The sequence below is a fragment of the Cervus elaphus genome, chromosome 11 (genome assembly GCF_910594005.1).
Source record: "Cervus elaphus chromosome 11, mCerEla1.1, whole genome shotgun sequence".
Taxonomy (NCBI): Eukaryota; Metazoa; Chordata; class Mammalia; order Artiodactyla; family Cervidae; genus Cervus; species Cervus elaphus.
This window is the reverse complement of record NC_057825.1, coordinates 40,309,180-40,381,268: the sequence shown is the minus strand read 5'-3', so window position 1 is coordinate 40,381,268 and position 72,089 is coordinate 40,309,180. Positions and strand designations below refer to the sequence as shown.

At 39.4% G+C, this 72,089-nt stretch overlaps 1 long non-coding RNA gene across 1 annotated transcript; it reads left to right on the top strand.

Annotated features, from left to right (window-relative positions):
* Positions 1-31,081: 31,081 nt before the first annotated feature.
* On the top strand, positions 31,082-43,515 carry LOC122703033. The gene is made up of 3 exons (XR_006343399.1): positions 31,082-31,240; positions 43,099-43,101; positions 43,504-43,515. It is a non-coding gene; the product is annotated as an uncharacterized LOC122703033 (long non-coding RNA).
* The last annotated feature ends 28,574 nt before the right edge of the window (positions 43,516-72,089 follow it).

Below are 72,089 nucleotides of genomic sequence, written 5' to 3'. Positions count from 1 at the left end.
GAGCATAAAAGATTCTGAAAACACAAATCAAAGACGAATGCTAGTTTTCAATAGGAATGCTTTCCCAATCTCTTTTCTTCAATCTTCTAGCTTCATAAAAGAGGTGATGTCATAATTTATGATGTTAAGCTGACTGGTGAAATGTCATTACACAAGTGATGTTTTGATCGATGATGTTAGGCTGGTTAGCAGGAAAGTGTCAAATGTCACTTTTGTGACATAAACTGGCAGTTACGATTATATAATATCAATTATTCTTTGGAAAACTGCATTAGATCAGTTAGGGCTGAACCAATTTCGTTTGAGCAGGTTCATATTTTTTTTCTAGCTGTTCATCCAGTTCTAATTATTAGGAGTAAAATACACTTTGGATGTAGTTTAGATTTTCATAATGTCCTCCCTGGAAGTGTAATGGGTGTCTTACATGCCCCTTGTGTTGTACAAAGAGGTGCAAGAAGAATCTGTACTGACCTTCCAGAAAGGAGGGTGTACCTTGAATCCTCCTCCTCCTTAATTGAAACTCTTGGAATTATTTTAATTGCTAGTTGAGATTTAATTGAAATATGACATTGTAAATGAATATATTTAAAAGAGTCTTACTTTACTTGATTTTCTATGAATGTCAGCTGCTAAGTTAATTTCAATTTAACCCAAAAGTTCTATGAATATTTACCCCCTACTTTTCTTTACAAATTAAAGTGAATATAAGAAACAAAAGAAGTGACTAAACATTCTCTTATTGTCCATTACTACATAACATCATTTTGAATATATGATGGGTTCACCAGAAAGAAATGGTGGCACAAAACTCAAAACCTTAATTATTAAACTATTAATCGTATATCATGATAGCAGCAGCTATCATTTATTGTAATCACCATACACAGGCACTAGTTTAATTCTTTACACACATTGCTTTCTTTGTTCCTCATGAGATAGATATGATTACTATCATTTTACATATGAGAAAAGTGAGGTTTAGAAAGACTTCAGAATGCAACAGAACATGAACAATTTATAAATGTTAAGTTTTCCTAGGAATATGGAGCAATTTGGTATAAGACATACATGGGCAAATGCATCAATAGAGAGTCACAGTTTGCAGTCTCTGCCATCATTACACCCAAAGAGAGACTCAGGAGTTGAGCCCTGGGATGATAGCTAAGTGCCCACAGAATGAAGAGCAAAGGGAAGTTGGGGTAAAGTGAGTGCATCCATGTGTGTGCATCCATGTGTGTGCACTATGTTCAGAGAGTGGGAACTAGGATGAGGAAGAAGTGTAGAATGGCACTGATCAGGAGCAATATTAGACATCTTTAACACAGATAAAATGCAACCTGCGTAACTGGTACAAATTCAAAAACAGATCTTCCCACTTGGTCCAGGAGATGCCATGCAGAGCCAGTCATTAACCACCCACTTGTTGAATTTTCAGCAGAGAAGACTTTTGGGTGAGAGGCCAGGGCATCCAAGGCAGGAGGTGGGCCCTCAGGAGGTACTATGTATTTATCAAGTGATACAGCTATATGTCAATAATTGCTCAGGACATAAAATCCTGCCATTTAAAGTTGAGCATCTATAAAGAACACAGACTCATAAGAGACTGCTGGCCCATAGCTCATGTTTCCAATGCTAGTCCTCCTTACTCCATAATGAACTGCCTTCTTCCTACAACTGTTCAAGATATTCCTACAAAGACTCTGACCTGATAGCTCTCTTTAAGCATTTCAGTTCTACAGGCCTGCTTTCCTTTCTACAGATATGATTTTGGTGAAAACTAGAAAGAGATTGGGTTTACTGGAGCTGAGAAAATCCATGGGAATCACAGAGGAATGTGAAGTCCTAAGTCAAAACCAGACATTCTAGAACTTGGATGAAAAGGCTCTCATGTTCCCTTTCAGGCTCCATCAGACCACATCAAAAAGAAATCAATCAATAAATGTGTCACATGAGAAAGGATCACATTCTTGTTTTTGGCAACATTCTAAGTCTTTATGTTAAGTCCTCACGGCAAGTTATATTTGCTTTCATCCCAGTTTCTTCCCCTTTGTTCTCATGTATGTTTTTACCTTGGCTTCTACCTTGCCTTTCACTAAACAAAAAGCCAAAATATTTGATTTGGAAGGTGAGGAAAAGACAGAAATGGTTCCTGGGGCTTTGGAATTTTCCTTACGGATCTAACTTGGGCAGGAAGATCACCTTGAAGGTAAATACCTGAGGAAGCAAGACAATTAGCAACAAACACTTGCTCAGTGCTTTGTGAATCTGCAAATTCTTTTATGTACAAACAATGATTCTCTCAACTTTGCAAGCTCATGGCTATTATTCTTTCCTTTAACACACACACACACACACACACACACACACACACACACACACACACACACACACACGAAAGCAAAGCTCAAAGGAGTTTAGCCAAAGAGCTAGTAGGTTGTCTCATCTCTCGATCTTTCCAGCATTATGTGGGGATTCGTAAACTCTTCTCATTCTGGTTGTTAGGAAAAGTCCTGATAACTCTTGCCACCACTTGAAAATCAATAAGGCTTAATCTTTCCAGGATTCAAATAGTGGCCACTACTCTCTTCCTCTTCACCTAATTGTATTCATTCAACAAATGCTAATTGAGCATCTATTATGTGCCAAATACTGTCCCCATGGCTGGTGATAGGATTGTTGGTCAAATAATGCATTCTTGAAGCTCACATTCTCATACTGTCTTGCCTAAAGAAATTTGTAAGTAAAATAATTTTGAAACTCAGTGTCCTGTGACTTTTCTTTTGCATTAGAAGCAAATCACTAGGTCCTGCTCACAAACAAGGAAAAAAGATTACACAAAGGCGTGAATGCCACAAGGTGGAAGTTTGGGGGAGCTATTTAAAGACATCGTACCACAGAAACTGAGGTATCTCAGAGGCCAAAATCCCTCCAGTTCAATGAGACCATTTTATGGCACCTAGTGAATCCTACAAGCCAAACTTTCCATTCAAAGATGGAAATTGTGTCTTATAGCTTCAGTACTATTTCTTAATTTCCACTCAGAAACAAGCTATTATGCACTTGAATTGTTAGCTCTCTGATGGTTGATTTTGTCACCATAAGAATGTTCCATCTGAAAATCTTTTATTAAAGACAAAGCACCATTTCAGGCTTCACAGGTGGCAGGCACAGTGGTAAAAAATCCATCTGCCAATGTAGGAGACGCAAGAGACATAGGTTTGATCCCTGGGTTGGGAAGAAAATGGCAACCCACTCCAGTATTCTTGCCTGGAGAATTCTGTCATGTTCCTCGGTTCTTTGTCTCGTCACAACAAAAATTTGGAGTGACGGACATTAAAGCCCCTTGGCGGGTCACAGCTCTCGGAGGACAGACCGTGTTATAGCTCTCAGGTCTCGAACGGACCGTGTTACAGCTCTTAAATAAATCAGTGTTACAGCTCAGTGTTACAGCTCTATTTATTTAGATAATAGCGGGAAAATCCATCTTTGAGGCAAGAGGGCACGTCGATCCAAAGACGCGAAGAGAAGATCGCCTCATCGCGCGGGAGAGAGAGAGGGAGCAAAAAGGGAGGGAAGAGGGATTTGGCTCCTCTTTTTATATGTTTCTCTGTCCCTGGGCCTGTCTTGTGTAAATTGGGCTTAGGCAGGAGCGTTGTTTGTTTTACCTGACGTTCTCTTTCCAGTCCTCGGACCTTCCTTTGTTCTATTTTCGCGGGCTTTCCCTTCCAGGTCTTTTAGCCACCACCATTTTGGACTCTTTTTCCCTATTCTAACTACCTAACAATTCCATGCACAGAGAAGCCTGGTGAGCTACAGTCTATGGGATCGCAGAGTTGGACTCGACTGAGGATGTGTGCAAGCACCATAGCACCATTTCTGATCATCAAAGTCACATCTGTATCCTAGTTCAGTTCAGTTCAGTTGCTCTGTCGCGTCTTACTCTCCACGACCCCATGAACCGCAGCATGCCAGGCCTCCCTGTCCATCACCAACTCCCAGAGTCCACCCAAACCCATGTCCATTAAGTTAGTGATGCCATCCAACCATTTCATCCTCTGTCATCCCCTCCTTCTCCTGCCTTCAATCTTTCCCAGCATCAGGGTCTTTTGCAATGAGTCAACTCTTTGCATCAGGTGGCCAAAGTATTGGAGTTTCAGCTTCCACATTGGTCCTTCCAATGAACACCCAGGACTGATCTCCTTTAGGAGGGACTGGTTGGATCTCCTTGCAGTCCAAGGGACTCTCAAGAGTCTTCTCTAACACCACAGTTCAAAAGCATCAATTCTTCTGTGCTTAGTTTTCTTTATAGTCCAACTCTCACATCCATACATGACCACCTGTATCTTAGGTCAGCCATTATTGCCAACAATAGTTCTGTGTAGGCTCCAGCCAGTTTCTATTAGGTGCAGGCTCCCTTCAGACAAGTGCTGTGTACATCTCTTGCCTCTGGCAGACATGAGGCTATTTTTATTGGTACCACTGCATGAGATGCTTTAGGAACATATTTTTATGCCTGAGACCAAGAAACCCAGAAACATGAGGAATTAAATCAAGGTTGGGGAAATGTTTACCAATGAGGACTGGAAGTCAATGGGGAAATGCTTCTTCCTTTGTCCCCTCTTGTACCCCAGGACCATTCAGATATGCATTCCACTTTATGGTCCCATAGGACGAGCAGCCTGTCCTTTCTCCTCGCCTATTTCAGTCTAGTTCCTGGAGATCATGTTCCCAAATAAACTCCTTACACATGGCCTTTTTCTGAGATTTTGCCTCTTGTCGAATCCAAGCTAAGACAACCTTCAAACTTTAAGGACTCAGAAAAAATCAATAAATTACTGATTATAAAAATTTCAGTGTTATACACAAAACACACATGCTGCAATAAGCCTGGTTAAGATGGCATTTCATAAAATGTGCAACTTACCAAATGTTGTCCATTCTGAACACTGAAACATTCATCCTGATAGTTAGTTGGCACACTGGACCATGGGTTTCTCCATTATGATACTTAGCTGTTTGAAGACTCACTCTATAACAAAGATAATATGATATTTTCTATAAGTACTGATACACATGCACTTACTTGAGGCAAAGTTCCCAGGAGGACTCTAGCAACATCTCTTGGTGCCGCTGAACCTAAGGGGCAGAAGGGTCAGCAGACATGGTGTTCAGTCCTCTGCTCATTTTGCAGGGCAATGTGCTTCGGCAGTACACCAAGGGGTGTACTATGAGGCCATCTCTCCCTTGAAGGAAAGTCAAGCCTGCTGGCTTCCCTTCTTATAAGGCAATCATGAAAGAAGATTTGAGAGGAAATAGGCACATTGGGCTTGCTTTGTTTAAAGAAGTCTCAGCTTATAACTAAAATTGTTAAGGGTGTTCTGAGGAAGTACAGATGCCTAGCATCTGGAAAGCTTATGATTTCTGATCCCTTGGGAAGTGATTCAGAGCAGTTCCTTATGAACCTATAGAAAGTTTTATACCTCATACCAAAGAAGGAAGCCCTCAGTCCCTGTTAGGTTAGTTGTCAGGCAAGCCAGAGAGAGCTCAAAGGTCATCCTTCAGAAAATCCTACTCATCCCTTCACAAGATATTACAAATGCATAGTGGACGGTGGTGACAAGCTTCCAGTTCCTCACCACTTAGGATTAGTGATAGTTTTTTTTTTTTTTTTTTATCAGCATGGCCAAAGGAATATTCCTAAACTATTCTATGTTCTCCTTTATTCACCAAACACGGCTGCTATCACATCATTTGTGCCTCTTGCTTGGGCAAATTCTGCTTCTGGTTTCAATGACTTTATTGTCAGGTGTTAGTCTTGCTTAGGCACTTGACAAAAGTGGAGTCATTGGCTCAGTCTGTTCAATGGTGATTTTCTTTGAAGGCTTTGCTTTCATCTATCACATTCTGTGCACCTCTGGTTGCGGCTGGCTCCAGGTGGTTGCAGCATTCTAGCTCTCTCGGCTGCACTGCTGTGTCTGCCATCTCCATTGCCTGATGGAGGTTTTCCTCTGGACTTTTGGAAGAGGCTTTGGATGTATTAGACACATGAAGGAAAAGGGTACTGATACTGACTTTTTTCATATTTTTTTGGCTTATATTTGGAATTGAAAATAAGTTTCCTTTTTAGACTATGCCATGTTCCTCTTGTGAATAACATCATTGCATTTCTTGCCAGTCACCAAGAGTGTAGGAAGAGATCCAAGGTGCTATCCTTTCATTCTGTTGACTTGCAGATTTCACTAGGTGCCTTGGTAGTATGTCATAGTAATGAGTGGGTGGGGGAATATTTTGGACACCTGAGAAACCTTAGTTCTTTGGGTAGAAAGACTTAAGAGACTTAAGACTTAAGGTATTCCCGACCTTTTGCATGGGGGCTAAAGCCTAGTGACTTGCTTCTAACGTGAATCATAGGCTCCTTCCCCTCTTGAGCCTTGAGATGACCACAGTCCTGGCTGACCCCTTGACTGCAGCCTCTGAGAGACCCTGAAGCAGAGGAACCAGCTGAGCCAGCCCAGATTCCCAGCCCACAGATAAATAAACAGTTTTGAGATAAAGAAATAGTTTTGGAGTCAATCATAACACAGTAACAGCTAGCAAATACAGCCCCCTTCAGTTACAGGCTGTAGGAGGCTCTGTCTCTTCTTGTGGGCCATCGTAACAGCATCCTTTGGTTGCAATACCCAGGAAATGTCTGTAATCTACGATCTCCTTTGAATGCAGGCAGCCATTTCCCACTCCTGGATCACTAAGCAACATTCAACCTGTCAGAAACTAGGGCATACAAATTCTATTACAGCCACTATATTTAACACAGGAGCCTGGCTAATAAGGTCAGAGATGTATTTTACAGCCTAAGCCTGGAATCACACCTTTTTTTGGACTAAAGGCACTTTCTATAGTTCTGATTGAAAATAGCAGTTATTTTTTTCTTCCCCTGATCAGTTATCTTTACTGAAAACGTACAGTGCTGTCGCTCCTGACAAGGAGGACATGTATTAGACACCATGGGCTTGCACTTGAATACCCAAGTGATGCATTACATGAATATAATTTACATAATGAGCCAGGGGAAAAGCACATCTTAGACTGTGCATGCTTGTCAACATTTAAAAATGTTGAAATCTTGACAGAGAGTTGCCTCTTAGGGTGAAGAAAAGAATGAATCTTACCCTTCTCCCCCTTCAAGCTCTGATCTGGTGACATGCCCCAAATACTACTCGTAGAGGGAGTTCACACCAAGAAATAAACATGTTGTATGTTCAAATGTTAATAAAACTAGTATATTGGACTTATTTGGATGCTTTAGAGAATATTTCTTCTAGTTGTTCAATGAATATGAAAAGATTAAATTCAAACATCAAGTGGATTTTATGGGTCTCTATTTGTAAGTGGGCATCAATTAACATCAGATAAAAACTGTGATTCCTTAAGGAATTATATATTGCCTTGTCATTAGTGGCAAGATTATAATTATAAACCTTGTTGGACTGAATAATTAAGAAACTGTAATAAATGACTATGCTATAGTAAGGCCCTTGGATAATGAAAACAGCAGCATTTGGAAGAAATTGTAGTAAATAACTCTTACACTTGAGTCAAATGCATTGCCCATGGCAGCCTTCATAACCTCACAATGATTGATTAGACTTTAACAATTATACTGGAATTTCAGAAGTATTTTGGTGTTTTATTAGACCTGTGCTTCCTGAGCTCAGGTAAAATGAGCCCTAGAAATCCAAGCAGACTTTTTGGATTGCAGGTAGTTTCAAACAAACTTGCTTATAAACCTCAACAGAATGCATTGCCTATATCAACTGTAAAGTAAAATATTTTTCTAATATGCTTTTTGTCCATATTTTGAGATTCAGGACTGTTTCTACCAAAGTGTATCTTCTTAGTAGAAAGAAAAAGCCTACCAAAATGGCTCTTTGGCGTATCAGAAACACCACCCAACCTCATTCCTCTAAATCCACTTTGTTTAATTAATTCCACTTTTTAAAAAGATAATACATTTTTTAATGCTTATTGAAAAAACAAGGCAGGAGGGAGAAAACTTTTAGAGGTGAGAGTTTAGTTTATGGAGCTGTAGATGGTGACAGATCCATAGGTGGATAATTATCTTCAAACTCATCATACATTCAGTTCAGTTCAGTTCAGTTCAGTCGCTCAGTCGTGTCCGACTCTTTGCGGCCCCTTGAATCGCAGCATGCCAGGCCTCCCTGTCCATCACCAACTCCCGGAGTTTACTCAAATGCATGTCCATTGAGTTGGTGATGCCATCCAGCCATCTCATCCTCTGTCGTCCCCTTCTCCTCCTGCCCCCAATCCCTCCTTAGCATCAGGGTCTTTTCCAATGAGTCAACTCTTCTCATCATACATTAAACATGTACAGTTTTTTTGTATGTCAATAAAAAATAAGATATGGACAAAATGGTTCAATAGCATCACACACTCAACTGTCATGAGATAGTGAAAAACAGAGAAGCCTGACACGCTGCAGTCCATGGGTCACAGAGTTGGACATGATTTATCAAGTCAAGAGCAATGAGCAACAACAAAGAACATAAAAGATAATAGAGTTTATAAAATACAATTTTTGCCCTCTTTTCATTTCTTAGTAAATAAAGTGTTTGAAGGGCATTTTTGATGTTTTAAATGCCTGCTATTACCTTGGTCCACTTACTAAGTATTACTAAGTGCCTATAGGTATAGTACCCAACTAGGGGTATACCATCTGCTTCCTAGCCTGGCTCCAGTACCTGAAACAAGCCCAGAGGAATGCCTAAAAAAGAAAGAAAGAAAGAAATTTTGACATATCATGGCATTTATTTGCCCTATAACCTACTGATCTTGGCAAAGTTCCTAGGATGGGAAGGCAGAAGTCACCCATTGACCTGAATGAAATCTATCAATCCTGCTCAAATGTTAGCCAGCGAGTAATTGCCTTACATACTAATGATTGAAATGCCAAAAGAATCAAAAGCCCTTTCCTTTTGGAGTGAAAAGTGGTCACTCATCCTTTCTGGAGGATGTGGCCATTACCAATCTCTGATGCTAGAATGCAATTGTACAACAATGGCCTTGATAAACAGGGCTTGTTCCTGGGCTCTCTATTTACCTTCACTTAGAGCCTCTTCCCACCTCAGGTCCTTGCATTGTAAACTCACTTTACAAGCCAGGTCTTCACATGGCTGGCTGCTTTCATTTAAATACCTAACTAAACGTCACCCTTTGTAGTGGTTCATTCAAACTTTTCCATTACTTTTGGTTTTGAGGTGGCTGCAGTGCTTTCATTTCAAACCCCAGATGCACTCTTCACTAGTGTATTTAGCTGTGTAGATTTGGGCAACTAACTTACTGAATCTCTTTGTATGTTTATATGATATGGATATATTTGTGTTTATCCTTCATTATTTCAAAAAGGAATTAAGGCAACCAAACCTACTCATATTATTCAGGTGTTTTCCATTTGTAGTACCTTGATATTTCTTAGTCAACTTAGCTGTCTTAATTTGATTCTAGGAACAATCTAACTTCTGTGTTTTCTTTTTGCCACATTTTATTATTAGGTCACAACCATTTGTTTCTCCTCTTAGTAAGTTGATGGTAAGACTTTATGTATTAGTCAGCAAAGGTTATCTCGATGGGCTGAACGAATTGAGAGACTGAGACCAAAGTTTAGACAATCTAAGTAAATAACTGTAACTAAAAATTAAAAGACATGGGAAATGAAAACTTGAGCAGCATTTCCCAGATTAGTCTGCATTGCTGTATGATCTAAACAATTGCTCAGCATTTCATTTTAACTCAACAAAATGGTTACTTTGGAATTTATAAGAATTGGGAACATTTGATCAACTTCAGTTGAGAATCAGATGTATAACTATTCTTAGAAATGAGTGAATTCTCAATTGATTTTCAATGGAAAAGGATTTTTTGGTCATTGATTGGTGACACTGTTTGGTGTCATTTGCTGATGATATTGAGAACATTATGTGTTTAGCTATGATCTGATATGTGAAGCAAACAAATTGGAACAATTATGTTTTTCTCTATGAACTCTTGCAACCCAGTCAGGCCTCTGAAAACTTTTGCTGCTGCTGCTAAGTCGCTTCAGTCGTGTCTGACTCTGTGCGACCCCATAGACGGCAGCCCACCAGGCTCCACCGTCACTGGGATTCTCCAGGCAAGAACACTGGAGTGGGTTGCTATTTCCTTCTCCAATGCATGAAAGTGAAAAGTGAAAGTGAAGTCGCTCAGTTGTGTCCGACTCCTAGCGACCCCATGGACTGCAGCCCACCAGGCTCCTCCATCCATGGCATTTTCCAGGCAAGAGTACTGGAGTGGGGTGCCATTGCCTTCTCCAGAAAACTTTTGCTAGTGCCTCATAATATGACTGTTAAAACCAATTTTTATTGTTTATTTTGTCTGGTTTTTGCTGATTTTTTAATGTAATTATAAGTACCTTTTGAAACAAGAAGAGAAAGACAAGTTGTACATATGCCCCATCTTTATGTAGTTTGGTTGACTCCTAAGAGAAGAACTAGCTCATAGTTAAATATCTGCAAAGTTAAAAATAATTAACTGATTAAATTTGTAATATAATTTAATACAAGGGAGCCGTGATAATGAATCAGTTAATTGAAGACTCTTGAGACATGTGATTTGGAAGAGAAAGTTTAGTGAGACATGAGGTCTAATGGTCTTAAAACAGGAAAAGGGTACTCACAAGTAGAGAGGAAGAGACTTGAAACACAGTCTCCAAAGATCAGGTAACAAAGGATGCTCTTCCACCTGATTTGTTTGGGTAATTTAATTCCGCTTGACCCATCAGCATGTTTTGCTTAGCAAGTGCAATTAAAGAGTCGCAGAATCAGCAGAGACATATTTCCAAGAAATGGAGTCAAAAATGAGTATTCAAAGTATTTTTTTTTCTCTCTCTCTCATCTGTCTTTTCCTGTGGCCAAAAGTTATCTATTCCCAGACAGTTTGTGGCAGTCATTGAAGTCTATGGCTGATTCTTCTGTGAAGTGAGTGTTAGACCAATGGACAGGCCTCTTTCCATGGTTTAAAGACTTCAGAACATCATCATCAACAAGTACTTTATCTTTTAAAGAATCCTACTAAAAGTGTCTTCACTGACTCAGGGACTGGAGGAAGAGGAATTCAAATCCTTTCAAATAGTGAAGTAGATGTCTGTGGTGGAGAATTTGGGGGTGGTAGAGGAAATATAATGAAAATACTGAATGTTCAATGGTTACAGTGAGTTTTTCTCTCCTGTTATTTAATCAGGGTGTTTATAGACAAATATTATTCATGTGCCATATTTATCAGTGTTGCCATCTATACTGGATAACTTCTTTATTATTTTTTCCTAAATTGGTTTGAATCAAGTCAAATCTTCCTTAGTCTCACTCTAAGAAATATTTTCCACTGGAGCACAGGCTTGAAGTGCTACTTACATTTCTTCTACTAAACATTTGAATAAAAACAAAATAGCCATATGTCTGTACTCTATGTCTGCCTCTCCACTGCTGCCCTGCATATAGATTTATCAGTACCATCTTTCTAGAGTATATGTATGTGTTAATATATGATATTTGTTTTTCTCTTTCTGACTTACATCACTCTGTAAATAGGCTCTAGACACAGGTGGGGGAGGAGAAAGGAGAGGGCGGGATGATGAATGGAGAGAGTAGCATGGAAACATACTCGCTACCTTATGTAAACTAGATCGCCAGAGAGAATTTTCTGTATGACTCAAGGAACTCAGACCAGCACTCTTTAACAATCTAGAGGGGTGGCAAGGGATGGCAGCTGGGAGGCAGGATCGAAAGGGAGGGAACATATGTATACCTAGGACTGATTCATGTTGATGTATGGCAGAAACCAATGCAATATTGTAAAGCAATTATTCTTTAATTAAAAATAAATAAATTTAATAAAAAAGGAAAAAAATGTAAAAACCTATTTAAAAAAACAAAACAAAATAGCACAAGTTTAAAAATAAATGTTTCATGTACCACGAATTGCAGATGTATAATTGAGAAATCCTAATAGAGTCACAGCCTCTATGCTTTCTTTAAACTCTGAAAATATTCATTCTCCTCAGATAACACATACTTTGCTGAATTAAACAGCCCAGCCTATGCACAGAATTCAAGGACAAAAAACAAGCAAATGCAAACAAATGAGCAAACAGAGTCAATATGTTTCTGAGTAATGAAAAAAAAAAAAAATGTACAATTTCTTTTAGGGTTTTTTTTTTTTTTTCCCCAGAAATGCCTTTGGTTACAATGCTCAAACTGTTTGATTTGAAGAAGATGAGGTAGGTTATATTATCTAACATGTTAGATAAAATAGTTTAACACTAGCATAAGACCTTTTATTATTTAGGTTTAAAAAGGACATGAAATGATATGCTTTTGCTTGATGATTACTGCTGCCTGCCTGGTGGTCTAGTTGTTAAGTCATGTCTGACTTTTACGACCCCTTGGACTATAGCCCTCCAGGCTCCTCTGTCCATAGGATTCTCCAGGCAAGAATACTGGGGTGGGTTCGCCATCTCCTTCTCCAATTGCTTACCTGGTCTGCCACAATTGTCTTTCTGTTCTCTGAAAGCAGATATATTTCCCCTTCACTTTTGTTTCATTCAAAAAATCCCTGTCCATGAGAACGAATCTATGACACTGTGACGTATTGAACATAGGCATCCCACTGCAGGCCATAAACCTTTATCCAGGGCTGAACTCACTGAGGGCTGCACATTAAAATTACCAGTGGGGAGCTTTTAAAAGATACCCATATCTGAGTCCTAACCATGGAAATCTTAATTTTATCACTCCTTGGTGGAACCCAGGTTATAGTAGCCTCACCAAGGATTTCTTTTATAGAGTCAGGTGGTTTGATAGATTGATTGATTTTTTTTTTTTCTCTTTTCATCATGGCAATTGTTGAGTACCTTAGGACCAGGTAGTCTCAGCCACAGTCAAAATTCAGATATGGGGCTTATGCAACAGAGAGAACACTTACCACCCCAAGTTCTTCCAGCTATGACCTCTCATTTGTCATGGACAGGAGAGTAGAAGACTGCAGAACATTTCTTTTAATAGGCTTGGCTTCTCTGTGTTGGCAGGGTGCCTCAGCAGAGCTGGCTTTCCTGTATGCACGCAACAGAATGCAATGAGGACCTTGACATTAATCAGGCTGGGTCTTTTCCTCATCTCTGCAAAAGAACAGCCTTGCAATAACATGAAGAGACAAGGCTGTTTTATCCTGGCTGGATTCCGCTCCCTATGTTGTTGGGGAACATGGGGCCCTGAACTTGGAACATTTATAATAATGTTTGGCAACAAGAGCCCTGGTCAGATTTCTGGATGGAAAAGCAGTAGGAGGTTGGAAGTCACCATTTTATTCTCGTTTAGGAAATGAAGCCTTTTCTTTTTCCCTAGCTCTGTTGTCTCTCCTGAGTTTTATGTCAGGAAATGTGAAGCTGCTGATAGCCTGTTGCTGAAATTAAGTTCAGGCTTCCCCCCCCCGCCTCCCACCCCTTCCTCTTTCTGGTTTCCCTCCCTGAAACTTGGGTTCATGACAGCTTGTTGTTGGGCAGGGCATTAGCCTTTTGTAATTTATTGCTTTTAGATTAAATCTGGGGAAACTCAATATTGCAGTTGAATGATTAGAGCAATACCCCTTGGAGTAATAAATTTTCTTTGGTGCTGTGCATCTCCAGATCATGTTTCCCTTCTAATTACATTTACATAAATGATATTCTGTAAAATTAAATTAACATTCAAACGGTTACACTGGCAGAGAGAGACAAAAATTAGTTACCAAGTTGCATCTCCTTAAAAAAAATCTAGTTCTTTTCATAATATGAATCACAACCCTCTCTCAAGTGTCAGCAATCAACAAAATCTTGGTTCCAGAACTGCACAAGGATATTTGTCACCAGCTAATGGAGATGTTTTGTTTCTTTCTTGGAGATTTAGACTATAAAGCCTCATTAGACTGTGACAATGGTGACTTTTCAAACTTGGCCACTAATGAATTGCTAATCTTCCTTCCAGCTTCTCGCCTTGAAATTCTGCAGTTATCATGGGAAATGTTCAAATTGAACATATGCACACAGGACTTTGTCCAGTCTGTGCCTTCCTCCCCAGCCAGCCCTACTTTCCTGTGAGCCTCAGGTCTAGGAGTCAACAGAAGGCTGGTCACAGGTCACAGGTGCCATCCAGAATCTCCTTACCTTTCTATGATCTCTTATACCACCTCAGTGGGTTTCTATTTTTAAGAGTTTAGGTCTCTTTAGAAATTGCACTATCTGAAGGGCTTAAATCAGAATCATCAGAAAATCTACCACTTCCTTGTCTTAGCTAAGAATGTTACTTCAATTATGTTTACAAGTACAATGCTATGTCAACAAAAGGAACCATTTCATTTGTGTTTTTCAGTGAAACCAATCAATGTCTGTGAGTGTGACTTAATTTATATAATAAAAATCTATGTATCTCTAGGGGGGATGTTTACCCAAAATACTACTGGTAGTATCCTTAACATATATGGGTTGAGCACCTACCAGATGACATACCAGACTGCTTTGATTGTCACTGGAAATAAGATGGAAAAGATGGAAAGAAAAAGCCGAGGTACCTCTTGTTCTCACAGAGATTACAGTTTACATGGAAAGAGAGATAATCACATTGGTAAATGTTAAATTACAAACTGAGATTAGCAAGTTGAAGAGGAAACTCAGACCTGGGAGAACATGAATGTAAAGAATTTCACTTGATGAAGGGGATGAGTGAAGATGGAGTTTAGGGAAGCATTACTAAGGACTTGGGATCTGAGCTGAGATGTCAGAGATGGGTGAGGCTGAAGCAGGAGTCAAGGGAAGTGGCTGCAGAAGGGAGGAGATGACCATACCAGGCTGCAGGAACACATAAGCCAGGACCCACAGGAGTGTACGGTCTGGTCACTCAAGATGGCTTTCTTTTGCTTTCTGTAACTCCCTACTCAAGCAGTCCCTGCTCTACTCACAGGACCATCCCGTTCTTTTAATTATAGAGCTTACTAGTCCCTAGTCCGGTCAATTCTCCCTATAAACGGTAACCTCCTTTTCTCCCCAGTAACAATGACTAGCCACGTCCTGCTGGTCATCTGCTGTGCATGGTGAGGTGTCACTCCTGGAACTTTATGTAAAACTTCCTATCCAATAAGCTGTTGATGTCTCTGTCACTGTCTCTGGGCTCTGTCTTCAGTCTTGAGGCTGGAGAACTACAAGGCTAGCAGGCATACAGGGGGCAGGCCAACAAAGGGGGAGTCTGGCATGTTTGATACCAGGGAGAGGTCACTATGGTTGAATTACAGCAGGCTGGGGAGAAAGATGGGTAATGAGATTAGAGAGGCAGTTTATATTAGATAAAGCGAGACCCTTGATGTATGCTAACTATTTGGTTTTCTTCTCAGGGCAATGGGAAGCAATGGAAATGTCATATCAGGGGAGTGACGTAGTCATATTTCATTTTGCAAAGATATCTCTGAGAGCAGTGTGGGAAATAGATTGTAAAGAAGTCAGAACAACTGTGACTAGACCAGCTAGGAGGGAGCTACAGTAGGGAGCTACTGGACTTCCTAGGCCAGATGGAAGGGCACAGAGGTATAAAAATGGATGCCATCAAGAGATATTTCAGAGATCAATTTATGTCAATTGGTAACAATTGGGCCCTGGGGAAGCAGGAGAGGCAATGACCAGAATAGTTCTTGGGTTTCTCACTCTATAACTAGATAAATTTATAAACCTAGATCTCAGAGGAAGTCAGAGTAGGTTATATAAAGATGGTAGCTAAAGTCATGAGCATGTATGCAGCCATGTGAGTAAGCCCTAGGATGACTCTGACTAATCATGTCCTAGTTTCTCTGTACCTCAGCCCTGGTGGTCTTCCCAAGTGGTGGTCTGGTTCTTCAGTGCTCCTCCCACCTTCCTGGGTGACATAGAAAATCTCCACATACTCCTTTGACCCTGCCTGTGATAATGATTCACTGCAATTTGACCTAAGTCTCAGCTCCCTCTTTCAGTGTCAGCTGCCACAATCCCATTGTTTTGGATCTTAAGGAGACCTATGACACCATTAAAGATGATGAACTGAAACTAGAAACTGAACTTGAAATCTAGATCTTGGTTCTGCCATCTCTGCTTCATCTGGAATAAAAAGGATTCCTCTTCCTAATTGATTCACTCATTATTTCTGTGTGTATCAAGAGTTGATTTATAGTATATCCAAAGGCATGTACTAATGAACCATGTCATAATGGAGCTCTGTTACACTGTGCAAATGCCTATAATTCATTTTACACCTCTTATGCGGCACTTATATTATACCATGAATTATTATTCTTTTCATGCCTGTCTAATCTTCCTTACAAGAGTTCAAACTCCTTGAAGACAGGGTTTTTTTTTTTTTTTTTATAGAGTTTTAGACTTTGTACAACACCCAACAGTTTGTCTCACATAAGTATGTATCAACACATACTCATAAATCAATGTTGAGTGACCAGGGACTGTGATCTATTGTAGAAAAGTACTTGTGGTTATACAGATGTGGTGCTGTTTAGTCACCAAATTGTGTCTGACATTTTGTTACCTCATGGACTGTAGCCCACCAGGCTCTTCTGTCCATGGGATTTCCCAGGAAGAATACTGGAGTGGGTTGCAGTTTCCTTCTCCAGGGGATCTTTCCAACCCAGGGGTTGAACCTGGATCTCCTGGTTGGAAGGCAGATTCTTCACCAGCTTGGAAGGTCACGCAGGTGTGAGGTAGCCAGAAATGGGGATGGGAAGTAAAGGAAGGGAAGTATCTAATATAAAATAAAGTTCAATATATATTTGTTGAGTGATTGAATTTTAGAAAGCGTTGACGGATGAAGAAGAAAAATATCAAAGTAGAGGACTGGAGTAAACCCACAGTTATTTGAAAAAGCAATGTTCTTGCATCTCCCCTCACCTCTTGCTAATGTTATTCCTTTGCCTGTAACTCTATTTGGCACCCCCTCTTCATCCTGTCTGTGTGGATCACAACAAACTGGAAAATTCTTACAGAGATGGGAACACCAGATCACCTTGTCTGCCTCCGGAGAAATCTGTATGCAGGTCAAGAAGCAATAGTTAGAACTGGACGTGGAACAACAGACTGGTTCCAAATTGGGAAACGAGTAAAACAAAGAGGTATATGGTCACCCTGCTTATTTAACTTATATGCAGAGTTCAGTTCAGTTCAGTTCAATTGCTCAGCCATGTCCGACTCTCTGAGACCCCATGGCCACAGCATACCAGGCTTTCCTGTCCATCACCAACTCCCAGAGCTTGCTCAAACTCATGTCTATCCAGTCAGTGATGCCAGCCAACGATTTCATCCTCTGTCATCCTTTTCTCTTCCCACTTTCAATCTTTCCCAGCATCAGGGTTTTTTCCAATGAGTCAGTTCTTCACATCAGGTGGCCAAAGTGTTGGAGCTTCAGCTTCAGCATCAGTCCTTCCAAGGAATATTCAGGACTGATTTCCTTTAGGATGGACTGGTTGGTTCTCCTTGCAGTCCAAGGAACTCTCAAGAGCCTTCTCTAACACGACAGTCAAAAGCACCAGTTCTTCAGTGCTCAGCCTTCTTTATGGTACAACTGTCACATCCACACATGATTATTGGAAAAACCATAGCTTTGATGATGGACTTTGTCAGCAAAGTAATATCTCTGCTTTTTAATATGCTGTCTACATTAGTCATAGCTTTTCTTCCATGGAGCAAGTGTCTTTTAATTTCATGGTTGTAGTCATCATCTTCAGGGATTTTGGAGCCCCCCAAAATAAAGTCTGTCATTGTTTCCATTGTTTCCCCATCTATTTGCCATGAAGTGATGGGACCAGATGCCAAGATCTTAGTTTTCTGAATGTTGAGTTTTAAGCCAACTGTTTCACACTTCTCTTTCACTTTCGTCAGGATACTCTTTACTGGAGAACATATATGCAGAGTATATCATGGGAACTACTGGGCTGGATGAAGAACAAGCTGGAATCATGATTGCCGGGAGAAATATCAATAACCTCAGATAAGCAGTTGACACCACCCTTATGGCAGAAAGTGAAGAGGAACTGAAGAGCTTCTTGGTGAAAGTGAAAGAGGAGAGTGAAAGTGTTGGCTTAAAACTCAACATTCATCAAAGATCTTGGTATCTGGTCCCATCACTTCATGATAAATAGGTGGGGTAACAATGGAAACACTAGTAGACTTTATTTTTTGGGGTTCCAAAATCACTACAGATGGTGGCTGCAGCCATGAGATTAAAAGACACTTGTTCCTTGGAAGAAAAGCTATGATCAACCTAGACAGCATATTAAAAAGCAGAGACATTGCTTTGCAAACAAAAGTTTGTCTAGTCAAAGTTATGGTTTTCCCAGTAGTCAGGTATGGATGTGAGAGTTGGACAGTAAAGAAAGCTGAGCACTGAAGAATTGATGCTTTTGAACTGTGGTGTTAGAGAAGGCTCTTGAGAGTCCCTTGGACTGCAAGGAGAACCAACCAGTCCATCCTAAAGGAAATCAGTCCTGAATATTCCTTGGAAGGACTGATGCTGAAGCTGAAGCTCCAAAACTTTGGCCACCTGATGTGAAGAACTGACTCATTGGAAAAAACCCTGATGCTGGGGAAGATTGAAAGTGGGAGGAGAAGAGGACGCCAGAGGATAAGATGATTGGATGGCATCACTGACTGGATGGACATGAGTTTGAGCAAGCTCTGGGAGTTGGTGATGGACAGGGAAGCCTTGTGTGCTGCAGTCCATGGGATTGCAAAGAGTTGGAGACAACTGAGTGACTGAACTGAACTGAACTCCGTCCTGCCTAATAGTCACCCACCTGTGAAGTCTTTTCCCCATTGGTTGCTCAGAGCTTGAGGCATCTTCCTTCATGGCCTCATTGATGGCATAAGCTACTCAAGATAGGACACATTTATTATCTTTATGTGTACACTTCCAGCTCTCCATAGTTAGCCAAGCTCCTTGTGGGACCACAGATTCAGCTTTCAAAACAGAAGAGGCATGTAACCATACGGCTGAGTGTTAGGATAGAGAGTTAAATAAGGCTCTATACTCACAATTGGGCATCATTTCCAGAGCACTTCTGATGCTATCCCAGTACCAAGGTACATCAATGTGACTGCTTACCTGCCTGAATTCTTTTGTAAAGAAAAAACAACTGGCTTATACTACAAGAAAAGTTCAGGTTAACTGTAGCCGAAACTGGACAATGAGTTAGGAAATGTGAATTCTATCCTTCTTTCGTATCTCAGATCTCTATGGCTTTGGACAAATCATTGAAACAACAGTTTCAGTGTATATTCTGTGTAAGAGGCCAATTAGGCAATGCACATGCCTATCAAATTAGGTAATACACATGAAAGCAGATTATCCACTGTGACTGTACAAACACAATGGGGTGTGACATCAGTGTTAGTTGCTGTTACTGATGTGAAAAAAGTCCGTGACAGTGGCCTTCCCTCTGTCATTTAGTCCATACTTGAATACAAGTGCACAGAACGTGGCCAGGTTTGTGCTCTAAAAGGAATAGTTTTAGAACACATGGTTTGTGTTCTCAGATTGTCTGCAGCATGGATCAGGAGGAGACAAGACTGACACAAATCAGTGACAAGCAAAATGTGTGCAAATGCAGGATCATACAGGATCAGACCATTTGAGTCACTGCAGTCTTCAGAATGAAAAGGAATACTGAAGCTACACTGTGATGTTTATGTCGGGAGAGGCAGCTCTTCCTCTGATTTTCAAAGATACCTCTGGGTGTTCTGTGATCTAATCAGTTAGGACTTGCATCAGGATCTACTAATCAGTAGCTCTATTTTCTGCCATTCACCCCCCTTCTTCAGGGCCACTCAGCTCAGAGTACCCCATGCATCTGAAGCCCCTGGCTCAGTTCCTCTGCAGGCTGCAGAGGACCGCAGGCTCCCACCTCTGGCTTTCCCAGGTGGAAGGCTGAGTGCAGCTCTCAGGGCTTGATCCAGCCTGCTGTCCTGTCCCTGCCTCCATCTGGGCCTGCTGTCAGTGGATGGATGCCCATGGCACTGGCTCGCCCACCCGAGGTGAACAAATGGGACCAGAGCTCCTGAGCTCCTCAGGGAAAGCTAAGAAGGCCGGTCACTGGAACCCATCATTGCCTGTGATTTGTTTACCAGGGAAAGGTTACAGAAATTTATGAGTGGGCACCATATGCCAACACAACATCTGCTTTCTCATAAGGGGTGTGAATATAGGACAGTGCTAACTAAGTACATTAAGGGAGAGATTCCAGGCATGAGAAAAGTACAGTTTAACTGCTTAGGGGGTGAAGATTCCATAGCACATTAGGAGTTTGCAGCATTCTTTTTTTTTTAATTCATAGATATTATTGTCCAGAGTAGTTTTAGGTTCATAGCAAAATTGAGGGGAAGATAGAGAGATTTCTTGTATACATCCTACCCCTACACATACATAAGCTTTCCTATTATCAACATCCCGCTATAGAGTTCTTCAGCTGATGAACCTATATTATTATCCACAACAACATCATTATCACCCAAAGTCCATGGTTTACTTAAGACTCACTCTGGGTGATGTATATTCCATGAGTTTGGACAGATGAATAATGACATAGATCTACCATCATAGTATCATACAGAGTAGTTCCACTGCCCTAAAAAAAAAAAATCTGTGCTCTGCCTATTCATCCTTCCTTCCTCCCATATTCATTTTTCAAAATAAATTTCATGTAGAATGTTAAATATAAGTATAGATGACACTGCTCTCTTCAGAGGTGCTGGGAGACCCAGAGTCCTTCCTCCAGTGTCTTCCCAGTGGTTCTTGAGCTATTGTCCTGAGTGCTGATATCTTAAACAGTTTCAAAACTATTGTTCTAGTTGATTGAATGAAGAGGAATTTATTTTATTTTCCAATATTTTCTGCATTTAACACTGAGGAAAATCTTATCTCATTCTGACAGAAGATGTTTGGACAATGTTTCTTACAGATCAGAGTCTTATTTAGCAGTGTCCTCAGTGAAATTGATTAGGAAATTTGCTGGAAACAAACAATGAACTAACCTTCTTTTAATATGACGAACGCTTGTCTGAAGTAGGGAAGAATGATCTAGGTAATCTGGTACTGTTCTTTAACCTTTCTAAATCAATGAGGCATCAAAGCTCTTTTTTATACTAGTGCTATTGCTCAGAGCCAGGCTGTGATATTCAATCTTGACTGATGGTGTCACGTAGGCAGATGTGACAGAGGAATTTCACTAGTAGTGCCACCCTCAGATTTTGCAACTTTGGTTTCAAAAGCAGTGATTATGGATGGCATCCTGGAGCCTTGAGTCATTTCCTCAGTACTGTATAGGCCAAGATTCTTCAGAGATGTGTCTTCCTCACTGCTCATAGTTGCAAGCAACACTCTAGCCAGATGCAGTGAATGACTACCATCAGCAGGGTCATTAATAAGCATGAAAGCACTTCAAAATATTTTGTATGCACTTTAAACTTCTTAGTATTTTAAGGAAGACACATAAAACATACATAAGTGCTTTAACATGCCTACTCAAAAACAGAGGCTAAATCTTTCAGATAATCGTAATAAAATGAGGTAAATTCCATTTAACTCATTAAAGATGTGATTGAGAAAGGTAAACATGCCCCAGATGGGTGTCTGATGTGAAAAATCAAATCACCCATCAGAATAAGTATGTACAGTAGACAGAGCATGGGCTGTGGAATTGGCGGGAACATTCCAAGTTCAAATTATCCCCAGCTGTACTATTCATTGGATGTACAGTGAACTTGAATAGATACTTGATCTTTCAGGGGCCCAATATTCTCAGTATCCTTTTATAATAAAAGAAAATTTCTAACTCCTTTTCATATGAATAGTTCTTGAGAGATCCAGTGAATGGAACATCCATTTTTACTCATTCTCCTCATCTTACCCAAAGCCATCCATATGCTAGTTGTATGGCGCATGCTATGGAAGGCAGCCTGATGCCCTGGGAAGGCAGTGGTTTCAATGCAGGCAGGTAAGTTTCTCAATGCCCATGAGTTCTTGTTGCCCCACTAAAAGATGAATGGTTTGGGGTAACAATTAAAGACTTAATCAATACTCAAATGTTTTGATCTCCATTTGAGTGGGGAAAAGCAAGAACAGCAATTACATATACCCAACAGCTTCAGAAATAGGCAGCTATCAAAGGTGCTAAGTTTTGTTCTTGGTGGCAAACCTTTTTCTATGTGTAAAGCATGAAAATATATACAATATATAAACAGACATGCATTATATTAGGCTCCCCAAGTGGCACAGTGGTAAAGAATCTGCCTGCCAGTGCAAGATATGCAAAAGACACAAGTTCAGTCTCTTGTTCGGGAAGATCCCCTGGAAGAGGAGATGACAACCCACTCCAGTATTCTTGCCTGGAAAACTCCAGGGACAGAAGAGCCTAGCGGGCTACATACAGTCCATTGGGTCCCAAAGAGTCAGACACAAATGAACATGCATGCACACTCTATCTTGCTGCACTGCTGCTGTAGACAGCTTTCAGTTTTCTGACTTTCACTGTCCACCTAAGGATAAAGATGGTCTCCTTGGTGTTAATACTCCAGGCAATCTAGAGTCTAGAGGGCCGTGAGAGTCTTTGGTGCTTTATTTTCTCTGCTCCACATATACTTGTCTCCACTTTCTTTTCCCTTCTGGCTTTAAGAAACCAAAAGAAGGCTAACATCCTCCTGTGAAATCGTGTCACAGTTCTTAAATTTAAGCTATCAGTTCAGTTTAGTTCAGTAGCTCAGTCATGTCCTACTCTTTGTGACCCCATGGGCTGCAGCACACCAGGCCTCCCTGTCCATCACCAACTCCCGGAGATTGCTCAAACTCATGTCCATCGAGTTGGTGATGCTATCCAACCATCTAATCCTCTGTCATCCCCTTCTCCTCCCACCTTCAATCTTTCCCAGCATCAGGGTCTTTTCCAATGAGTCACTTCTCCTCAGGTAGTCAAAATATTGGAGTTTCAGTTTCAACATCTGTCCTTCCAATGAACACTCAGGACTGATCTTCTTTAGGATGGACTGGTGGGATCTCCTTGCAGGTCAAGGGACTCTCAAAAGTCTTCTCCAACACCACAGTTCAAAAGCATCAATTCTTTGGGGCTCAGCTTTCTTTATAGTCCAACTCTCACATCCATACATGACTACTGGAAAAACGACAGCCTTGCCTAGACAGACCTTTGTTGGCAACATAATGTCTCTGCTTTTTAATATGCTGTCTAGGTTGGTCATAACTTTTCTTCCAAGGAATAAGTGTCGTTCAATTTCATGGCTTCGGTCACCATCTGCAGTGATTTTGGAGCCCCAAAATTAAAGTCTGCCACTGTTTCCGCTGTTTCCCCATCTATTTGCCATGAAGTGATGGGACCAGATGCCATGATCTTAGTTTTCTGAATGTTGAGCTTTAAGCCAACTTTTTCATTCTCCTCTTTCACTTTCATCAAGAGACTCTTTAGTTCTTCTTCGCTTTCTGCCATAAGGGTGGTATCATCTGCATATTTGAGGCTATTGATATTTCTCCCAGCAATCTTGATTCCAGCTTGTGCTTCCTCCATCCCAGCACTTCTCATGATGTACTCTGCATATAAATTAAATAAGCAGGGTGACAATATACAGCCTTGATGTCCTCCTCTTCCTATTTGGAACCAGTCTGTTGTTCCACGTCCAGTTCTAACTGTTGCTTCTTGACCTGCATACAGATTTCTCAAGAGGCAGGCCAGGTGGTCTGGTATTCCCATCTCTTTCAGAATTTTCCACAGTTTTCTGTGATCCACACAGTCAAAGGTTTTGGCATAGTCAATAAAGCAGAAACAGATGTTCTTCTGGAATTTCTTGCTTTTTTGGTGATCCAGCGGATGTTGGCAATTTGATCTCTGGTTCCTCTGCCTTTTCTAAAACCAGTTGGAACATCTGGAAGTTTATGGTTCACGTATTGTTGAAGCCTGGCTTGAAGAATTTTGAGCATTACTTTACTAACATGTGCGATGAGTGCAATTGTGTGGTATTTTGAACATTCTTGGGCATTGTCTTTCTTTGGGATTGGAAATAATACTGACCTTTTCCAGTCCTGTGGTCACTGCTGAGTTTTCCAAATTTGCTGGCATATTGAGTGCAACACCTTCACAGCATCATTGTTTAGGTTTTGAAATAGCTCAACTGGAATCCATCACCTCGACTAGCTTTGTTCTAGTGGTGCTTCCTAAGGCCCACTTGTCTTCACATTCCAGGATGTCTGGCTCTAGATGAGTGATCACACCATCATGATCATCTGGATCGTGATCACACCATTGTGATCATCTGGGTCATGAAGATCTTTATTTGTACAGTTCTTCTGTGTATTCTTGCCATCTCTTCTTAATATTTTCTGCTTCTGTTAGGTCCATACAATTTCTGTCCTTTATTGAACCCATCTTTGCATGAAATGTTCCCTTGGTATCTCTAATTTTTTTGAAGAGATCTCTAGTCTTTCCCATTCTGTTGTTTTCCTCTTCCCTTGCATTGATCACTGAGGAAGACTTTCTTATCTCTCCTTGCTATTCTTTGGAACTCTGCATTCAGATTGGAATTATCTTTCCTTTTCTCCTTTGTTTTTTGCTTCTCTTCTTTTCACAGCTATTTGTAAGACCTCCTCCGACAGCCATTTTGCTTTTTTGCATTTCTTTTTCTTAGGAATGGTCTTGATCCCTGTCTCCTGTAGGATGTCAGGAACCTCCATCCATAGTTCATCAGGCACTCTGTCTATGACATCTAATCCCTTAAATCTATTTCCCACTTCCACTGTATAATCATAAGGGATTTGATTTAGGTCATACCTGAATGGTTTAGTAGTTTTCCCTACTTTTGTCAATTTAAGTCTGAATTTGGCAAGAAGGAGTTCATGATCTGAGCCACAGTCAACTCCTGGTCTTGTTTTTGCTAACTATATAGAGCTTCTCCATCTTTGGCTGCAAAGAATATAATCAATCTGATTTCAGTGTTGACCATCTGGTGATGTCCACGTGTAGGATCTTCTCTTGTGTTGTTGGAAGAGGGTGATTTTTATGATCAGTGCATTCTCTTGGCAAAAATCTATGGGCCTTTGCCCTGCTTCATTCTGTACTCCAAGACCAAATTTGCCTGTTACTTCAGGTGTTTCTTGACTTCCTACTTTTGCATTCCAGTCCTCTATAATGAAAAGGACATCTTTTTGGGGTGTTAGTTCTAGAAGGTCTTGTAGGTCTTCATAGAACCGTTCAACTTCAGATTCTTCAGCATTACTCGTTGAGGCATAGACATGGATTACCGTGATGTTGAAAGGTTTGTCTTGCAGATGAACAGAGATCATTCTGTGGTTTTTGAGATTGCATCTAAGTACTGCATTTCGGACTTTTTTGTTGACTATGATGGCTACTCCATTTCTTCTAAGGTATTCTTGCCCATCGTAGTAGATATTATTGTCCTCTGAGTTAAATTCACCCATTCCAGTCCATTTTAGTTCACTGATTTCTAAAATGTCAACTTTCACTCTTGCCATCTCCTGTTTGACCACTTCTAATTTTCCTTGATTCATGGACCTAACATTCAAGGTTCCTATGCAATATTGCTCTTTACAGCACTGGGTGTTTCTATTACCAGTCACATCCACAACTGGGTGTTGTTTTTGCTTTGGCTTCATCTCTTCATTCTTTCTGGAGTTATTTCTCCACTCTTCTCCAGTAGCATGTTGGGCATCTACCGACCTGGGGAGTTCATCTTTCAGTGTCCTATCTTTTTGCCTGTTCATACTATTCATGGGGTTCTCAAGGCAAAAGTATTGAAGTGGTTTGCCATTCCCTTCTTCAGTGGACCACATTTTGTCAGAACTCTCCACCATGACCCATCTGTCTTGGGTGGCCCTGCACGGCATGGCTCACAGTTTCATTGAGTTAGACAAGGCTGTGGTCCATGAGATCAGATTGGTTAGTTTTCTGTGATTGTGGTTTCTGTCTGCCCTCTGATGCTCTCTCAGTGCCTACCATCTTACTAGGATTTCTCTGACCTTGTACGTGGGGTATCCCCTTATGCCACACTCCTGACCTCAGACGTGGGGTATTTCCTCCCTGGGGCTCGCTGCTCCAGCGCTGCACAGCCACTGCTCAAGTCATTAATTCAAGTTGTAGAATAGATAAATAGTTAGTAAGAGAACCATGAGCCCGCACCTCACCTCAAATATTTCTATCAAGGTTTGAGGAGAGCTGAAAACCAAGTATAGAATTTTAGCATTGGTCCATGGATATAAGATATTCTCAAATCCTTAACAGAAGTAGATCAGAGGCAACACTCTTCCCACAAGAGAAAATTGTGCTTCCATATTTCCACCCCCACCAAGGGAGCCAGGATGGTGGTCTGTCTGAATCTCTGATAATAACAATATTTTACCTGTGCCTGTTCCTGCATCACCATATCTTCTCCTGTGATGAGGAAGAGGAAAATAGAGAAGGTTATCAGGTCTTACTATCACCTGACGATATTGACTTGCTCTGGACTCCAAGTTCAATGGAACAGGGCCATCGCTTTCCACCACAGTCTGGGCTTGCTCTGCCCCAGCTTAGCTTGTTTGTATTTGCTGTGATCACATTCTTCTCAGCCTTTATTAGTAAAATAATTCTCCCTCCAAGCTTAGTCCACCAGAATGTTCCATTCAGTCCTCAAGCTTCTGGCATGGTGGCAGGCACACAAAAGTCCCCACGAAATGCTTGCTGAATAGGCAGAGAATGAAATTATTCAATACGTCAGAAAGGAATAAAAGTAACTCTGCAATATGTTAGCCAATGAAAATAGCTTTTCTGATACCTCATTTTTATTTAATTTTAACTTGGATATGATTTTGAAACTTTCCTTTCTTTTTCTCAGAATGAAGTAATGAGGTAAGTAATAAATAGCCAAACTTTCTCACTTGTCATGTTATATTTGACAAATTACTTAAGCTCCCTTCACTTAAGTGTCTTAATCTCTACCAGAGGCAATAGTACTGTAACCTAATTTGACAAATGTGTGAATTAACTTGGTGATGGGAATCATTTCACAATGCATATCTATGGCAAATCATATACACTCAAATATCTTATAATTCTATTGGCCATTTACACCTCAATAAAGCTGATCAATAAATAATCACTGCAATAGAAAAAATAAAATAGTAGAATCCAACTAATAGAGTCATTGTGATAATGAAGCTAGAACTTATGAAGCACTTGGAAAAGTGCCTTCCACAAAAAATTTGTGGTTAAGCAAATATTTATTTTTTATCAAGTCACTATTTAGGCAGCATGGCACAGTGAATTAAATGAGGATCAGGCATGTGAGCTGTAGTCCTAATTCTACCACTAGATGTGTGCACGAACTGCTTGGGAACTGGGTTCCTCTGTAGAAAGGGGGTGTTGGACCAATAGTTTTGAAGGTGTTTCTGGTTCTAAAAAAAAATCTATGAAGTTCTGAACTATTTGGGTAATGGACCTCTAAGAGGTTTGGCTTTGGAAATGATTTCTAGTCATCAGCCCAGTGACATATGACAGTGAGTAATTTTCCTCTCTTTTTGATATCTTACTTTTTCTATGTATTCATGTTGTCCACCAATTTCACTTTGCTTGTTGCTGTTTTTCAGTGGCTAAGTTGTGTCTGATTTTTTGTGACCCCATGGACTATAGCCCACCAGGATCCTCTCTCCATGGAATTCTTCAGTCAAAAATACTGTTGTGGGTTGCCATTTCTTTCTCTAGGAATTCCATCCTGAAGGAAGATTAAAAACTGGTGTGACTTATACTTGAAAACTACTGATTAAAAAAGAATTTTTTTTAACTTTTTCTTCTTTTCTGGTTCATAAAAAAAAGTTAATGACTTAAAGAGCTGAACCCCCTAGAGAAAAATAGAGAAAAGTTGTCATTTTCTGAGTTCATCCTAAATTAAGACTTCTCAATATTATCTTAGTGTTTATTGTTTTGTTGGAGGCAACTTTCTAGAAACCTAGACATCCTCATAATATAAGCGCTACCTTTAAAATAGCCCTCAAACAAAATATAACATGTTTAGTCAATTTGATACTTTAGATTTCTGATGTACATCTCCTCATTGATTTAGAAATTCCAAAAATGAATTTTGAGGCTCAACTACTGGCATGACATTCCCATCTATTTAAGATGATTAATATCTTGGTTCCAATATTAGAACTTCCATTTATATATTTTAAAAATTCCATTCCACTTTTATTACTCTGAATATACTTTATTTAAAAAAATGACATATTATGTCTAGTTGTGCACACAGTGTTACATGCTGAAAGGTGTATGCGTTAGGAATGCAATCAAAACAGTTTGGTAATTACTTCTTTGGATAAAATAGCATGTAAGTTTGGGCTACAATTTTGGTCCCATATTCTGACACTGATAAATTTATTAAGTACCCACTGTATGTCAGTCTCCATGCTAAGTACTAGCTGTTCATATGTTTTTGTCTCAAAATTATGTTTTTCACCCTGAAAGTATTTAATAGTGAGTCCACATGGCACATTGTTGGGAAAGACCAAACATATGGCCATATGATAGAGTTTATCCATGTCAGATCAGCCTCTCTTCACTTGAGTATCTTTGATCTTCTTACCTCCACTCTTCATTGCAAACACATGTATGCTTGGCAAACTGATAAATGTGAGATAATCAAATACAAGAGTTATGTCTGAAAACAAATGACAAGGGACTCTCTCATAGGATCAGTAGAAGTTTCATGCCCAGTAGGTTTGGTACTTTGTGGTTGGCTGAAACCTGGGAGAGGGGAGACTAGAGGAGACCCAATAAGGAATTGCCTAGAATCAGAAAAAATGGACTAAATTTTGGAGGGAAGATTGGGGAGGCTTACGGTTCCAGATGTTTAGCAGCTCTCCAGAGATGGTATAATTTGTTATTGCGAAGTCTTAGAGGTCAACAGTGAAGAAGTTTAAGTTTATGGCTTCATAGGGCTTCCCTGGTGGCCCAGACGGTAAAAAAACTTCTCTGCCAATACAGGAGACCCTGTTTCAATCCCTGGCTTGGAAAGATCTCCTGGAGAAGGGGATGGCAACCCACTCCAGTATTGCCTGGAGAATTCCATGGACAGAGGAATTTGGCAGGCTGCAGTCCATGGGGGTCACAAAGAGATAGACACGACTGAGCAACTTTCACTTTCACTTTTCAGGGCTTCAGGTTAATTTTATAATGCTTATATAGGGAAGAATGTGTGTGGCTGTTACCCAAGAGAGCATCTGGGATGCTGAACTTATGTACTTAAATCTTTTTGGGTTTTTTTTCGTTTTTTTTAAAATTAGGTTATAATTGCCTTATAATATTGCATTAGTATCTTCTGTGCAATGAAGTGAATCAGCTATATATATATAATCATATGGCCTCTCCCTCTTGAACACCCCTTCCACTCCCCCTAGTCCATCCCTCTAGGACATCACAGAGCACTGAGCTGAGCTCCTTGTGCTTTATAGCATGTTCCCACTGGCTATCTATTTTTCACACAGTTGTGCATATATGTCAATTGCATTCTCCCATTTTGTCTCAACCTCCCCTTCTCCTAATGTGTCCACATATCCATTCTCTATGTCTGCATCTCTTTGATATGCGTCCATTTTTGGGAAGCTTGTATCCCACTGGAAACCTGTTTCTCAAAGACTGCTGATAATATTAACAGGTGCAGTCTTGAATCTGGAATTTCAACCATCTTAAACATTCACAAAAATGTTGATGGAATTTGTAGGAAATTTTAGGAAGAAGGACAGAGGGAGGCTAATGAATAGCTTACTTGATTTTGCAAATGCTTGTCATCACAGGCGTAATGATTAATTTACCAATGTGTTTTAGACCAGTATCAAGTAAGAAATTTTAAAAGTACTTTACAAGTAGTTATTGGAAAAAGCATAGATAATTGGGTCTGGATTATGACGCTATTCATAGTAAGATGCAAAGACAATCATACGCTTTAATTTTGGGGTCTTAGTACTGGCACTCCAAAAGGACAAATCATTTAAGTGCAGGAAAAAAGAGAAAGCAAGCCTGGCAAGAAGTTTACTGCCTCCCCCTTTAATCAGTCCAACAGAGTCAGGTCCGGGCATCCCAATCTGTCAGGGGCCTTTGAAGTCTCAATCATCAGTGAGTTGTGAATCTGTGACTCTGGAACTTGCTACTTTGCAAGCTTGTCTATTGAACCTGACTTTCTGTTGATGTTCAGTAATTACAGAGATGAAAAGGGACCATTAACAACAAGTGATGGGACTCCCTTGACAGTCCAGTGGGTAAGACTTCACCTTCCAGTCCATGGGGTATGGGTTCAATCCCTCGTTGAGAAGCTAAGATCCCATATGCCTTTCAGCCAAAAAATAAAACAGAAAACAGAAACAGTACTGTAACAAATTCAATAAAGATTTAAAAAATGATCCACATCAAAAAACAAAATAAAATAAAAAAGAATCTTAAATATAGAAATGAGTGATACAACAATGCAGACTCCCCTGGAAAACCTATGCGGTTCTGCCCCACACACACAAAAAAAGGGCTTTCTTTTTATTTTAATTAATTAATTTATTTTAATTGGATGATAATTACTTTACAATATTGTGATGGTTTTTTACACACATCAATATGAATCAGCCATGGTCCTAAATGTGTCCCCTCTGTCCTGAATCACCTTCCCACATCCCTCCCCACCCAATCCCTCCAGATTGTCACAGAGCACCAGCTTTGGGTGCCCTGAGCCATACATTAGACTTTCACTGGTTGTCTATTTTACATATGGTAATGTATATGTTTCAATGTTATTCTCTCAAATTATCCCACCCTCTCCTTCTCCCACTGAGTCCAAAAGTCTGTTCTTTAATTTTGTGTCTCTTTTGTCCCCCTACAAGTAGGATTGTCAGAACCATCTTTCTAGGTTCCATATATATGCATTAATATAGAATATTTGTCTTTCTCTTTCTGACTTACTTCACTCTGCATATATAATAGGCTCTAAGTTCATCTACCTCATTAGAACTGACTCAAATGCGTTCCTTTTATAGCTGAGTCATATATTCCATTGTGTATATGTACCGCATCTTCCTTATCCCTTCATCTGGTGATGGACATCTGGGTAAAAATGGGCTTTAGAAATGCAAAGTAGAGCAATTTTGGCGGGGTAGAACCTGACTTAAATACACAGATCCAAAAATAAAGTGAGGGGAAGTCAGTACTGTACTTGAGATTAGAACTGGCCGGAAGGAAGTAGGACAGCAAGTCCAGTAGCCTGGCTGAGGTAGCACACCCCAACCCACCCAGTATCCCTGACAAGTCATGAAGAAAGGCTTGGACAGAAGGACCTGTCAAGGCAAGCAGCCTGGTGTTCAATCAGGGTTAACTCTGTGTAATCTATCAGGGGCTTCTCCCAATTTTCACCTTCTTGGTGTCTCTATAATCTCCAGGGAATGGCAATTGCAGGTATTTTCCATTGATCAATCAATCAATCAATGAATCCCTGCCCTTTGGAGCTTTCATTTAGTGAGGTGTCAAAGAAGCTGACAACATATTCACAGCATTTCAGGAGTCAGAATAAATAGGAATTAGAGTAATTCTCTAGCAGTTTAGTGGTTGGGACTCCACTTCCACTGCTAGGGACCCGGGTTCAATCACTGGTTGGGATACTAAGATCTCACAAGCCCATGGCAAGACCAATTGCTTTTTTTTTTTTTTAAGAATAAATATGAGTCATAGATGAGAGTGAACAACAGAATCCAGGCCACTCCACTCAGTCCTGACAGTATATCTCTATGATGTGGCCATAACAGTTGATTCAGGGCTACCTCTCTTGTGAGGAAGAGCAGATGTAGATGGAGAAATGGAATCAGGCAAATTGGATTTAAATTCTAACTCTACCATCTATTAGCTGTATAACCTTCTTCAAAAGTTTAAACTCTCTTTGCTTCAGATTTTTTATCTGTAAAATGTAGATCAGAGTATCCATCTCACCTGTTTGTGGTGCAGATTAAGTAAGAAACAAGCTTTATTTTCTTGTGACAGACTTTATTTTTTTGGGCTCCGATATCACTGCAGATGCTGACTGCAGCCATGAAACTAAAAGACGTTTGCTCATTGGAAGAAAAGCTATGACCAACCTAGACAGCATGTTAAAAAGCAGAGACTATTTTGCCAACAGAAGTCCATCTAGTCAAAGCTATAGTTTTTCCAGTAGTCATGTATGGATGTGAGAGTTGGACTATAAAGAAAGCCTAGCACCAAAGAATTGATGTTTTTGAACTGTGGTGTTGAAAAAGACTTTTGAGAGTCCTTTGGACTGCAAGGAGGTCCAACCAGTCCATCCTAAAGGAAACCAGTCCTGAATATTCATTGGAAGGACTGATGCTGAAGCTGAAGCTCCAATACTTTGGCTGCCTGATGTGAAGAGCCAACTCATTAGAAAAGACCCTGATGCTGGGAAAGATTGAAGGCAGGAGAAGGGGATGACGAAGGACAATATAGTTGGATGGCATCACCAACTCAAAGGACTTGAGTGTGAGCAAGCTCCAGGAGATGGTGATGGACAGGGAAGTCTGGCATGCTGCAGTCGGACACGACTGAGTGACTGAACAGTAATAGCAACATACAAATTCCTCTACAAGAGTCCAACTTAAAAATTCAATGCTATATTTTTCTTCCTTTATTTTTGACAAACATGGTTGTGTCATTTATGGCAATTATGTAACCTTTTCTTACACTTTTGGGGCTGATAGTATAAACAGTGCCATTATTTTTTTATATTTGAGTTAAACTGATATAGGGAGTAACTGGGTGAATTTTTTTATCCTACTCAATTTGGATACCCTCTCATTAGCAACCTTCTGTAAAAATCTTTATTAATTTAATCTGGATCTTCTTTCCATCTTGCTCAACCATTTGAGGTTTCTGCCATTGGCAATCTTTCTATACTTTCTATTCATGTTAATCCAAGTGGTTCTCAGTGCAATGGTTAGAAAAAACAATGGCAAAAGAAGTGTATGTGTGAGGAAGAAGAAGGCAGTGGATGTCTGAGGTTAATAAATATGTCCTCGAATCTTTGTGGGCCAGGAGGGAGCTCTGGGCCAGAAGAACCTCTGTGGATTAAGAGTTAAAGCTCAAGGTGAGTAAACGAGCAACTTCATGAAGTTGCCAGGACCATCCAGGAAAGTAATGTCTCCAGAACCCTGAGCATTTTGCTTGGCACATAGTAGGTACTTGATTTTCCTTCCTTTATTCCTGGCAATATCATAAAACAAACCTCAGTTTTCATTAGCTTATATGAGTAGGTGAGACGACTTTGAATATGCATTATTCTATACCAGGGTGGGCAAATCATGTCACTTCATATGAAAATGAGGAATTTAAGGGATGGAAGAGCTCTGTTCTGGAGTAACACTGGTATCCTGCGGCTAGAAAGACGTATTTTTTGTAACTGCCTGGAGCTTGTCCCTCAGCTAGATACATCCTGTTTATGGTGACTTTCTCTAAAGCCATGATTAATGTGGGCTTTTAAAAATTGTTTTTCTTTGTGTTATGTAAATAAGGTTTCTTTCCAGTATGGCTGAATGCTGGTTTTAATTAAATTTAGGAAGAAAGGGGAGGGGAGGTTGGGGAGCCTGACCAAGCTGAAGAGCATCAGTGGAAATCACATTTATGTTTGGAGCATGGCATTTGGAAATAGAATAAATAATACGAAAGAGAGCACTTCTTCAAATGGGAAGGTAATGAACATGCTTAATATTGTTCTCATTTTGGTTTAGGCCAGGATTCTTGCTTTGAAAAGGAGAGTTTTCCTGTTTTAATTACTAACTCTACCTATTTTACACATCCCATGCCACGAACCACCTTCCTTTTTGTTTTATCTTCCTCCAGAAGAGAGTCACTATTTTATGAAAGTGAATTTTGCTATTCATTGAATAGTATGCTTGTTTGTGTTACTTTGGCCATAATGTAATTGAAATTTGGATTGAGGCTAATCTATACTGGACCAAAGTTAATTATGATGCAGAGAGGATATTATATTACTTTTGGCTAAAATTTACCTTTACTCAGCATGCTCTTTTCTTACAAGAAATACAAATCAGTGGTGTAAACATATTTGCTTAGGAAAAAAATTATTTTCAAGCACTTGAATAACATACATTTATTTATAATAGTTATGTTAATTAGAAACTAGTCTCATCTATTTCTGAGAGCACATTTTTAAGAGTCCCAGTCAGTAAGAGGATGAATGGATATGCGCTGAGACAAATTTAAATTATTGTGGGTATTTGGGAGTTGCAAAACAGTATTTCTTCAAAAATATTTCCTTATCTAGATTTTTTTCATGGTTTTGGCCTGACCTTCCCCTCTGCTAGTTCAAATAAGTAAAAGTAGTCTGCATCCCTAAATCATTCTTGAAAGTTCTGCCTCCCAACTTCCAATCAATGGTGTCTCCCTGGCAGTTTATGTCCTTGTAGACTGCTCTTCATCAGAGGCAGTGAGCAAGCTCGCTAAGTCTGATTGGCTCCGTCTCCGAAATATGATTAGGGTGAAACATGCTCATTGTTTAATGGAAAGGAAAATTCTAAATTTAAGGCAGTCATGCTTCTTGTGGGGAGGTCAAAGAGTGAGTAGATTATGGGTTGAGGGGATAAAGAAGGGAGAAGAAAGATTTATGTGCTCTGTGGTATTTGAAACCAGCTTACAATTGGCCCCCAGATTCAGAGATTTTACATATTGTGTTGTTGGAGAACATGGATTCAAAATTTTAGAGTAACCCTCAAAGGTGCCTCTTATGAGCTTCCCTGATCGATATACTCCTTGATTAATCTTAAAAAGAAAAGAAAAAAAATATTGAGAAGTGTCTCTTTTCTTGAAATAAAGAACCATTTGGCTGGCAGCCATTGGGTAAGTGCTTGAAGGTACTAATTCAATGACTTACAAAGCTTTGTGAATTTGGGTAATTCCTTAACTTCCCTTTGCCCCATCATTATAAAGACGACATCATAGGAAGAAATTAGTTCATATACAGTCAGTGAAAAGAATTCAACACTATATTTTTGTTTGAAGAGGAGGATCAGAGGAGGTAAATGATTTAAGTCGCAAGAATGATCCCATCTGCCTTTCTACTTAATGAATTTCCCAGGTAAACGTGAAATGGAAGGTATGAACTGATTCTTCCTTCACTGAGTCTTAATTCCCAAGGTCCTCTTATGAAATGAGCATCTCAACAAACCTAGCATTTGCACTGTTTTAAGAAGCAGTATGTTATTTTGTACAGAAAGATCCTAATATATAGGTTGCCTCTTCCTCTGAGACTCAGTCAAACACTGAAGGAGGTAAGACTGGTTGGTCACATTCATTGAGAGATGGTATTCCTGTTGTTAATTCCTGTCACTAATTCCTGTCACCATCCTTTCTTCCTCAGGTATTTGCAGTGAGAATGTAGACAAGTTTTTTTTTTTTTTTTGCCTCATATGTTAACTTTAGAATTTAACTTCATTTAAAAAAAAATTTATTTTTAATTGAAGGATAATTGCTTTATAATATTGTGTTGGTTTCTGCCATATATCAACATGAGTCAGCCATAGATATACATATATGCCCTCCCTCTTGAACCTTGCTTCCACCTTCAACCCCATCCCACCCCTCTAGGTTATCACAGAGCCCTGATTTGAGTTTCCTGAGTCACACAGAAAATTCCCACTTTTTTATGGCTGTTCTTAAAAGGTGGCTATGTTCTTGAGGCAGAAAATAGAAGAGTGGTAACTAGAGGCTAGCGGGAGAGAGACATGGGAGTTTAATAGGCACATAATTTCTGTTTGAAATGATGAAAATGTTTTGAAAACAAACTGTGGTGATGGTTGCATGACATTATAAATGTGCTTAATGCAACTAAATTGTATACTTACAAACAAAATGGTAACTTTTATGTCATCTGTATTTTAACAACAAAAAGAGGTAGTTTGGCAGTTTCCATGAGAAAATATGCACATCAGACAGTTAAGATAAAGTCATGAATGGCTAATACAAGTAACTATGATGCTTAGAGGGATTTTTGGCTACTGTCCGCATATCAGACGTCTTTATCTGATTTTATGTCTTTTGACTTTATCTAATTAATATACAGGCTGAGAGGGGATATGATGGTTCTCTTGACCCATGGGTACATTTCAGAGCATAAGTCACAGAACTCCCCTCTGGATCCCATCATTGTCCCTGCTCTTCGTATTGCCCAGCTCTCCTTTGTTCCTGTGTGTGTCCAGTCCAGCCCAGGCATGGTTTTGGGTTATTTGATTCCATTTGTGTCTCTGTAATCACCATCTAGACTTGTCTGCTTTTCTTTAAGTTTTCTCCTTTATTCTCTTCGAAATCATTTCGTGTTCTTCCTGTTCCCTCTATGATGAGCTCCAGTCCTCAGTTCCTGGGACCCTCACTGGTGATCTACCCTCAGTTTCTTCCGCTTTTCAAGGGTATCAGACACAGTTCACCTAACAGGAAGCCAGGGGGCTCAGGATTTGTCTCCTAAAAACATTCAAAGCTGATGTTCTCACTGGGGCACAGTGCTTGTGTGTGGTTGGGAAAAGTAACAGAACTGAAATTGAGGGCCTGCTGCAGACTGTCACCTGGAAGAAAAAGCCAGCAGTTGGAGAAAACGGGAACAGAGCCAAGATTAGAGTCAGACAGTGGAATAAGGGTGGTAGAAGAGATTGAAAACACAGACAAATCCGGTGGTCAGGGAGAGAAACACCATTCAGCATAGACTACTCTGAGCTGAGACCCAGAGGCTAATTACTTCACTGGATATAGCCACTGGCTTAAAGTTCCAGATCAGTTTTTTCCTCATCTGGTCTTCCTCCCACTTGAAATGCCTGCAGCTGAGTCTGGAATAGGACTTGCCATTATAGTGTGACATGTCTCAGGGATAAGGCAACTCATCTGCCTCATTTGCAGAAGAGGCATGGCCCAAAGGAGGAGGATGCTCTGCTCCAGCTCACTTAGCTACTCAGTGCTGAGGTCTAGCCTTGAACTCAAATCTCATTATTTTCAATAATCTCACTGTACTTTTCAGCCTCCCTAGGATGAGGGCCATGATGGTGGAGTTGTATAGAACCATACTGAATATAGCACCATATGCATTGCAGTAGGTAATAAATGCTTCTTGATGGTAGTGGTGGTGAAGATGATGGTGATTATGGTCATAGAGAAAACTCCATTTAGGTGAAATTAAATGATATTGCATGGGTGAGAGTGGAAAATTCCATGCTATTTAATGGCTGACATGTAAGATGAATTTGGTAATGAAGCTGGGGGACTTATCAGGCCAGAAAACTGCATTCTCTCATTAGACAGCCCTTAATGACCCACTTATTACTAATATAAAGGAAAAGATATACATATAAACACATGTTACTGAATGTTTGACTGCAAGAAATGAAACTAGTACACCGGCTTGAGGGGTTAGGAACAGACGCTGCTTCTGTTTGAATGATCAGATTTGCTGCTTTCCAGATGGAAAATGACAACTGAAGTAAAAGGGTAAAGGATGATTTGACTATACTTATAAAAAAGACAGGGGAGAATAATGTAAGGGAAGCAGGTGGAACTGGCTACCTCTAAGGATCGCTGCAGGGGACTAGAAGAGGGAATAGATTTATTTAGAAGTCTGACTTATGCCTTCTTTTGAGATGTGTACTAAAAGTATTCAACTCCTCACTCACATGACATTCATCTCTCTGATAAACTGAGTTATCTAAGATACAGCTGACAGTCATCAGGGAGGCCAACATGGAGGCTGCATCTATTCATAAAACCTCATGCATTTCACCCATAAGGGTTCTTCTTAAGTCCCTGCTCAGAATGTATTGAATATCCAATCTTAGAGAGTTACTTGGTTTCCTAGCCTATAGAAAATGATAAGCAGCACAGCTCAAAATAAGGAAAAGGTGTTTACTGAAAGGCCTTTTGTTTATAACCAGGGCAAGTGATGCCTGGAAATCTGAAAGTAAGGAAAAAGAAAGAAAACCATGAAACAAAAAATAAAGATACTTAGCCTGAAATAGACCATAGTGATGTGTTACCTTTTAGAGTAGGAAGGCTTCCACATATCACTATAGCCCTTGAGGTAATTTTTGATTTATAACATAACCAAAGAAGCTTTATCTCAGTTATGTGATTTGAAAATTTAGACAAGTAGATTAGATGATTTCCAAGGTCTCTTCATCGAAGAAAAAAAAGAGGAAAAAAAATTAAATAGAGGAAGATAGATTTAATTTTATAAGAAAGAAAACACATTCAATTAACTCTAGTTTTAAAAAGCTATTTTGGCCAAAAACAAGACAATGAGATTACAATAAAAAAAATCTTCTTTGTATTAAACATTTATAGGTATAGTAAGCCAAATATAGACATCAAAAATAATTATGGTACTTCATTTATATTCTGGCATAACAACAGAGATTCAGTTTAGGAAGGTGAAAAATTTGGGAGATGGATGATGGTGAGAGTTGAAGAACAATGTAAATATACTTAGTGCCACTGAACTGTACAGTTAAATATGTTTAAAATTTTTTTGATGCTATCTTCATAGCAAATATCATACTCAGAAATGATAGGGAAAAGGGGAGATTTTTCCTTCAAATAACTTTGGCACTTGATACATTTATCACAGTTATCTGGAAAACTGTTTTCCTGGGAAATCTGTATTCCATGCTGCTGCCCCAGGAATGTCTTGGTTTGGTGTTGCCAGGGGTGGGGTACTGCCTCAATCATGTATTATTAGTCAATGGTCTGAGGCAAGGGGCTCCCCATTGCTAACTCCAGTTTCTTGATTTGTAAAGTGGGAATTGTAACATTGCAACATAGTGATGTTCTAAGCATTAGTGGATTGATTTGATGTGTGTCTAATGCTTAGTTCCATGCCTGGAATATAGGAAATTGGTGTCCATACTATAAAAAAAACTCTGAATACTCATCAGAAGGACTGATGCCAAAGTTGAAACTCCAATATTTTGGTCACCTGATGCGAAGAACTGACTCACTGGAAAAGACCTGATGCTGGGAAAGAGTCAAGACAGAAGGAGAAGAGGGTGACAGAAGATGAGATGGTTGGGTGGCATCACTGATTCAATGGACATGAACTTGGGCAAACTCTGGGTGATAGTGAGGGACAGAGAGGTGTTGAATGCTGCAGTCCATGGAGTCACAAAGAGTCAGGCATGACTTGACAGCTGAAAAACAACAACAACAACAACAACAACAACAATATAAACAAAACCCTATTTTCCCCTTCTAAATGTATACTGTGCCAATGCAAGGGATAAAGTTGTAGGTCAGGAGAACTCACAACATTTGAAGTGGCTATAATGGAAATACAGATGGAAATAAAGATGAAACAAAGAGTAAGTCTCACCCTTACATCAAGACACTGCCACCAGCATAGATAGGTTGGGACTTCATCCTGATTCCTTGCTGTCCTTCCCACTCTAAGTAGTATATGTATTGGAGTAACCCACTGCAGTTTGCATGACAATTTTGCAAATAGTAATTCATTTGACCTTCAAAATTAATTTTTGAGTATAGTGTTTATCTGTCCCATTTCACAGATGAAGAATGAGGGGATTCAATAACTTGTGTACATTGAACCAGACCTTTAAGATAAATGAACTTGAGTCTTATGTTCCAGCTCCATTGGTCTCTGTTTGTACAGGCCCATAGACCTGATTGATGACTTACAATAGGGTTAATGATTTAGGGAAGAACTGATTTGGGAGTAAGTGAGCTTGTTGTGTTTCTGAGAATACATGAAACAGCATACAAGGGGCTTCCCGGATAGCTCAGCAGTAAAGAATCTGCTTGCAATGCAGGAGATGCAGGAGATACCTGTTTGATCCCTGGATTGGGAAGATCCCCTGGAGAAGGAAATGGCAACCTACTCCAGTATTCTTGCCTGGAGAATCCCTCGGATATGTGAGCCTGACAAGCTATAGTCCACAGGGTCACAAAGAGTCAGACAAGACTGAGCACATATGCATTCATACAGAATTGAATGCAAATTTTAAAATGTCAGATAAAAAATTGGATCAAAGCTTTATTTTGTCCAAGAAACTATTTATACATCTTTATGGTACAAATAAAATTTGAGAGAATGTTTTAAGTCATCAAAGAAAATTCTCTTTTCAAGCATTCTTATATCTGTTTGAAACCTAATTTTTATATAAAATTCCAACTATCAATTATAAACCAGCCTAATCTGGGCCAAAAGAAGTCTACAGAGATCTATCCTGGAAAAGAGTTTCAATGAGAGGAATACACTGACTTGGTTGACATGGATTTGATATAATGAAATAACTTTTATTTTTATACAATTTTAAAGGTTACTTTCCATTTACAGTCATTATAAAATATTGGCTACATTCCCTGTGTTGTACAGTACACCCTTAAGCCTATCTTTCTAAAATGACATCTTTTATTAAAAATAATACAACTTTTTCTCTTTGTATGTTTCCCAGTAAATCAAATAATCCCTTCTCTCAATTAAAAAGGCAGGAAAGAGGAAAGGAAGAGGGGAAAATAATATTTACTGAGCATCTATACAGAAACATAGGCTCTTGAATAGACATACTTACATGTGATCTCATTTAATCCTAAAAGTAACCCTTTGTATTAAGTACACTTTATAGCCACTTCCCTGATGGCTCAGACAGTAAGGAGTCTACCTGCAATTCAGGAGACCTGGGTTTAATCCTTGAGTCGGGAAGATTCCCTGGAGAAGGAAATGGCAACCCACTTAAGTATTCTTGCCTGGAAAATCCCATGGATGGAAGAGCCTGGTGGCTACAGTCCATGGGGTCACAAAGAGTCAGACATGACTGAGTGACTTCACTCTTACTTTCACACTTTACAGTATTCTCCTCATTCAAAAGAATGAGTTTCCAGGAATTTCTACAATAAATATTCTCAAAAGTATTGGTTATAGTATGCAAAGGGTTAGAATCAGGTCACAAACTTCCCAAAGACATGTTTTCCTTGGCCTGCACTATTGTTTCTAAAAAAGTTGAGCCAATTTCCAGCTTAAAGAAAATCAAGCTCTGGCAACATGGGGCCTTCATTTAGAATGGCAACAAGTGGCTGGCATGGAGAAGCGATCGTCCTTTGGACAGTCTGTGACATTAATTTGCCATAGTCACTTTCTGGCTTGCTTTGCTTGGTAATATTTCTTCCCAGGTCCCTATGGGCATTTGAGTGGGGACTCCTACAATGATGAGTATGGATTGTTAGCTAGAACTTTAGTATATTTATTTGTTGAGAAGGAGGATACAGATATCAGTTTTCAGAAGAAAGCAGAATTGAGCAGGGAGCAGTTGTCTGGTGTATCTTGTATTGTTTATCTTCTATTGTCCAGGATAGATCTCTATTTTCAAATTAGGGGACCTCCTTGCTTCTGCATGTGATCCTATTCCATAAAACTCTGGAGAACAAGTCACTGGTCCTAATCCAGTCAAGGATGTACTTATCTTCTTTTCTACCATTTCCTAGGGGCCTCCACTGTACCTTTGACTTCTTAAATTAGATTTACTGGGGTTTATAATCCTTTAAGATACCATTCCAGGTGGCACTAGTGGTAAAGAACCTGCCTGCCAAAGCAGGAGACCCAAGAGGCTTGAGTATGATCCCTGGGTCAGGAAGGTCACCTGGAGAAGGGCATGGCAACCCACTCCAGTATTCATGTCTGGAGAATCCCATGGACAGAGGAGCCTGGTGGGCTACAGTCTAAGGACCTCAAAGAGTTGGACACGACTGAGCTCCTAACACCTTACTTTTTACAATCCTTCAAGCCTTTTCAAATGCATATCGTAAAATTCTCACATTTCCCCCAGTGAGTGGCTTTTTCCCTAGCTTTATTGATGAAGAAATTGGTACCCAAGTGCTTTAGGGATCTTGCATAAGATCACAGAACTACAAAAGGAAGATAGCAATGTGGAACCACATGTTTTGATTTCCTAGGTGCTGCTTCTGTGATGTGGATTTTTCCATCTGCACAGATATAAGAGAGAAATTGTTAGTACTGTTTTGGGTGATCTTTCTCACAGTGTCTATTAACTGTTCACACTCTGAATATATCATTTTCTCATTCATTAATTCATTTATTCATTCCATTAACTGATGTTTATTGAAATCTCTTTTATGCCAGCAATAGTGTTAGATTTAGTGATATAAGAACAATCAGAAACTCATTTGAATGCTTCCTTCAAAGAAGTAAGTAAAAGAGGCTAACATCACTCAATACAACAATAGATATTTCATTTTTATGACTGTTGTAAGGATTAGGAAGGAGAGTTATGTCAAATGTTCAAAATCTATGACAGAAATATTTTATCCCATCTGTGGAAGTCAAAGAAGACGTCCTCTAAATAAGGAAAATTCATCAAAAAATTGAAAGGATATGAAGGAAAGAGCATTGAAGGTGGAGTTAGCTTGTGCAAAGGCCCTGTGGCAGTAGAGAGCACTCCATCTAAGCGACTGAGGGAAAACAAGAGTAATAAGATCGTACGAGACAGGCTGGGGTGGAGACCCCCGACCAGAACAATGTTAAAATTGTGATCATCATTATGGATGAACTCTTTTCAAGTGCCAATTTATGATTAAAACCAAAGAACAGACATCTAATACTTAAATAGAGGGACAGTAAGTTCAGTTCAGTTGCTCAGTCATGTCTGACTCTTTGAGACCCCATGGACTGTAGCACAACAGGCCTTGCTGTCCATCACCAACTTCCGATGAAGCTTGCTCAAACTCATGTCCATTGAGTCAGTGATGCCATCCAATCAGAGGAACAGTACCTTCTGATTTTCATTTTTAAGATATTGTTTTATTGCAGTAGGGAGAGTCAAGCAGATATAAATAAGAATGGATGTGAGACAGCAAGTGGGAGCTATGGCAGTCATCATGGTGGAAGAGAGAGAATAGATGTAAGAGGTTGTTAGAAGGTGAAATCATAGTATAGGTGGTAGGCTGGGTAAAGGAGTTGAGTTGGTGGAGGTAGACAGGATGCCCCCCTTTTTTTTAGAGGTGGAGGTTGGTGGATCATTCACTGAACTCAAATCTTCTGAGAACTTTGGGCAGAAGGATGCATCATATGATTAATCTTTTACATTTTGAGATCGACATGCTTTTGAGATAACAGAGAAGTCATCAAACAGCATTTACAAATCTTGCCATCTAAAGGAATAATTAGAATGAAAATCTGTGAAGATTGCCTGGTAGAAATTTGTATTTACCTTCTCATGATATATATATGTTCAGTTTTATTACTTGCTCAGTTCAGTCCAGTCACTCAGTCGTGTCCGACTCTTTGCGACCCCATGAATCGCAGCACGCCAGGCCTCCCTGTCCATCACCAACTCCCAGAGTTTACTCAAACTCATGTCCATCGAGTCAGTGGTGCCATCCAGCCATCTCATCCTCTGTCATCCCCTTCTCCTCCTGCCCTCAAGCCCTCCCAGCATCAGGGTCTTTTCCAATGAGTCAACTCTTCACATGAGGTGGGCAAAGTACTGGAGCTTCAGCTTCAGCATCAGTCCTTCCAGTGAACACCCAGGACTGATCTCCTTTAGGATGGACTGGTTGGATCTCCTTGCAGTCCAAAGGATGCTCAAGAGTCTTCTCCAACACCACAGTTCAAAAGCATCAATTCTTCGGCGCTCAGCTTTCCTCACAGTCCAACTCTCAGATCTACACATGACCACTGGAAAAACCATAACCTTGATCAGAACTTTGTTGGCAAAGTAATGTCTCTGCTTTTTAATATGCTGTCTAGGTTGGTCATAACTTTCCTTCCAAGGAGTAAGTGTCTTTTAATTTCATTACTTTATTACTTGTTAAGTGGGGATAAAATATTCCTTATAACTCAAAAAAAAAGTCAATAATTGATTAAGCCAAATCCATGGGGGTAGAAACCAAGGCTTTTCATCGTGAAAACTTTGAATATAGTGCAAAAAAAAATTATTTTTTGCCTGTGAACAAAACTGCATTTTAAGTGACCATTAATGTATCCTAACATACACTTAATATTAGGGAAAAAGCATGACATCCACCCAAAGCATGATGCAAGTCCTTTTGGCTGTTAAGGCTGAGAAATGGCATGAAAGTTTTCAAATCTGCATTGAATGGAAGGGGCTTGTTGCTTGCTTGTTTATTGAGTGTCTTTCTCACTTTATGCCCCCTCTTTGCCTGAAGCTACCATCAGGAATGAGATGTTTCAGTTGCTGTTTTCTGGTGAAGTATGTAAAAATAAATGTGAGCTAAATGCACATTTATGGGATGTTTAGAAGAGAATCACTGCAACTCTGCATCTGATTTTACTTTATTTCTTCATTGCTTTCCCTTCCTGTGTTTTTGTCTACTGCCTCTGCTGCCACCATAGGTAACTCTACTCTATGTAACTGTAAAAGCTTGTGTTCTCCAAGAGTCAATTAGATAACACACACACACATAAACAGACAAACCACTACCACTCGGAGTCACAGATATTATATTCAACTCTTCCACAAACTATGATGCCTGAAAAAGTTACTTGATCATTCAATTTCATCATAAATTGCAAAGAAAGTTGGTTTAGGTATCCCCTAGAATCACATATCTCAGGATGAGACATTTAGACCAATCACCCCATCAATGTCAATGTATTTGGCAGTGTAAGGCTGGGATGAGGTGATCCACACTCACAGAAAAATGTGTGACAGATAACAGGTCCTCAGAAAATATTGAATAAATGGGTGAATGAGTAACAAGTAATGGTTGGTCTCTTTTGAAGCTCTCCTGGGTCAAGCAGCTCATTTCATGTTCCTTTTTTTGTCATTCTATTTTAAGACTCTACTTGTATAACTTCTTTTCTAATGAAAGCTTATACACGTTACTTGTCAATACATGTTTGTTGAATTGCTTTTTAGAATATATCTGAAATCTTCTTCTAGAATTTCTACCAGTTAGTCTTATTCCATCCCTGTGATCGTCTAGAACAAGTTTAGTCTCCTCTTCACACCTCTGTCCTTTGAATATTGGAAGATGACTATCAAGTTTCTAGAGTGTCTTCCCTTTCTTTCCTTTTGCTCAGCTAAACATTACTAATGACTAAGGAATCTATAAATTATAGTGACAGACTCTGCCAAGGTACCCTAAAGATAAAGTGTTCTTCAAGGAATTTTGAGTTTCAAAAAAGCTTATAGAATCCTAAGAGAAGGGAGGGACTGATTGTTTAGGGATGTAAAGAAGACGTCTCAAAAGAGGGACACGAGCTGAGTTAAAAGGAGAAGCAGAACACTGTAAGTAGAGGGAGAAAATGATGTGCACTAAGAGAAGCTCAATGTTGCTGGGATCCAGACCTCCCACCCCAAGCCCAAGGTCTTCCTACTGAACTCTGAATTCCCACTCCAATACCACCATCTGAAGCTAGTTCTCCAGGCAAGATGCTTCTGTCACCTGTCACCCTAAGCACCTCAAGTGTTACTACTTGTGCCTGCGCATAAGGAAAGGTTGAAATATATCCTTCTGCATGAGAAAAATAAGAATCATGTCTACCCAACCTTTGGATAAATGATATTCCTTGAAACAAAAGTTTTTTTTTCTTCATAGGCTCTAGGATTCTCAAGAAGTGGTAAACATTTATGGATCAATTGAGAATTCTAAATGCCATTAGACTTCAGTAATGTTGATACTTGTAGGACTGTTTATTTATATTTAAGTTATATCATTGAAATCATCTGATATTAAGTAGGAAAAGAGTTTCTTTTGAAGTCTCCTGATATGAATCAGATTGGCGGTCAAGAGTGTAATGTCTTTTTTCATTAGTGGAGCTTTATTTTGAAATGTAAAGGTGTGTGTATGTGTGTGTGCGAGTCGCTTAGTCATGTCCAACTCTTTGTGACCCCATGGATTGTAGCTTACCAGGATCCTCTGTTCATGGGATTTCCCAGGCAAGAATACTGGAGTGGGTTGCCATTTCTGTCTCCAGGGGATTTTCCCTACCAAGGGATCCAACATGGGTCTCCTGCATTGTAGGAGGATTCTGAGCCAACAGGGAAGTCACACCAAATTTGGTGACACTTATCTAATTATATGCACCCTTCTTTTTATTTTTTTGGTCAGTCTTTAATTTTTATTGAACATAATGGAAAGCCATTCCCTTTTCCCAGAACTTCTACTTTTTTTTTTTTTTTCCTTCTAGAAGAAAAATACAAGATCTTTAGTACTCTGGCACTTTAACGACACACCCAAACTTTCCACTTAAACTTTGAAACACTGCAGAAGAACATTGTTATCATAAGAATATTTTTTATTTTTTAATTATACTTATTTTTAATAGAAGGATAATTGCTTTACAGAATTGTGTGGTTTCTGCCAAACATCAAAATGAATCAGCCACAGTTATATTTTTAATGTTGGGCAAAATGAGAGGATATCACCTCCCAAGTGTCTCATGCATATACTCTCTATCTTGGTTCCCCTTGGTCCATAGACATTACAGGTCTCTTGATTTGTGGATCTAGATTTAAACTAGCCTAGTCCTAGGTTTTCTATAGGGAAGATTCCAGCTTGGATTGAATTGAACTTTTTACTCTCAAGGAGACTTGGCCACTGTTCTGAGTCTCTGAGTCCACAGAAAAGAATGAGAAGTTGGTATTTTTACCTCTGTACTCAATTTGGTGACTTAATTATCACTTTCACAACTGAAACAAACATAAAGTCTGTGTTCATCTGGGAATATATGTCTTTTTAATATGCAATCCTAGAAGTAGAAATACTAGAGTGAATGTTTTGTACAATTTAGGGATTTTAATATTTATTTTAGTGTCTTCCCAAGTGGCTCAGGGGTAAAGAATGTGCCTGCCAATGCACTAGATGCAGGAGACCCAGGTTAAATCCCTGGGTTGGGAAGATCCCCTGGAGGGGGATACGGCAACTCATTCCAGTATTCTTCCCTGGAGAATCCCATGGACAGGGGAGCTTGGTGAGCTACAGTCCATAGGGTCACAAAAGAGTCAAACATGACTGAGTGACTGCACACAAGCACAAATGTATATTGTAAGTTATACTCAGTAAAACGTTATACAAATTTACACACCAACAGAAGTGTGCAGGGCTCCTATTTCCTCACAGTGCATTTACACTGGTTTATTCTTGTAAATCATAATCACTAGCTTAGACAAATAAGAACAAATTGTCTTTGCTTACATTTCTTTGATAAATATATTTCCTGTTGATTTAAGGGTTAAAACCACAGATTCTGGAGACAGGCAGTTTGGGTCCAAATCTTGGCTTCACCAGTTACTAGTTATGTGACACTGGACAAGTTGCTTACTATCTCTGTGCCTTAATTTACACATCTTAGATCAGAGATTATAATGGTAGCTAATCTGTAGGACTCTCTGTGAGGTGTAATTATATATAATTACATCTTCTTATATAATTGTTCTCTGGAGAAGGAAATGGCAACCCACTCCAGTATTCTTAACTGGAGAATTTCATGGACAAAGGAGCCTGACAGGCTACAGTCCATGGTGTTGCAAAAAGTCAGGCACAACTGAACGACTATCACTCACTCACATGTATAATTGTCATATATTATACATATTACTATTATATAATTATATATTACTTAGGAAATATCTGGTAAATAGTCTGTACTCTATATTTTCTATTATTAATTTATTATCACTATTTAGTAAATTGTTTCTTGATAGCCTTTGTCATTTTTCTGTAGGTATGGTTATTTTTCTCTTAATAGATAGCAAAATATAATTTTCAATTGTGTCTTATCACATTTTAATTATTTATAATCTATAAAATACTAAAAATTATAAATAAAAAGACATTGAAATGATTGATTTCTTGAAAGTTTGGAAGAATTCCTTTGTAAAGCTAAAGGGGGATATGCTGAGGACAATTATTTGATATTTTCTTTAACTTCTTCTGTAATTACTGGAGTTTTCAGATTCTGTATATCTTAAGAATTTGTTCATTTCTATTTTCAAATTTATTAACATAGAGTTGGGTATGCCATTTCCTCATAATTTGAAGCTCTTTTGCTCTGTAGTGTTTTCATATCTCTAATGTTGTAGGTTTTCTTTTTTCAGCATTCTTCTTGACTATGATATCAGATTTTGATTTATCAAATACTCTATTTTTCCTAATTCATTAGCTTTTAGTCTTACTATTATTTCTTTCTCCTGTTCTTTATGATTATTTTATTGGGAATTTTTTATTTATGAAGTTTAATGATCTGTTTGTTTCATTCTCTGAATTATTTAGTAATGAGAGCATTTAAGATAAACTTGCCTCTGAGTAAGTTTTGATCACAATTCTTAAACTTTGTAGTAATATGTTATCATTATTATTTTTTAAAATTTAATACCTTAGATTGCAATTTTGATTCCTCTTTCATCCAATCGTTATTTTGATAATTGCTTATAAATTTCAATCAATCAAGAGTTTATTTGTACCTCTGATATCAATTGCTAGTTCTGTTTAATTACAGTGATAAGATATATTCTAAACATTTTCTGCCCTTTTAGAATTCATTGAAGTTTCATTACAGTCAACACTGATCAGTTTCATTGAGTTCAATAACTGATTAATTTTTGTCAGTTTCGTTAGTGTGTGAAAAGTATATTCTGTTTTATAGGGCCATTACCTTAATTATGTATCTATTAAGTTAATGTCTTAAATTTCTCTTACTTAACTTTGATATCTCTAATTAATGCCTACAGGGAGATTTGTTAAAAATCTCAAATTTCCCTAACATTTTATTTCATATCAATGGTGTATTAATGACTCTACAAATTATATTAGATTTGTCTCCATAGATAAAATACCTCCTCTTTGTCCCATTTGATAACTTTTAATTTTTTACCACCTAGAACCCAGAGTTCTTGTGAAGAAGTTGGAGTTCTGTATGATTTTTCTTTCTTTGTGATATAATAATAACAATGGGGACTCCATATACATATATTCCTATATAGAGATACAATTCTTCAATCCTGTTCTAGGGAGGGAGTCATGAAGGAGGAGAAGTTTCCACACACTAGGAAATCCTCTCACAGATGGGTCTGTGGGGAGCTTTCGAATCTCAGAAGGCAACATAACAGGGAGAAAAAAAAAAACAAAAACCCACAGAATGCATGCCTAAATGCAACTGCAGAAAAGAGAGCTTTCCTGTGAAAGGCTCTAACCTAACGACCTAACTGTGCAGCCTGGCCCGCTCACAGAACAAAGGATTGAGAGAATGCCAAAGGAGAGCTAGCCTGGCTGCATACCATCCCCTCCCTACGTGGAGGCAGTGAGGCAGGCTTGTGACAGCCAGAGCTGGAAGGCAAGGGGCTGCTGTAATCTCAGCTCCAGAGATGGCATCTTCCACCAAACTGTGAGAAGATTCCCAGTTGCTAACCACATCTTCCTGAGATCCTAGATGGTTGACATCCACCAGGAGGGTTGCAACCTGAGATCAGCTTTACAGAGGAGACATACGGCACACCTGAGATGGTGCTTTTGTGGTGCATTCAGGAAACCGAGCAGCCGGGACCGGGGAGTTGATTAAGGCACATGGCCCACATGGGGCAGTGTGCTCAAGAAGCACCTGGTCACCTGAGCTGCTCAGATCTGGGAAGGGCATGAAACTCATGTCCAACCCACAGAGACTGAGCCAGAATTGTGTCTGAGTGTCTCCTGTGGAGGTACAGGTCAGCAGTGGCCTGCCACAGGGTCAAGGGCTCTGGGTGCAGCAGACCTGGGTGTGGCATAAGCCCTCTTGAAGGAGGTTGCCATTAACCCCACCATAGAACCACCAAAACTTACACAGGACTGGGGAAACACACTCTTGGAGGGCACAAACAAAACCTTGTGCACACCAGGACCCAGGAGAAAGGAGCAGTGACCCCACAAGAGACTGACCCAGACTTGCCCAGGAGTCTCAGTGGAGGCACGCGTCAGCAGTCGCCTGCAGCAGGGTTGGGGGCACTGAGTGCAGCAGTGCTTGCGTGGGGCATTTTGAAGGAGGTCATCATTATCTTCACTACCTCCACTGTAGTTTGGCTTCAGGTCAAGCAACAGGGAGGGAACACAGCCTGCCCATCAAAAGAAAATTGGATTAAAGATTTACTGAACATGGTCCTGCCCATCAGAACAAGACCCAGTTTCCCCCTCAGTCAGTCTCTCCCATCAGGGAGCTTCCATAAGCCTCTTATCCTTATACATCAGAGGGCAGACAATGAAAACCACAATCACAGAAGACTAACTAAACTGATTACATGGACCACAGCCCTGTCTAGCAAATGAAACTATGAACCATACCATGTAGGGCCATCCAAGACAGACAGGTCATGGCAGAGAGTTTTGACAAACCATGGCCCACTGGAGAAGGGAATGGCAAACCACTTCAGTATTCTTGCCTTGAGAATCCCATGAACAATATGAAAAAGCAAAAAGGTATGACACAGAAAGATGAACTCCCCAGGTCGGTAGGTGCCCAATATGCTACTGGAGAAGAGTGGAGAAATAACTCCAGAAAGAATGAAGAGATGGAGTCAAAGCAAAAGCAATAACCATTTATGGAATGTTGGGTGATGGAAGTAAAGTCCGATGCTGTAAAGAGCAATATTGCATAGGAACCTGGAATGTTAGGTCCACGAATCAACACAAATTGGAAGTGGTCAAGCAGGAGATGGCAAGAGTGAACATTGACATTTTAGGAATCAGTGAACTAAAATGGATTGGAATGGGTGAACTTAACTCAGATGACCATTATATCTACTACTATGGGCAAGAATCCCTTAGAAGAAAGGGAGTAGCTATCATAGTCAACAAAAGAGTCCAAAATGCAGTACTTGGATGCAGTCTCAAAAACAACAGAATGATCTCTGCTCATTTCCAAGGAAAACCCTTCAATATCACAGTAATCCAAGTCTATGCCCCAACCAGTAATGGTGAAGAAGCTGAAGTTGAATGTTTATATGAAAATCTACAAGACCTTCTAGAACTAACACCCAAAAGATACATCCTCTTCATTATAGGGGATTGGAATGCAAAAGTAGGAAGTCAAGAAATACCTGGAGTAACAGGCAAATTCAGCCTTGAGGTACAAAATGAAGCAGGGCAAAAGCTAACAGACTTTTGCCAAGAGAACACACTGGTTATAGCAAACAGTTTCTTCCAACAACACAAAAGAAGGCTCTACACATGGACATCACCAGATGATCAATACTGAAATCAGACTGATTATATTCTTTGCAGCCAAAGATGGAGAAGCTCTATACAGTCAGCAAAAAAAGACCAGGAGCTGACTGTGGCTCAGATCATGAACTCTTTACTGCCAAATTCAGACTTAAGTTGAAGAAAGTAGGGAAAACCACTAGATCATTCAGGTATGACCTAAATCAAATCCCTTATGATTATACAGTGGAAGTGACAAATAAATTTAAGGGATTAGATCTGATAGAGTGTCCAAAGAACTATGGATGGAGGTTTGTGACATTGTACAGGAGGTGATGATCAAGGCCATCCCCAAGAAAAAGAAATGCAAAAAGGCAAAATGGTTGTCTGAGGAGGCTTTACAAATAGCTGTGAAAAGAAGGGAAGAGAAAAGCAAAGGAGAAAAGGAAAGGTATACCCATTTGAATGCAGAGTTCCAAAGAATAACAGAGAGAGATAAGAAAGCCTTCCTCAGTGATCAATGCAAAGAAATAGAGGAAAACAATAGAATGGGAAAAACTAGAGATCTCTTCAAGAAAATTAGAGATACCAGGGGAACATTTCATACAAAAATGGCCTTAATAAAGGACAGGAATGATAGGGACTTAACAGAAGCAGAAGATATTAAGAAGAGGTGGCAAGAATACACAGAAGACCTATACAAAAAAGATCTTCATGACCCAGATGACCATAATGGTGTGATCATTCACGTAGAGTCATACATCCTGGGATGTGAAGTCAAGTGCACCTTAGGAAGCACCACTACAAGCAAAGCTAGTGAAGGTAATGTAATTCCAGTTGAGCTATTTCAAATCCTAAAAGGTGATGCTGTGAAAGTGCTGCACTCAATATTGCAGCAAATTTGGAAAACTCAGCAGTGGCCACAGGATTGCAAAATGTCAGTTTTCATTCCAATCCCAAAGAAAGTCAATGCCCAAGAATGTTCAAACTACCACACACTTGCACTATTCTCACATGCTAGCAAAGTAATGCTCAAAATTCTCCAAGCTAGGCTTCAACAGTACATAAACCATGAACTTCCAAATGTTCAAGCTGGATTTAGAAAAGGCAGAGGAACCAGAGATAATATTGCCAACATCTGCTGGATCATTGAAAACACAAGAGTTCCAGAAAAACGTCTACTTCTGCTTTATTACTAGGGTTTCCCTGATAGCTCAGTTGGTAAAGAAGCTGCCTGCAATGCAGGAGACCCTGGTTCGACTCCTGGGTCACGAAGATCCCCTGGAGAAGAGATAGGGTACCTACTCCAGTATTCTTGGACTTCCCTTGTGGCTCAGCTGGTAAAGAATCTGCCTGCAATGTGGAAAGCCTACGTTTGACTCCTGGGTTGGGAAGATCCCCCAGAGAAGGGAGAGGCTACCCACTCCAGTATTCTGGCCTGGAGAATTCCATGGACTGTATAATCCATGTGGTCACAAAGAGTCGGACAGGATAGAGCAACTTTCACTTTCACACTTGCTTTATTGACTACCACAGCCTTTGACTGTTGGATCACAACAAACTGTGGAAAATTCTTAAAGAGATGGGAATACCAGACCACCTGACCTACCTCCTTAGAAATCTGTATGCAGGTCAAGAAGCAACAATTAGAACTGGACACGAAACAGAAGACTGGTTCCAAATTGGGAAAGGAGTATGTCAAGGCTGTATATTGTCATCCTGCTTATTTAACTTATATGCAGAGTACATCATGAGAAATGCTGGGCTGGATGAAGCACAAGCTGGAATCAAAACTGCTGGGAGAAATACCAATAACCTCAGATATGCAGATGACACCACCCTTATGGCAGAAAGCAGAGAACTAAAGAGCCTCTTGATGAATGTGAAAGAGGAGAGTGAAAAAGTTAGCTTAAAACTCAACATTCAGGAAACTAAGGTCATGGCATCTGGTCCCAACACGTCAAGGCAAATAGATGGGGAAACAATGGAAACAGTGAGAGACTATTTTTTTGGTCTCCAATCACTGCAGATGGTGACTGTAGCCATGAAATTAAAAGTCATTTGCTCCTTGGAAGGAAAGCTGTGACCAACCTAGTGAAAGTGAAAGTGAAGTCACTCAGTTGTGTCCAACTCTTTGCAACCCCATGGACTGTAGTCTAGCAGGCTCCTCCATCCATGGGGTTTTCCAGGCAAGAATACTGGAGTGGGCTGCCATGACCAACATAGACAGCTTATTAAAAAGCAGAGACATTACTTTACCAACAAAGGTCCGTCTAGTCAAAGCTATGGTATTTCCAGTAGTCATTTATGGATGTGAGAGTTGGACTATGGAATTGATGCTTTTGAACTGTGGTGTTGGAGAAGACTCTTGAGAGTCCCTTGGACTGCAAGGAGATCCAACCAGTCAATCCTAAAGGAGATCAGTCCTGAATATTCATTGGAAGGACTGATGCTAATGGTGAAACTCCAGTACTTTGGCCACCTGATGCAAAGAACTGACTCATTGGAAAAGACCTTGATGCTGGGCAATATTGAAGGCGGGAGAAGGGGATGAAAGAGAATGAGATGGTTGGATGGCATCACCGATGCAATGGACTTGAATCTGAGTAAGCTCTGGGAGTTGGTGATAGACAGGGGAGCCTGGGGTGCTCTAGTCCATGGGATCGCAAAGAGTCGGACATGACTGAGAAACTGAACTGAACTGATCCTTCAATCCTGTCAACAAATCTACAAGTTAATTGCCTTTATAACTTTCATTTTATAGAGAAGGAAACTCATTTTTCAAGGTTGAAGAACTTGACATCCCACAGTGAGAAAGTGGCAGTGCTGTATTTCTGAGGTCAAACCTTAAACTCAGAACCTCTGTATTTTGCATTCTTTTACTTTAATATCTGTAACTATATAGAATTCTCCCTTACTTTTGAAAAAATCCACATGGTTTTTAGATGTCCATTTCTTCATTGTTTTTCTTTTCTATTCTTTTGACCTCTTCACTATTTTTTCACTGGTATTTTTGAGCATTTTTGGTCTGGAAACTTGGCCCTTTTCCAGTTTAGAAAAGTGTCCCATTGCAACTTGATTACTTCTCTCATGTATTTGCCTAGTTCCTGCCTTAGGAATAGCAATTGCCCCTTTTCTCTGAATTTTGGTGGCGCATTCCTCATTCCAGTCTATGTCATTAATTGGCTTCTCTGTAGCATTGATCTTGCTGAATGAAGAACTTTTCCTTCATTTCCATGGAATTTTCATGGAATTAATTCAAAGGAATTAGTCTCCCAATGTCCAGGACTTCCCTGGTGGCTAAGATGGTAAAGCATCTGCCTACAATGTGGGAGACCTGGGTTCAATCCCTGGGTCAGGAAGATCTCCTGGAGAAGGAAATTGCAACCCACTCCAGTATTCTTGCCTGGAAAAACCCATGGACAGAGGAGCCTGATAGGCTACAGTCCATGGGGTTGCAAAGAGTCGGACATACTGAGCGACTTCACTTTCTTTCACTTTCTTTAATGTCCAGGAAAGCTTACTTTCTGGGAGAAAATGAATTGCTTTTCTGTGATCACTAAGGAGACACCAGACTCCTCTGAGCCTTGTTGGACTGATTTCAAAATGGGGAGAATGATTGCCACATTTACCTCAAAAGATCAAGAGAAATAAGAACTGTAAGTGTACTGTTTAAAGTGAAAAGTACATTTTAAACAATCAAAATAGTAAGAGTTTATTATTAGAGCTAGAGCCAGAGCAATGATCAACACATATAAAACACCATTGCTGAAAACACACTAGGCTAAAACAAATAGTCTAGAATTGTCATTTTACAAATAAGAAAACTAGGTCCCAAAGGATTAAAGTGACTTGTTTAGTAGTAGATGTGAAGTTAAACCATGCAAGTCTCCAGCAAAGAAATTTGCTTTTTAAAATTTGTGCTTGAAACACATTTTTCATCCATGAACAATGCGGTAGAGGCTCTTCAATGTTTTTCAGCAAAATTTTCCTTACACAGATGCCTCAGAGAGTTAATTTGTGGTGTAGGCAGTGAACCAGCATGGACAAGTGCTACAAGGCTCTTCCTTGGCTATTGTTTGGTGATTTTAAAAATGATTCTCCCACTGAGTAACAAGAACAGTTTCCCCAGGGAAAGTGCAGTTTGCATAGCTAAGTGGGCCCCCTAACACTTTTTCTGGGTACTCTTTTTTAAGCAAAACCTGAAAGAAAGAAACTAAAAACAGCAAAAGCCTACTTCATTAAAGAAATAATCAAGCAACATAATTTCAGTAATACTCTAAGATATCTCAACTATTAAACTAACATTATGTAAAAAGATTCATATCCAACATAAGTGAAGTAAACCTCTATAGTAAACTAGAGCAAACACCATTAAAAAAAAAAGAAAAAAAAAAAAAACACAAAACCCCTCTCTTGTCAAAATCCCCAGATGTGCACCGAGTGATCAGAGTTTCCATTAAAAGTTCAAAAGATGAAATCCAGATGTTTCTCTCAGCTCTGTGCCCTTTGACCCCTGATACATTTACTTGCTCTTGGAGTTTTTGGTCACATGACTCTCTGAACTTTATGCTCTTCCTAAATAGCTCTGAAATCTACTCTATGATAATGGAGTATAGAGTTGTTTGGGTTGGGGATCAATTGCATGTCTACGAAGTGTTGCTGAAACCTTAAAGTTTTCTATTTTCTTTTAGTTCTTTTCGAAAGAATGTCTGTGTTTAAGTCACATTATCACTATTCTATCTGGAATTTTAAGTGCTAAACATTTAAGTGCCAAATATTTGACCTATATTTGTAATAGAGGGTTGAAACAGATAAAGGTACTAATAGAATATAAATTATCTTCTAAGTATGGCAAATAGAACATTAATAGACATTGCTGTGATGAAGTGGGCAAAATGTTCTAAGAAACATATTGCTTTAAAACATATTTCTTGGCACCAATCAGAAAACAGTCTGTACTAACACATTGCAACAAAAATTGCTTTGAGGAAGATAAAGTCATCTATGCTGGGCACAAATGTGTTAACACTTAGCCATAGGGTGGCAAGAATATCTTTTGGGAAGTTAAAATGAAAATGTGTGGAAAGATACACATTTACAGTGGCAAGGCTTCAACATGGAAAGCTGGTTGTAACATATAATGATATCTGAAGAATGTCCATGTGAACTTTTTTTTCCTCTAGCTCTGTGGGCAGTTCCCAAATTGATTAGAAGTAGTGTTTATAAATTTAAATTCCTGCTGTGGGAAATAATAGGAAAGCCACGTTCATTTTTAACATTTTCAAAGGTTCTTAAAAATGCCATTTTTCACACCATAAATCTGCGGTAGTTGGATGCTGGGTTACTTTTTCAGAGGAATGTTGAAAGTGGGGCTGCAGCCTGCTGTGGTCAAGTTTAGTGGGAAGACAGTGTTACTAATGGTGACCCCAAAGGATTCTTACAGTCTGGGGCCAATGTTGTTTTTGACAAAACCACGATGGTACAACCGAGAAAGATCAAGAGATAAAAACAATTCCCTGAGACCAAAGTGATTTTTCAGGAATTATACTTGGCAAGTTTTCATTCTTCACTTTAATGTTTTTGCTTCTGAAAGGGCCTATTCTGAAAGTGGAGATGCTGGGTTATCTACACAAGGGAAATTCCATCAGCGAAAGCAAAAGAGAGTGTACCAGTGCTCCTCTAACATCACTCATTCGTTCTTCTAATGGCAGTTATCTTGGACGAATGGCAACTGGTTCCTTGGCTCCCCTGCTCACTGGGGAGAATGGGAAAACTGACTTCCTATTTGTTTCCAGGTCTGGAAAAGTGACTCTGTTATTTGTAAATGTGAATTATTTCTATGTGTTTCCTATCATTCCAGTGCTAGGTGAACAGAAATTAACAAAATTGAAAGTGTTTAGCTATAGTTTTTACAGACGAGTCACATTTTTCCTTTCTAGGTAATAATTAGCTAAGATATTCCTAGCCAATTTATTCATATTTTATTTCATATGGCACTATGGCTTAAATTATTTTTTTATTTTGAACTTTGAATTCTATATTGGGATATAGCCAATTAACAATGTTGTGATCATTTCAGGTGAACAGCAAAGAGACTCAGTCATACATATACATGTACACACTGATCTATTTAAAATGATAACTAACAAGGGCCTATTGTATAGTATATGAACTCTGCTCAATGTTATATGGCAGCCTTGATGGGAGGGGATTTTAGGGGAGACTGGATCTATGGCTTAAATTTATTTTAATAGGATTTACTAGTAAAGATGAGGAGTAATATAACAAAATGGAAAATTGACCAATAAATTGATTTCAGAAAACATTTACATAGCTAGTGTTCTATTAACTAGGTAGTAAAATGAGACTATGCTTTGAGTAATTTGGATAAAAGTAGGATTCTACTTGTTGGAGAATGGGAATCAAACAGATATGCATAATTGATTGATTATTTTATTCATTTATTAATTCAATAAATATTGATTAAATGTCAAAGGAGGAAGTCTGATTCTTCATCTTACAAAGCATATGATGGAGCTAGGGTGACTAGCTTGTGTGTAAGATACCACAGCTGCGTGCACACTATTATCTGGATCAGGCAGATTGACTATTGGGTCATCCTTAACTGGTTCTGGTAGAATTACTAAACTACTTTTATTTTGGAAACCATTGAATGGAATTATATCATCATCACTTCAGACAAATGGAAATTATTTGAAAATGACTCAAAGATTTAAGGTAGACTTATCCATAAGTTTACTAATAATTAGGCATTTATAATGTCACATATGTTTCTTAGCACAGGAATCCTAATTTTGACATGAGGTTTGCTCCCTGAAGGACTTGCACATTTTCTCAGAGCCATCTGTGATTTGGTCAGAGCTTTGTTTCTTATCGTTTTTAACTTCCTCTGTGGTACCCAAACTTAACTTCTTAGACCTTAACATCCCTGTTGAAAAGGACCTCTTTGTTAATGACGCTGCCTTTGGTAGAATAACCAGTCTACTGAAATGAAATAGCAGTTTCCACTCGATTTTATTTCACTTTCTCTATACTGGATAAACATTTTGGCCACCTGCAATAATTCTGGTCACTGTCTGATAACAAAGACTTCTTGGGTCACTTTAAGACATCAAGTCACAGAGTCAGGTTGTAAAGTTATTCCAAGATGCCATTCTATCCAAACTCCCAAGCTCAGTTGAGCTTCTCAACCTTACCTGGCACATGCTTAAGGCTGAATGCTCACAGTAGAAAAGGGGGTGTGGGGGCAGTTTGTCCCTCTGTTGTCCTCTCTGTCACAGCCTACCTCCTTCCCTACACTCTCCAGTTATAGCTTTTCTTTACATCCAGGCTAAAGGTTAGGGTGACAGAGAAGTGGAAACGATGAGGATGACAGAGGAAAAGGGAAAGGGCATGTCACAGGTGGGAAGCATCAAGCCCTCAGGACCTGGAAAATGATTAAACTCATTCTTTCCCTTCTGGGGGACTTTCTTGCCAAGACACTGGCCCTCTCTCCCCCGCATCTCTTATGTGATTGATGGGAAACATTCTTCTGTCTCATCCTGCCACCTCAGGGAGTGTGGGATACTGTCTCCTCTTTCACCACCAAAGCAGGCAGTCAGACTTGCCTGGCTCTCCAGATTCCTGGGGCTGGAGTCAGTTCACTGCCCCAAGAATCAGACCCTGGTCAGCCGACACAAAAGAAGCTCTAAGGAGTATTTTTTTAACCACCCCTCCCCACATCTGGTTGGTGTGAGAAGAGTCCCATTCCCCCCTACATGGAGAGGGAAAAAGAAATGACCACATAGATGCTCTCTGTGCAAAAAAAAAAAAAAAAAAAATTAATTCCTCTCTAGCTTTCTCCTCCAAGTTCTCTTTTCCATAGAATTCCTTTTATCTCCTGGATCTGACAAAGGTGCCAGAGACCTGGAACAGTTCCTGGGGTCATTCCTTGTATAAGTCTGCACAGGACATGGGGTCTACCTCCCATTTTTCTATCTAATCTTACTTATTGAGATCAATACGCATCTCAATGAAAATTGAGGCAGGGAGAGTCCCAGTTCAGTTTCATTTTCAGTAATATTGGGTGATGGGAAATTAGTGATTTAACTTTGCTGTTATAGAGGATAGATTGTTCTTTTTCTTGAATAAAGTATATTTGCTATTAATGGGGTCCTGCTATTTAAAAAAATACTATTTAAAAATAAATACTCTATTGGAGTATAGTTGACTTGCAATGTTGTATTAGTTTCAGGTTTACAGAAGAAGAGTATCAATTTTATATATTTGTTCTTTTTCAATTCCTTTTCCCATATTGGTTATTATAGAATATTGAGTAGAGTTCCCTGTGCTATATGGTAGGTCCTTATTAGTCATCCATTTTATATATAATAGTGTATATATGTTAACCTCAGTCTCCTAATTTATCACTTCCCCGTACGTTTCCCCTTAATGTGATTCTGTCTTTATACATAGTGTACCTTGAAAGTCATATTTCACCAAATATTTAGTCCATTTGTCTATGTCAGGTAGGAAGAGGCAATTTATTGAACTTTTAGAGCAATGGAACTTAAGGGGCATAACTTCTAAGCATGGTCCTTAAGCTCACTGCTGCCTTAGGAAATCCAGAGTGGATCTCGCCAACACATTTTGTGGCTTACTTCAGAATGTCCCTTGTGTTCAGATTGTGAATGGCCATTACCCTTGGAAGAGAGAAAAAATAAAGTCTGGGCTGAAGTGGTCATGGAAGGTTTTGCTCAGATGGGGCCGTCTCTTCTGAATCAGGTTTATAACTCTAGGTAATGAGTCTCGACCAACATGAAACCAAGACTGACTGGTTTACAGTTAATGACTGACTCTAGAATCAGTGAGAGTTTAAGGTCCCAAATGACCTCAATGCTTAAATTTTTTATGTGAGAAAAAAAGCATGGTTTGGATTTCAAATTTTGTACTGTCTTTGGTGCCTGAAACCTGGGGTCACAAAGATTGATGAGGGCAATTCACAAACTTTCATTAGTGAGTTTGAATGATTACAAAAGATCAAATCACTCATTGATTTAATACATTTATAAGCTATTTGAACATCTCATAATAACTTTGTTCAAGACTAGCAGTGGGCATACCAAGCCTTGCTTCTTTTCCCACATGAAGTGGTGCAAATTAATTGGTCCCAGCTTGCACTGCTGTTATCGAATCAACATAGTCTGGATGCCTTCTGTGAAATGCCAAATAATGGATCAAAGCCTCTGGAGAATGACCTATATTTTCCCCCCAGAATGTGTGATTTTCTAGAAATCCATATCTCCTGTCTCTTTAAATGTCTGTGGATCACGTGAGAAGCACTTCCCATCATTTTTACCTGGGACCATCTTGTTCCTAATTTGCAGCCCCATAAACCATCTGAGCATCTCACACTCATGGAATGATATGGTGAGTAGGACATCCAGGGTTCTGCCCAGGTCTGTGTGCTCTGACTCTGGCTCTCATCTGAAGCAGGGCAAGATTTGTGGTAGGCTTGCCATTCCTTACTTTGGTCGATTCATGCAAACACTGCATCTTAGGAGGAGACGCTAAGACAGGAAGCACAGCTCAGCCGTTTCAGCCAAGTGCAAATCTGACTTAATATTAATTATTAATATTAGATAAATATTTTTATTGTGGTATATATGCAAAACATACTGTTTATTATTTTAACCACTCCTAAGTATAAAATTTAATGGCATTCAATACATTCACAATGATGTAGAGCTATCACCAGTATTAAGACCCCAAATGTTTTCATCATCGCCACAAAAATTCTGTTCCATTAAACAATAGCATCCACTTCCCCCATATAAGATTAATATTAAACACAGTGAAAGATGTGCAGATGGTAGAGGAGATGACTGAGTCATAGTCCTGCTTGGAAATTTCCATGATAGACAATTGGATGGGGAAGAAACAACAGACTAAAAGGCCCGAATGTTTTCTCCTTCAATGAGTAGAGGGCCAGAGGGATGCTTGGGCTTGAAGCTGATGGAAGCAATTTTCAATCTTTAGTGTTTATATTAGTTTGTTTTTTTATTTTTTTCCTTCATATTTGGGCAAATTAAGTCTGAACAAGGCTGGAGAGAGCCACATTATGGCCCTGACATGGAGGAAAAAGTGGCTGTTCTCAATTAAATAACTTAGGTCTTGTTTTCAGAAAAACTAAGTAGTATTCCATTGTATGTATGTACATCTTCTTTATCTATTCATCTGTCGATACACATTTAGGTTGCTTTCATGTCCTGGCTATTGTAAATAGTACTGCAAATAATGCCATTTACAGCAACATGCATGGACCTGGAGATGATCATTCTAAGTGAAGTGAAGCAGAGGAAGACAAATATTATATGGTATCACTTACATGTGGAATCTAAAAAAAAAAATGATACAAGTGAATGCATATAAAAAACAGAAATGGACCCAGAGACATAAAAAACAAAATTATAGTTACCATAAGGGAAAGGGGGATTAAGGATACATTAGGAGTTTGGGCTTAACAGACACACACTTATGTTTTTGTTTGTATGTTAGTTGCTCAGTTGTGTCTGACTCTTTGAGATCCCATGGACTGTAGCCTGCCAGACTCCTCTGTCCACAGAATTCTCCAGGCAAGAATACTGGAGTGGGTAGCCATGCCCTTCTCTAGGGGAGCTTCCTGACCCAGAGGTCGAACCTGGGTCTCCTACACTGCAGGTACTAATATATGTAAAATAGATACTCAGCAAAAACCTACTGTATAGCATGGGGAGCTATGCACAATATCTTATAATAGCCTATATTGGAAAAGAATATATATATATATATATATATATATATATATATATGATTTTCCAGATTCTTTGCTCTACACCTGAAACTAGCACAACATTGTAAATCAACTATACTTCAATTAAAAAAACAAGAAAGAAAAGCTATAGCGTATGATACTTGGACAGACAGGCTAGGCCACAGAATCTGGCTCAGAGCAAGGATGCAGGATGACCAGCAGTGAGTCCAGAGTCAGCCTCTAGTTCTCTCTCTGTTAGCCGGGAAAGGCCCTCCCCTGAGCACTGCTGCGCAGGAGGACGATTCATTCTGATGGACTGGGAGCTCCGGGGGGGTAAACAAAAGCACATCAGCCCCACGTCCCACAGTAAATCGTCTCTCACTGAACGATGTCTGGTTCCTTTCTGGAAAGAATGTTCTTCACCGAGTTGCAGTTTGCCAGGGGTCAAGTATGACAGAAATGAAGTGTTGCTAATAGTGATTGAAAAGGATTCCTACTGTTTGTGGCCAGTGCTGGGGAGTAGAAAGGCCAAATTTGTGAGCCAGGGAACAGCAGGAGCCAGTAAACTTTCCCCGAGACTTACTAAACTTTGCGTCACCTCTGCTCCCCCAGCCATTCTGTCAGCCCTGTTTGGGGGAAACTGATATTATAATTACTGATCTCAGCAAGGGCCTAACGTGCAAGCTGAAGTTTTTTTTGGCCTTTGGTGCAATTAGGGCGGGAGGGCTAGGCCTGCAGACACTGGTGGGCTCCACCCCCTGCTCCTAAATCGCCCTACTTGGGTTTCATCCACACCCTCGCATCCTCTGTAGACAGGTAACTGAGCAGTGCCCAGCCTTGGGCCTCTGTGAGGGGAAATTATTCCTGCCCAAACTGGCTGGGAGCTATTAAAGGTTTAAATGTCACCTGAAAAGCACTCTTTGCTAACCTTTAAGTGGTGGCGTCTTGAGGGCTGTTTCAGGCAGGATTTGCCCCCCTCCTGGGGGTGTCTGGAGAGCTGAGAACATTTGTATGTGTTTCCCCACCCCTCCCTACCTTGTGCTCCTTTCAGGGAATTATCACTGTACTTTCAAAGGGGGAATTTGTGGGACAGCCTGGCACCTGCTGGACTGAGCTTCCCAGGGAAGGCTGTCTTGGCTGTGTGTATAATTTCATTTGATCCTAAATAGCCCCCTTTACCTATTGTCGACAAATTCCCTTTAATCCTAACCACCACTTAGGAGAATATTTACTATCAAAAGGAGACAAATCGCTATTTAAATGTGGATTTACTCAAGTCTGAAACTATGACAGTGACGTACGGTAAAATGATAATATGTAAATAAAAACTGGAGACAGATTTATCCCCCGAGAAAGCTGGGCAGAGAGTGGATTAAAGTCATATGTGATCTCCTTTGAGTGGCCTCAATTCAGACCCAGCATTCAGTTAGGACCAGCCATGCCATTCATTCTGCTTACCTCAATTCATTTGCCTCTAGTTCTCAATGACCCTCTGTTACCAGCCATACTCCTCTGATAAGTAGGCCTTGATGTTTACAGCACTTTGGAGCAGAATAAATGCAAACCGCACATTATTTATGGACGTGCACTCTCAGCTGAAGGGGCATTTGTCAGGGGTGTGAATACAGGTAGAATAAGTAGATGTGTGTTAGTTCAGACAGCCTGGCTTCCAGAAGCTAACTAGAAAAAAAGAGCTAAATAAAATACCGCCCCAAAGACAACGGCTTTCAATTATTGCCCATGAGCCTGAATTCCTCCCAATGAGTTGAAAGGAAATCTATACCAGATGGCATTTTTCGGAATCAGCCAAGTATACCAGTCATTCCCGACTCAGTGATGGTCAGCGATGCCAAAAGAGAGCTGGCTGTCCACTTCCTCCCTCAGTTTAGTTCAATTCAGTCGCTCAGTCATGTCCAACTCTTTGCAGCCCATGGATTGCAGCACACCAGGCTTCCTTCAGTTCACTGGTTATTGAAAATAGCTTCACTTTCTAGAGATGAGATTCTCAATTGCACTGAAATGTAATTTTAATAGTTCAGAATGGAGGCCTATTGTCTTTTTTTTTTTTCCAAGAAAGCAGAAATCAAGAAAATTGTGCCTTGCAATTTTTGGCAACAGTGGTCTAATGGGCCTAAGCCAGAGCTGGAAAAATAATGAACACACGTTCCATCACCTATATGCATGGCAACAATCTTCAACTGAGACTGTCTCAGAACATAGTCTGAGAATGTAATTGTAGAACTCCCAACTCTATGGGATGCAGGGCATTAAAATCACTGTATTGAAATGGAGCATTTGGGTAAATTGTTTTGAGCCCACTGATATATTACAATGAAGAGCTGGCCGATGTTAATCATATTTTCTCTTAAATGATCTCATCCCAGGATACCAAGTCTGAGAATGAAGACAAATACATTCCTTTTGAAAAGCTAAGAATAGATTTGACATGTCTTCATTGGAAAGGAGAATACCTGATACTTTTGATTTTTTCAGAAAATTTTTGGCTCTACAAAACTCAGGTTTGAGTCCAGTATACTCTTTATCTGTAACCCATTATGATGAGGTGAAGAGAAAGGCACCGTGCTTAATACTTCCTTCTGCTTAGGAAAATCTATCCATGAGGAAGAGCCAAATAGCCATGAATTTGTTCAACTAGTTGCTCTTGGATATTTTTTTACCATATAGTGTAGTTTTATTAAAGAATCAAGTATTTTACTATGTTGGTGACATTTTTGGCAGCTAAAGTTGATTCTATTTTAAGTTTGTAAAGATCTGGGGACTCTTTTGGTAATAAAGGGCAGAAAATTGTTTTCCAGAGATCAATCATTGATTTGGAGAAGACGCAGGAAAAGGTGAGGGTAAGGAGGAAGAGGGCAATAATAATCTGATTGAGTAAGGATGATAGATGAGTTTTGCTAGAAAACCCCTTCCCCACATGTCGCTTAAAGACAATCACGTCCCAAATCACTTTGGTTAGAACAAATCTTTAGGCAATTCAAATCCACAGCTGTTTGTCTTACAAAAGATAGAACAAAACGCCAATTCAATCCAAGAAACTTGACTGACAGATAAGGCCAAACGTCCATGGGTCATTAAAGATACTTGTGTTTAACCAAATATAAGTATCCAGAGGTTGATGGCTGAGGTGGCCAGAGGCCTCCACATGGTTACAATAAGACAATTTATCAGCCCCAACTCAGGGCCTGAATGCCTTAATGAGCTTGGGGTCCTAATTTTATGTGGAAGCCTCTACAAGGCAAAATGTTTTAATTTGTTACTGAAGGACCTCTTCTCATAGATCAATTGTGGTTTCCGTTGCTCTATAATCATTTAATTCACTGGGAGTTTGAGAATATATTCATCAAATAACCAAGGAGAAAGTCTTAGAAGGGTTCATATGTATTTGCCAGTAATACCTGCTTAACCATGTATGGTTAACTTGTAATGTCTGCTTAACCTGGACATGTAAGCCTCAGCAGACTTCAAACAGGTTGGTATTCAAATAAAATGAATCTTGCATTGAAATAGATTAAGAAAAAGTTTTAAACTCCATACCCTCTGTGATAGTGATAGAGTAGGACCCATTTGCATTTTAGGCTGAGTGTGTTATCAATTTCAGTCAAGATATTTTGTTTGCATTTTCTGGTCTCTGGGTTCAGAGAGCACCATGGTATTCATGGCATCATTAATGTGAAATAAGCATGCTGAAGTTCAAGCTTCATCCCTAATAAAGTATCTGAGAGGATTCTTTCCCTTGGTTTCCACTGAGAATCAACAGCAAGTGATGGTCTTAAGTTAACAAGCTAATATTTCATCCATGGATACCAGAGCGTTAATAGCTAAATATGCCAGTTGTGGGAAGAAGCACATGTGCAGCTATTTGCCCGACACAACTTCTGCTGTCATGGCCTATTAAAACCAGTTTACATGTGCATGTCGAATTTGATGAATATGTATGTGACCCTTTTCAGAGCCATCACTCATTGGGCTACGGCCCCCATGGCAGGAAAAACAGCACCTCTCATTAAACACAGCATGAGTTACAGGCATGTTATGTTAATATTTCTTCAGAACTTTAGGGGGTTTTCTTCTTGTTCTAATAAATCCTGTGAAGAAAATAATTTTAAAGTATAATTGATTAAAAAAAAAAATGTTCTTTTTCTCATTTTCCCCTTAACTATTTTATTTGGTGTGTGAGTTTTGGAAGGCTCTTTCCTCAGGAAGTTGTAGGACAAGCTTATGAATTGTGCTTTGTATCACTCACTTGGGACTCCTGAGGCAAGCCCCCTCCTCAGCTGGAAGTTCAGCAAGGCTAAACAGGAGACCTCCCTGAGTGGAACTCGAAAACTCCTGAAAGACAGGGCTGTCTCAGAATTTTTGGAACACAATGAATCATCTGTTAACTCATAGTTCTTACCAATGCGTCTGGCACACTGTCAGTTTTCAACTAATGGTTATTACTATTAATATTATTGTCACAAAGTTTAAACAGTCTTTGTTCTAAGGAGTCTAAGAGCTTTTTAAAAACATTTATTGTAGTACAGTTGATTTACAATATTATGTTAATTTCTGCTGTATAGCAAAGTGATTCAGTTATACACACATGCATATATATATATAATATATATTCTTTTTCATATTCTTTTCCATTATGGTTTATCACAGGATATCGAAATAGTTCTCTCTGCTATACAGTAGGACCTTGTTGTTTATTTATCCTGTATCTAATAGTTTGTATCCGCTAGTAAGAGCCTTTTTGATGATTCTTTTCAAAATATATAGTGAAAAATCATGAGAGTTCATATTAATTAAGTGTATATAAGCTATTAAGGCAGTAAGTCCATAGATTATATTGAAACACCTAGAAGATTGAACATAGGTTCAATGTGTTCACACAGCCTCCTGACTCCCACTTCTGATAAGGTATCACATGTTGCCCCTTCCCACCTTGCCTTGTCTCCTGGCTTTCTCATGAAGTGTGGCCAACTAGGTTATAACGTATTTGACAGTAATACTCCTCCGTAGCTTAGTGTCTCACACATAGATTTTAGCTGGCTCCCTCAGTTTACCTTCTAATTACTGACCCAGTTCTGCCCAGAGATAGCATCAAGAGAAGAGTATTCTGAAGGGAATTTTGATGAGGCAAAGAACATCAATTCACAGCTAACTAGAAGACATTAGACAGTATCACAAGGACTTCCTTGCCAGCCACTAGATCATAGAAGCACACAGAAGCATTGAATTAAAAATCTGGAGTTTGGGATTTAATCTTGACTCTGCTTTTGTCAAGCTGGGACACCATGGACTGCAGTCATTTGGGACTCAATTTCCTCATTTGCAGTTAATTGCCAAGATCCTTAACATCTAGAGTTTTCTCCACAAAGAATTTCACTCTGTTTTCAAAGACTTGGTATGTTCTGGGGGTCAGAAAAGATGATTACTTCCTTAATATTCAATCATAGGTTGACTCTGCCTGTGAAGAGCAGATGACAGGTTGGTGTAATTTCCCAAAAAATGATGACATAGCTACTCACATTTCTTTCCCTCTCTTCAGTCTTGCCATTTAAGAGTTTAGCATCTGGAGCTAAGTCCCTCAGTGTACTATCTCATAGTCAAGTCAAATCTTCAGACAATGCTGGAGACCCCTTTTGAAATTTTTCATCATGATTACAGGTCTTCAGGTTGACTCTCATAGACTGGAAAACAAACTATACGCTAAGTGGGAAAGTGTATTTGCCAAAGTAATAGTAGCCAAATTTCATTGAGAAGTTACCATTGGCCTGGCTCTGTTCTACATGCTTTATATTTTTGTATTTTATTACCTTAATCTGCCAAATACATTATGAGGTCAGTGCTATTACTCTTATGCTTCCTTTACAAAGAGAGAGATTTGAGATGCAGTGAGCCTTTTTAAAAATTTCCCTGAGTCCTACAGAGCTGGTAAAGGAAGAAATGTTAGTCATTCAGTTGTGTCTGACTCTATATGACCCCATGGACTGTAGCCTACCAGGCTCTTCGGTCCACAAAATTCTCCAGGCAAGAATACTGGAGTGGGTGGCTATTTCATTCACCCAAAGGAAGAAGGTTGGATTCAAATTTAGGCAGTGTGGCTCCAGAATTCGTTTTTCTGCCAATATGTCCCAGCTTGTGTCAAACTTTTCCTCCCAGCTGGACATCCCCTCCGGATAATAGATTTGGAGGCAGATGGAGCAACATCCTCTAAAATGGAAAGCTACAAACTCTGTAATAGGAAATCACAAACTTAAATGAAAACAAATAAAAAAACAGACTTTATTTCTCATCCAGCTCCAGTTATGCTATGGATGCCAGGTGTTATTAGCTTGGTGGACACTGGGGAAGACTGGCTAGGAATAGTAGGAATTCTCCATCTCAGTAAAAGAGTCCAGTCTCTTTGTGGCTTGCCTCTCCAGCCTGAGGTAGGATCCTGAAGATACCATTGGGAGTACTTAGGTGGAAGGCTCTCTCCCCGGATCCAGGCCATCACTTTTCCATCACTTGAGAGGCCCCCAGCTGGCTAAACAGCAGACTCCATAGCCAGAGCCATCTCCACCTCTCTATACAAATCTGGCACCAGGGATGCCAACAGACTGTATTGGATAAAGTCTGTTCTGCTTTGTGCCAACCAAATGGCCCCACAGCATAAGGTTCCCAGTTTTCTTAGTCTTCTAAAACTTGGCTGAGGGAGGCAGTGGTGCCATGAAATTTGCATCGATCTTGCGCACCTGACATGTCCCATCATGATGATGGAGTGCTTCCCTCATGTCAGGAGCGCTCCAGGCTCTTGGGGAGGACAGGAAAGCTGGGTGGAGGTTGGTGGTGGGGCAAGCTAATCAAAGCCAGGAAGAAGAGTAAATCTGTAGGCATGAAGGATGGGAAATGTGGTATGGAGGGAATGGAGGGCTGGGGGCTGGGGGCTGGGGGAGCACAGTGACTTAAGATAAAAGAGCATTCCAGGGCCCCTTGTGCACTCAGGCCATCAGTCATCTCTGCTTTTCTGGGACAGCCTTTTTGTTGACCTCCAGGCCCTGGCATGCAATGTCCTTCTAACTGCCCCAGGGAAGCCGATCCGTCTCTCAGAGCTCACCATTGTGTGCATGCTTAGAGCAAGCCTGCAAGACCCCTATAGGGTCTACAGGTTGTGATGAAATGGTTTCCTTGCATTTTGCCTTAAGGCTCTTTGAATGGGGCAGGAGGTGTGGAAGACATTAGAGTTTCAGCTGAGTGTGAGAAAAAAGAAGAAAAATGAAATACACACAAGGAACAGTTCCCTATCTGCCTCTTTGTTCATCTTACTTAAAAGTCTTCAACTTCATTTCAATTATCATAAAAGCATAGTGACTAAAGAGCTTGGATTCTAGAGCAGAGGGTTGAGGTTCAAATCCCAGATTAACCATTTATTGGTGTCCAAGGTTCTGAGTTTTACTGTTTATTTATAAGGATAATTAGAGGAAATATTGCATACAGTTATTTGAGGTTAAATGAGATGATGTATGTTCCATGTTTGGTGCAGTGCCAAGTGGACAGTTAGCATGCCACAAGTGTTGGTTAATACTCTGACCTTAAGGTCTTGGAGAGATTCTGACAGTTTTCAGAAGACAAACAGAAATCTTAAATCTTAAGTCTCTCAGGCATTCAGTTTTAACTATGCCATGAAAACCAGTCCCTGATGTGTTTACTTTTCAATGTCTAAGTAAGGTTATTTCCTTACCTGAGTAACTATGGGTTGGTAGAATGCCACTTTTTGAATTTTATATACTTTTTCTATAGCTCTCTTGTTGATTCATGTTTATAAGTCAAAGTTTTCCTGATTAGATCTGAACTTTTGAGAAACAAATTCCATGATTGTCCTGATTCTTTGACTCCTCAGAGATTAAATGTAATGCAGGCATTTATGATATTCCTCTTGACTAAAAGGCCTGACCTATATTCCCCTCATATTGCTTTATGGATGGCAGACTTGAACTTTACTACATACTTGGCAATTGAAGACCAGGCCATATTCATGCAGGCAGTGAAAGTATAATAGCTATCTTTGACCGTCAACACTCTGGTCTAACCCACCATTCCAAATGTTCCTGAATTGGACTGTTTCTTTCAGCTCCTCTGGAATTTGAGAACCTCTCCCTGGATATTTTGGAATATATCACATCAAAGAGAGCATGACCAAATGGGAGTATTATCCATCACAACTGACAAGCAGAAGAGGGGAGAGGGTAATATGTAGAAACCCTAAAGGCATTAGTGACAAAGCTCCTGTCCTCCAAATTTTATTAGCTGAAGTAGAGACAAGTCCTGGCTTTTGCTGAGAAAGCCAAATCAAAATATTGAAAATGGGTTTTGAAAATGCATCATTTTACTGGATCCTTAATTTATTTATTTACTTTTCTGCCAAACATTTATTACGTGCCTATTTGTGTTACACATGGTTATGTTTAATTTTTAAACTGCTTATATCTTCCAAAAATATAATATATATGTATATACACACACACACACACACATATATATATATATATAAAGTTATATTTTACAGTCTTGAGCTGGTTTGGTGAATGCAAATAAATAAACAAACATATTAATCAATTAAAGTTATCTTTGTTGTAAGGCCATGTTTAGCTCCTAAGTTCCAAATTTTGTATATGATATAAGGCCAAGTGGCAGGCAAATCTGTTTTGAAATATAAACGCTAACAACTACTTTGTTTATTTCCTCATTGTTTAGAAAAGTCTTCTCTTTTCTTTGGGAAGAATCCAAAGTGAATCTGACATCAGAAAGAGAATAAAGCAAATTTGTCATGAAGACTGCTGAAAGGAATGACAGAAATCAGCTATTTCTTTGAAAGTCAGGATATATCTAGTTTACACCACTAGTTGATGCAGAAATAAAGACAATTGGAAATATATAGCTGAGCAAAGTCCTCATGTTTCAAACTTCGAAGTTATTTCCAAAGCAGTCCTTGAACTATAAATATAAATTTGAAGTGATATTATATATATCAGTAAAAACCAAAGGAGCATTAATTCAAAAATATTTTCACTCTAGAAATATATGTGTAGGTTTTTATGTGTAGGAACATATATGTATATATGTATACACATAGATATGTCCATATGTAGGCAAATTAGATACATATATTAATGCTAAAGTTAAATAATATACAATATTGAAATAGTATAGAAAGTTATTGCTTCAATGTCTTCCATTTATAATTTTTAAACCTTGCTGATTATAAATCCAGAGTATAAATTATAATTATAATAAAAGATAAATTTTATACCAGCACTCTGTATAATTTAAAATAGGGCTTTGTGGGCAAAGCTGGAAGAGTTAGAAATTATTTATCAATCCTCTCTTGCTGAGTTAATGAGAATTCTTTCATGCAATTCTCATGAATTAGACTTATTTCAAACAAAAACCTGTTAGAAAATATAGTGAAAGAAAATGTCCCACTTATAAGACTAATGAATTACTTAAAATACCAAGGAATACATGTAATGATAAATGAGACAGTCCTATATGAAAATACATTTTAAGTATTATTAGAATCCTTAGTAGAAGACTTGAACAAATGAAAAAGCATAGTATATTCTTGAGTAGAAGGACTCAATGTCATAAAGATGTAAATTTTCTCTAATTAATTTCTAAATTTGATTTGATCTCAATGAAAATGAAAAAAAGTTTACTTTTAACCTAACAAGCTACCTCTAAAGTTCATGCAAAAAAAGAACCAATAAAAATAGCAATGAAAACAGTGGAAAAGAAGAAGTGAGAGGGCAGACTAGACCTATTCAGATGTTAAAGAGAGTCAAAAACAGCAAACCAACTTAATCAAAATAGAGTGATAGTGGGGTACGGTTAGACAGAGAAAACAGTCAGCCAAATAGAAAGTTCAGTAAAAGTCCAAACGTATATAGAATTTCAGTTCAGTTCATTTCAGTCACTCAGTAGT